The sequence below is a fragment of the Gopherus evgoodei genome, chromosome 23, assembly GCF_007399415.2.
Source record: "Gopherus evgoodei ecotype Sinaloan lineage chromosome 23, rGopEvg1_v1.p, whole genome shotgun sequence".
NCBI classification, from domain to species: Eukaryota; Metazoa; Chordata; order Testudines; family Testudinidae; genus Gopherus; species Gopherus evgoodei.
In genome coordinates, this window is record NC_044344.1 from 15448350 (window position 1) to 15519566 (window position 71217).

The 71217-nt window shown below is 48.6% G+C and overlaps 1 protein-coding gene across 8 annotated transcripts; it reads right to left on the minus strand.

Moving 5' to 3' along the window:
- Nucleotides 1-3832: 3832 nt before the first annotated feature.
- On the minus strand, nucleotides 3833-46076 carry LOC115639022 (zinc finger protein OZF-like). 8 transcript variants are annotated; one of them, XM_030541286.1, is made up of 6 exons: nucleotides 45607-45773; nucleotides 37326-37414; nucleotides 9277-9413; nucleotides 8147-8260; nucleotides 6605-7740; nucleotides 3833-6436 (listed from the first exon to the last, which is right to left on the minus strand). In XM_030541286.1, the coding sequence occupies exons 3-6, from the start codon at nucleotides 9395-9397 to the stop codon at nucleotides 6179-6181; spliced, it is 1629 nt and encodes a 542-aa protein (XP_030397146.1). In that variant the 5' UTR covers nucleotides 9398-9413; nucleotides 37326-37414; nucleotides 45607-45773; the 3' UTR covers nucleotides 3833-6178. The 8 variants fall into 8 exon arrangements, with proteins under 8 accessions (XP_030397146.1, XP_030397143.1, XP_030397150.1 ...); XM_030541283.1 differs by having other exon boundaries at nucleotides 3833-7740; XM_030541289.1 differs by lacking the exon at nucleotides 9277-9413 and having other exon boundaries at nucleotides 3834-7801; nucleotides 45607-45712.
- Between the last annotated feature and the right edge of the window lie 25141 nt (nucleotides 46077-71217).

Below are 71217 nucleotides of genomic sequence, written 5' to 3' on the forward strand. Positions count from 1 at the left end.
GCCTGGCCTTTTTAGCGGGGCCCTTACCTTTCTTCCCACCCCGACCTTTCCCACCCGCTGGGGCGGCTCCCCCCGAATTGGAAGGGGCGAGGGATGTGGCAGCAGCGGAGGTCTCCCCGGTACTCGCCGCCACCGGTGCCCCAGCAGGGGCGGTGGTAGGTGGATCGGCAGTGGCGGTCAAGGTAGGTTTGGGAAATTGACACGGGCAGGTGGAGGAGGGGTGGTGGGAGCATCTCGAGGGGTCTCCCCCGCCGCGTCCCCTGCCATAGCAAGGGAGGGGAGGGGAAGGAGAGGAGGCGACCACCCCTCCCCGCTAGGCTGCAGGCAGGGGAGGAGGGTGCCAGAAAGGGAAGGCTAAAGGGGTGTGGGGAGCAACTAAGGACTTAGAGGCGGGAGGGTGTCAGGTCACTGACTCAGAGGGGAATTCCGTCTCCTCTAGCTGCACTAGGGGATCGGGCGGCCAATGGCATGGGGGGGTGCAGTGAACAAGGGCAAACTCAAATGGGGGAAGGGCACAAGCGCACGGGAGGGGGTGTGGGCGCACAAGGGGAGGGACCAATCAGGGCTGGGGGATCACAGGGTGTGGGGGGAAGGGCGAGCTAGGAACGGGGCGGATGAACCACGGGGCTAGCTGCAGGACTATCAGGGCCGCAGAGGGAAACAGGTGGGGCAGACAAATGTGGCAAAGGAAAGAAGGTCAGTCCAGGTGGCGGAGGGGGGTGCGCCCATGGCACTTGTGCAAAAGTCAATGCTTGGCTGCTGCTGCAGGCCCAAATGATGGAAGCGGGCGTGTTGAGCCAGGTGAGCAGCTCAGTCCCAGAGGCAGGAGTCTGAAGCAGAAGGAAAAGAGCCAGCGGGAGTGGTGGAGGGGGCAACGATGGTGGTGGGGGCGAAGGGGGACACGGATGGACTGGGGACAGGCTCCACGCCACACCCCCGGTGCCCCAGCGGACACAGTCCAAACCCCCACCACAAGAGCACAGTTCGAAAAAGACTCAGTCCAGTAAAGCCCCCTCCACAGCAGTCCTCACATGGTCTTCCAGTAGCGGATGGTCCTCTTCTCCTCCTCCTTCTCCTTGGGGCTCCAACAGCTCCCCAGCAACAGCCACAGCAGCTCCAGGTGGTGGTGGTCTGGTGTCCAGGCAGGAGGGACCCCGCTCAGATGATGTCCTCAGCAAGAAGAGCTGGGGTCCCTCACTCCCCTTCTTCTCTCGGAAGCAAGCCAGCAGCCTTCCTCCCCACCCCCTGGGGCTGTAGATGGAGCAACAGCAGCAGTTGAGAGTGAGGGTGAGGGTGAGGGGAACAGCAGCCAGCCAACTAGAGGGTAGCAGAGAAGGGCGGAGGCGGGGATGGAAGTGGTGGTGTCTGGCCCAGCCAAGGGAGCAGCAGGAAGAGCAGCAGCAGCCAGGGCCCAGTGCTCAGCAGGAACAGGAACAGCAGCAGCAGCCCTCTCCCTCCTTCCCTCTACAACAGAGGAATAGAAGGGAGATCTACTGGCCACAGAAGAAGCAGTTTTCTGTTCCCTGAGTGACCAGAGCAGGAGCTGCCCTAGAGTAATCAGGAACCTGCTAGAACCAATTCAGGCAGACAGGCTAATTAGAACACCTGCAGCCAATCAAGGCAGGCTAATCAGGGCACCTGGGTTTAAAAAGGAGCTCACTCCAGTCAGGGAGGGGGGAGTCAGAGGAGAGGAAGTGTGTGTGATGAGCTGGGAGCAAAAGGTGCAAGGAGCTGAGAGTGAGAGGCTGTGCTGTTGGAGGACTAAGGAGTACAAGTGTTATCAGACACCAGGAGGAAGGTCCTGTGGTGAGGAGAAAGAAAGTGTTTGGAGGAGGCCATGGGCAACTAGCCCAGGGAGTTGCAGCTGTCATGTAGCTGTTACAGGAGGCACTATAGACAGCTGCAATCCACAGAGCCCTGGGCTGCAACCCGGAGTAGAGGGCGGGCCTGGGTTCCCCCCAAACCTCCCCACTCCTGATCAGACACAGAAGTTGACTGAAACTGTGGGGAAGATCACTGAGGTGAGCAAATCTGCCAATAAGCGCAGGACCCACCAAGGTAGAGGAGGAACTTTGTCACACAACTCAAAGAGGCAGGTGCACATTTAGGTATGCCAAAACCCCAATAAGAGATTTTCACTCAGGCAGTGCATTCCAGATTTAGCTAGCTGAATATTTCAATACTGAAATCAGATCATTGCTTATATTTAGCCCACAACCTCAAGGCTAATTACTTTTCTTCTTAGATTTCATTATTGCGTAGCTAATACTTCTCATCCTCTTGCCCCAAAACATAGATACAGACCTTATTGAGACATTAGTAAAAGAAGTTCAAACAACTCTCACTGAACAATGTACATCTGACATCTCAATTCCTTGGAATGCTTCCATAGGTAAAAGAGCATGCATGCAGTCATTTCATAGGGCAGAGTTTTAAGGCTATTAAGATTTGGGGATCTATTCTTCTTATCATCTTCTCTGTGTAGATTTCAGAGGTGTTCACACACACTCACCAACTGAGCCACAGTTACACCCCAATCTAATAGAAAGGCTGGAAGGCTCCACATCCATAAAAAGCAAGACAAAAATAGAAAAAGGAAAATAAATTTCAAAGATTACAAAGAGTTGGATCTCTGCAGTTCTTCGTCTTTGGATTCACATGGAGTAGGAACTGTAGCTGCAATTGAGGAACCAGTTAATGGCACAGATGGTCAAGCACTTTGGGCTAGCAGGCTTTTCTGGTACAGGGAGATTAATGAAGGCTACATAGCCTGTCAACTCATAGATTCAAGGACTGGAAGGGACCTCGAGAGGTCACCGAGTCCAGTCCCCTGCCCTCATGGCAGGACCAAATACTGTCTAGACCATCCCTGATAGACATTTATCTAACCTACTCTTATCACCAGAGATGGAGATTCCACAACCTCCCTAGACTTCATTCATCATGCTTCATTCCCCAGAGCAGGGCTGCTCAGGAGGGGTTGGGGGGCAAGTGGGGAAATTTGCCGCAGGCCCTAGGCCACATGGTCCCCCACGAGAATATAGTATTCTATAGTATTGCAACTTTTTTTTTTATTGAAGGTGCCCCCAAAATTGCTTTGCCCCAGGCTCCCTGAATCCTCTGGGGTGGACCAGTCCTGGGATCCTGGCAGTCAGTCTCTCTTAGATGACTTACATAAGAACACAAGACTGGTCATACTAGGTCAAACCAATGTTCCATCTAGCCCAGTATGCTGCCTGAGAGTGACCAGTGCCAGATGCTACATAGGGAATGAACATAACAGGATTGTTAATCTGAAAACTGAAGGACTTCTACCCTTACCTTTAACTTTATTGTTGTAGATTCCAGCTTACCGCACCTTACCACGTCTCCACCGAGGTATCTGGGCAAATCAGGTATGAATTAATCCTTTGATACAGACATGTCCCACTCCAGTTGAAGTGAGGCAAAGTTTGGGCCAATGTCAGTTTGGAATATCCCCATTTAATGTGGCAGTTTTCTCAAAGGATCTGCTGTCTTAAAACTGCCTGTAGTATGAACGTGCAAACCCCAAAGGTATCAAACATGAAAGAAACATAAGGCCAGTTATGGGGGTTTCCATGGCCAGGCCTGAAGGTTAAACAGCTGTGCTCTTAACAGCTGCCTCCTCAAAAGGAAAAGGGTCCTCAGCACCCATAAAAATAACTGATTGCAAAAATAAATCATCATACATCCATCACCATTTTAAATTCTGACATCTCCTGCCCAATGCGTCTTTGTTTAGCAAACAAGTGAATTGGGGAACTCTGTGGCTGTTACCCAGAAGTGTAAAAGATTACATATCTTGTCTCAAGCAATTTTCCTTTTAACAGAAAATTTATTTTAAAGTTTATCAAAATAAATTCCATTTGAAATACAAATAATTACAGTCTATATTGAGTCTCTATTTTCATACATTCTATTTCTCTCACATTCGCCCACTCTAATTCATTTGGAGTGAGGTTTTACTTTTCAGGATTAGCCAAAATTTCCTATATAGTAGGAGATGACAGGGAGAGAACTAGAAGAAAACCTGAATTATATTGTAATACTGAAAATTATCACATAATCAGCCTTTTACTTTACATTAATTAACTCCATGTTTAATTTAACTGTCACTGATAATTTATTCAAGGTTACAAAATATAAACCTATAGGACAGTTTTCTCTTAATTCCCATTTCCACCCAGTGAGCTTTGCATGAAGTCACATTCTACAATAACCTAGGAGCCTTTCATTCATGTGAGTTCGTTTCTCCTTGGGTCTTCTCCCACAAGTGTGGATGGAAAGGGTCTCACACTACGTGAGAAGGTTGCATCATGAGAAAAACCACCTGTGCTCTATTTTCATACTTATTCATCTTTCAAAGTATCAGGAGGTGGAGAAGTGATAGAAATGCACTAGACTCAAGAACAAAACTAAGAGACTAACCACAGACTCTGGACTCAGCATTCATGTATCCTGCAGTTTGAACTTGGAATCTGATACACTCTCCCCCCGGCTACCATCATTTGCCCAGCATGGAAGCGCTTCTTGTCCAACAAGGTAGCCAGATTGGGACCCATAGGCACGGAACAGCTCTGAAGGAATCAGTTGTTTCTCTCTGTGCTTCATGAAACTTTGGATCCAAATGGTAAACGACAATTGTTCCCAATTTAATCATGACATCCATTAGGAGTGTGATCAATGCCACTTAACTAGGGAGCAGGGTTCTACAAATAGTTTACCCGAGCTTCCACCTCTGGGGTGAAAATCAGTCACTAGTACCAGCAATTTCTACCTGAGTTCTTGTCAAATCTTTGACCTTACTTGGAGTAATTTTACACTTCTCTGGCACAGAATTCTTCACCAACCACACAACATATAAGCAGCAAAAGTGAGGTACAACTCCCTCAAATATGCCCATTTATTTCTTTAATCTGGTGACACAGATTTAAATTAGGGACTAAATTCAGGTGTGGCTTAGAATCCCTGTAAGACACCAAATGTCAGGTATCTATTAAAAATAGGCATCTTTCTGCAGCTGTATCACATTCAACAAGAATTTCATTTTCTACACATTTGTAGCACCTCCCAGGGGTGAGCTGAACATTTTTCCCATCTCTACCTAGACAGGGATTGCATTTCCCAAATAATAGCAACATGCAGCTGATCAGGAAGGAGATATCTTCAGGAGTGACCCCCTGCAGGACCCGGGCCACAACTGCTTTGGGAGCCAAATGCATGGTTATTTTGCTTAGTTCCAAGCCATTTACTAGGGAATCCTCTTTCCAGCCCTTTAAAGAAAATATTGACATTACCAACTGAACAACAGGGGGATTGGGATGGTCATGGGGAATAAGGGAATCCCTCTGACTTACCCTATTTTCTTCTGTTGTTACAGAGGGGAAATGCCATTTTTCCCTATCCCTGCCCTGTTCCTGCTCTTTGTTATAGTTCAATATATTTTAAGTGAGGGAAATGATAGTAAAAATATCTGTTCTCCAGTAAAACCTTGAAGCAACATCAAAGGAACTGGGAAGGAAACAATTTGTTCCTTAAGAGGGAACTTGATGACTAACCATTGCTTTGAAATGGGGGAACAGTGTAACTGTGATGCTCAGGGATTGTTTAGACTGGGAAAAGTGATAGAGATTAGGTCAGGTCAAGGGGAAAGCTAATATCAGCCATTGCACCTGGGCCGCATCTGCACTACAACTATAATTATCTTTTTACACCAAGATCACTAGCTTGAGCAGCTGATGCCATGTACAGTCCTAGTGGATGTAAGGCACAGATAGTTTTTGCCTCAGTGTAGCTTGTCGGGATCAAAACTCTCTCCCACCAGGAGCTGTTGAACATTCCTGGCTGGAGGGACACACTCCTTGGACTCAAAAGGAAAGGAGTTGATAGAAAAGATCACAGGACTGACCCAAAAGAAGGGTGAGCTCCAAAAGGCAGAAGCAGACCAACTCATCTAGGGGAGCTGAGATACCACAGTGAAGATGGTGCAAAGATCACTATGTGAAAATTAGCAAAAAAAAAAAAATTTTTTTTTATATCTTTAGCCAGAGTAGTCAAGGCATTTATGACAAGTCTCTCTCAGGAGGATTTTCTGATATCTAATAGGGTTTGAGTGCTAATTGCAGCGTTTCCCATCCTCAGAGCAAGTGTGGGCTGTCTATCTGGTGTGGATTCTCCTATGTCTAATAAGGTGTGAGCTCTGATTGAAGCACTTCCCACACTCAGAGCATCCATAAGGTTTCTCACCAGTGTGGATTCTCCTGTGTGTGATAAGTTGTGAGCTCCGATTGAAGCATTTCCCACACTCAGAGCATCCATAAGGTTTCTCACCCGTGTGGATTCTCCTATGTGTGATCAGGCTAGAGCTCTGACTGAAGCTTTTCCCGCACTCGGAGCATGTGTAGGGTGTCTCTCCGGTGTGAATTCTCTGATGTGTGATCAGGGTAGAGCTCTGATTGAAGCTTTTCCCACACATGGTGCACGCATAGGGTCTCTCACCCATGTGGAGTCTCTGATGTGTGGTAAGGGCTGAGCTATAACTGAAGTGTTCCCCACACTCAGAGCATGTGTAGGGTGTCTCTCCCGTGTGGATTCGCTGATGTGTGATAAGGTTTGAGGTCTTATTGAAGCTTTTCCCACACTTGGAACATGTGTAAGGCCTCTCTCCTGTGTGGATTCGCTGATGTGAGATGAGTGCTGAACTATCAATGAAGCATTTCCCACAATCAGAGCAGCCATAAGGTTTCTCACCTGTGTGGATTCGCTGATGTGTGGTAAGGGATGAGTTATAACTGAAGCGTTTCCCACATTCAGAGCACATGTAGGGTCTCTCTCTTGTGTGGCTCCTCTGATGGGTGGTCAGAGCAGAGCTCTGATTGAAGCTTTTCCCACACTCAGAGCATGTGTAGGGTCTCTCACTCGTGTGGATTCGCTGATGTGAGAGGAGGGCTGAACTACCAATGAAGCGTTTCCCACACTCAGCGCATGCGTAGGGTTTCTCTCCTGTGTGGATTCTATGATGTGTGATAAGGTGTGAGTGCCAACTAAAGCTTTTCCCACACTCAGAGCATATGTAGGGCCTCTCTCCTGTGTGAATTCGCTGATGTGAGATGAGGGCTGAACTATCAATGAAGTGTTTCCCACACTCAGGGCATCCATAAGGTTTCTCACCAGTGTGGATTTTCCTATGTGTAATAAGGTGTGAGTTCCGACTGAAGCATTTTCCACACTCAGAGCATCCATAAGGTTTCTCACCTGTGTGGATTCTCCTATGTGTGATAAGATGTGAGCTTTGATTGAAGCTTTTCCCACACTCAGAGCACGTGTAGGGTGTCTCTCCAGTGTGGATTCTCCTATGTGTGATAAGGGCTGAGCTCCAATTGAAGCTTTTCCCACACTCAGAGCACGTGTAGGGCGCCCCTCCTCTGTGGATTCTCTGATGTATGAGAAGGTCAGAGCTTCCACTGAAGCTTTTCCCACACTCATGGCATGTGTAGCATGTTCCTTCCAAGTTGATTATCTCGCATGTAATAAGGTCTGAGTGGCTACTGAAGTTTTCCTCTGGCCTGTGCTGACTCTCATAGGCTTTTGCTTTTTCTGGGAGTGCACAACTCCTGGAATCATTCCCTTTGGAGCTTCCTGATAATGTTGCATGTGGTTCTACTTGCTCAGCATCTTCCTGCTGGGGTTTCTCCTCGTTCTCACTCACCATCCCAACACCTGATGGGAGACAGAGAGAATCCAGAGAGAGGTCACTCCCTGCGCCAGAGAGAAAGGAAATCTGAGAGAAGAATGGAAAAAGGGATGAACAAACCAAAATATGTGTGGGAGAGATCAAACCTCTCAGGAGCTGATTTTCCCCAAACCATTCCTCAGAGGAGACAGGAAGGGATCAGTTCTGGGTTCGCATCTCACCAGAACTCTCAGGGGAAAGCGAGATTGGGGAGGGACCTGCTGCCAATTGTCAAACAGGACAGGTGGGAAGCCACGAGTGACCTCTGCCTAATGATTTCACATCTCCAGGGAACAATCCTGAAATCGGAGAGCTCACAAGGTCTTTGCAGGGAATCCCAAATGTTTTCTGTATTCATGGACAGTTTTTGAGTAAGTTTAATCAATTCCTCACCTGTGCCGGCAGCTCTTGGGAGCACTTTTTTCTCAGAGTTGTGGAGGTCTGGGACCCAAGGCTCTTCCCCTTGTTCCAGCTGCAAGATCACATCAGGTTTGGAAACAGGAAACCCTTTTCAAGACAGAAAACAAGGGGGGTCAGTGGAATTTGTGGGATAATTGTGACAAGTAATATTTAATGGCTTTAAATCCAGCTCATTTTTAAGTAGTAACATCCCAAAGCCAGCTTCCTTGGCTCAAAGTGGCAGGAGAGTTGTTATTATTATCCATCATATGCATTACTTTAGTGCCTAAAGGCCAACTAACAATGGGTCCCTGCTGTGCTAGGCAAAGTACAAACTCAGAATAGTAGATGGCCCATGCCCTGAAGAATTTACAATCTAAATAGACAAAACAGACAGAATGGGGGAACGGGTAGAACCCACCAGCAAAGTTAACTATGTGAAAGCAGAGTGACGGATCTGATGAACACAGGGGATATATATTGAGACTATTGTAATTTAATATTACAACTAGGGCCAGTGTTTTCCTGAAATTGCCACTATTACTGCATTTTCCCCTCAAATTACTCTTCATTTCTGGAATCACCTTTCATATTCGGAATTTCTGAACAGAGCGTGGGTGAGGCATGCAGTCACAACCCATCAGATTTCTGCCCAGAGATACCTGACTCATCCGCAGGGTGCAGGGCAGAGGATGGGGGCTGGCTGCTTCTGATACTTGTTACCAATTACTCCCCTCATCGTACAAGTCTGGGCTCAACAAAACCACTGTGCAGTTTCCCCTGGGCAGGCAGGGCACTTGGCAGTGGGACGCTGGGCTCCCTCATCATGCTGCAGAGTGGACAAGCACTCACACCTGCTCTCAGCTGCTTTCACAGCACCTCTCCCCTGCTCATCTCCTCAGCACACAGCTGGCTCTAGGCTCTCAATGTCCAGTGTCTAGGCCCCACCACCCCTACACAGCTGGCTGCTGTCCCCTCCCCCCAATGCACTTTCATGCTGTAAAGGATTATATATTGCTCATGTTTGTCAATTACTCGGTTTTCATTGCCAGCAAACACTTGCCCTAATTATGACTTATCTGTATATTTGAGCCAGCCCTTGAAAGCATGAATACTTCACAGACTATGATGCTGAGATGGGCCAGATGATACTGGGGAGGTCTCAGGGATGGGTTTCCTGTGCAATCTGGTATCACTAAGAGGTAATGAATGCCAGATGTCAAGGCCGGTTATGCAGATCTCCATCTTTTGAAGCTTTGCCCTATGCAGAAAGGGGCAGTGACTGATTTCACCTCTTTCAGGAGACTGAAGAAGACAGACAAGCTTTTTTTGGGAGAAACAGCTGAGTTTGACCTGACTGAGGGGGATCTTTTTGGGTTACAAACTGATATGACCTGATAACCAAGAGATAACCCTTTAAGAAAGGTTTAATACACTTTGAAACCAATCAGGGATTCCCAAGAGGACTAATGAGAGGACGATGGTAAACACACATTTAGATATTCTTCTTGTTTTATATGTTTTCCCCATAAGGCTTAACTATTGGCACACTGTCATGGATCCATAGGATCTGTGCTATGCCCTGGCTTTTAAACAGTCCTTGGGAGGTGCACCTTGAGTGCACTAAACCCCAAAGGGGGCCCACTCTTCCACAAAGATAGGCCATGTAGCTTCAACACATGAGACTGAGAACTCTGGCTTCAATACTCTTATTTCAACCTGTGAGCTCTGCCAGCAGGTCTAGCTGAACTACACTTCTATTTAGAGACTGTTCCTCATTCATGCTTCAATGCACCTCAGAAAGTTTTCACTGTGACATGGGGCAGACTTTTAAAATATAGCAAGGTTTATTAGTCAACCGAAACACAGCATTGGAAAGTCCTTAGATTAGCACAGAGAAGCAAAAAAGACAATATAGTCCATATTGGCCAATGCCCTTGAGCCATACTGCTCTAGAAAACAGTTTAGCTTCCTTTCACTGTGCCTGTCCATTTCTCTTTGCTTTGGTAGAGCTCCCTGCGTCTAAGAGCCCAGTTCTTCCTGCTCCCAAAAACATAACAAGTCCATGTATGCTTCACTAAGCCAAGCTGACATTCTCCCATGGACAGGTGACAATTACTCCCTTGTCTCTGTTGAGTATTCAATTGATGTAGGTTGGTCCCTGCCAGTCCTTAATGACCCATTCATATCACCCCATGACAGCTATGTGACAAAACACCTCATGTCTCCTGCTCTTTATAAACATAGCAATACCAATCACAGAGGGAAACTGAGGTGTGCATTGGCATCTTAGAAGTATCACCAAAATTCCCTCCTCTATCACACACACACTGCTCACAGCCCTTGGAGAAAGCAAAGCACAGGAACTGGATGTTAGCCCAGTGAACACAGTGGAGGAAAAGCTGCAATCCTTAATCCCTGGTCTAAAAGGAGAGGCATGTGGGTCCCTATCCATAGAGAGGGGCTGGCTAGAGGCCTGATGCCTGAGAACGCATATCTTGAGCAGACCATGGAAGCAGGTCAAACGCTTAGCTACCCTAGCACATTTTGGGGAATTAGGAAATCTAGTGACTCAGGTGTAACGGGAAGGAGAATTGTCCACTGCGTGGACAAGGCTGGGGAATTAAACACTAAAATTCAGGAGCAACAGCCTCTAATACTTCTGGAAAAGAAGAACATAAGAAACAAGAGGTGGGAGGGATAGCTCAGTGGTTTGAGCATTGGCCTTCTAAACCCAGGGCTGTGAGTTCAATCCTTGAGGGGCCATTTAGGGATCTTGAGGCAAACAAACAGAAAACTGCTAGGGATAGTACGTGGTCCTGCTACTGAAGGCAGGGCATTGGTCTCGATGAGCTTTCAAGGTCCCTTCCAGCTCAATGAGATAGGTATATCTCCATATATTTTATTTAAGAACTCCACCATGCACCCTCAGGAGGGACAGGCTCAAAGGTCTAAGGAGCCTGGAGGGAAGACAGCTTGTGGTTGCTGCAGATGCGGGGGAGGGAAACACGATGGACAAGATTCTCTCCAAACTCTTACTCCCATTGACCCCAACCTGATGTTATGATCTATGACCTAGTCTTATGTCCTGTGGGCAATTTTATACTCGCTAGAGGTAAAATGTCATGATCAGAGTATTGCTTATTAGCTTGGAACATGCATGGAGGGGCAAGGAGGTGAACATAAATAAATGGTGTTAGGTATCAGAGGGGTAGCTATGTTAGTCTGGCTCCGTAAAAAGTGACAAAGAGTCCTGTGGCACCTTATAGACTAACAAACATATTGGAGCATAAGTTTTGTAGGTGAATACCCAATTCGTCAGATGCACGACAAAGTGGGTATTCACCCATGAAAGCTTATGCTCCAATATGTCTGTTATTCTATATGGTGCCACAGGACTCTGTGTCACTTTTCATAAATAAATGGGTTGTTAAGCTTGCTACAGTTAAGGGCCTTATATTAGGTGGAGGCTTTGTGGGAGTAGTTATGCTGAAGTCTGGGATTTACCCAGGGCCGGTGCAAGGATGTTTCACGCCCTAGGCGAAACTTCCACCTTGTGGCCCCCCCGCACCGCTACCCTGAGGCGCCTCCCTTGCAGCAGCTCCCCACCCTCTGCCCTGAGACACCCCCTCCACCCGCCCCAGGTCATCGCTGCTCCATGCACGAGTACTCCGGGCACGCCGTCGCTGCTTCATTTTTCCCGCCTCCCAGGCTTGCGGTGCCTAAGCTGATTGGGAGGAGGCAGGGCAGGGTGAGCTAGGGCGGGGAGTTCCCCTGTGTGCCGCGCCCCCCCCACTTGCTGCAGATGACCCTCCCCACGCTCCCCTGCCCCAGCTCCCTTCACCTAAATGCCGGTGGTGACCGGGGCGGCCGAAGATTCGGTTGCCGCAGTCGCTGCCAAAGAAAATGGCGCCCTCCAAATGCCAGCACCCTAAGTGACCACCTACGTCGCCTAAATGGTTGCACCAGCCCTGGATTTACCTGAATAGGCCTAAGGAGAGAATCCGAGCTCAGATATTTTGCACCCTCATTTTGAGTAACCACAAAGAGGTGCAATATGCCATAGGATTCTGAAAGAAGGAAGTCTGGGGTGGGCTTTAGCAATTAAGTTGCTATGCAGTATCTCAGCAGTTGGACCACATCCATATACTGAAATTATTAATAAATAGGTGATGTAAATCATGAGTATTAATGCTTGATACTTAATTATGGACTTTACAAAGGCCACATATGGGTTGGGGCAGCTATGGACATTATTGTAATCAAAGTAAAGGAGCAGATATGGTATATAGCCATCCTATTACCATAAGGAAGTGGATAAAATACCTCTCCTAGTTACCATTTTTTAATTTTGTCGGGTCCCCGAGACATTGTAAACTGAATCAGGGCCTTCCTTCTGATGGTCTCCTTTGCCCCTCGATCTTTGTTTCCAATGGTAACCATAACTTTTAAGTATGCACAGTACAAGACCCTCTTTAATATACTTAACTTAGTCAAATCCAGGGGTAGGCAACCTATGGTATGGGTGCCGAAGGCGGCACACAAGCTGATTTTCAGTGGCACTCACACTACCTAGGTCCTGGCCACCAGTCCGGGGTGCTCTGCATTTTAATTCAATTTTAAATGAAGCTTCTTAAACATTTAAAAAACTTTATTTACTCTACAGACAACAATAATTTAGTTCTATATTATAGACATATAAAGAGACCTTCTAAAAACCTTAAAATGTATGACTGGCACAAGAAACCTTAGAGTGAATAAATGAAGACTCAGCACACCACTTCTGAAAGGTTGCCAACCCCTGGTCTAATTGTTGTGTATTGATAATTGAAATCATAGGCAAGAATAACTCTCTGTGTTAAATCAAGTTTCTGTGTGTTTCACCAAATTTCATCTTCTCAATGAACTTGGAGTAGCCATGTATAAGGGTAAGTTGTACCCCAATACGTAATCTTATAGGTGTAAATATTGCACAGGTTACACTACCACCCTATGACATCATCAACAAAGTGCTCATTTGTGCCTTGGTAGTAGCCCTGCTGTGGGAGGGAGGAATGCAGCAAGGACTCAGGATTGGTGTGCAGGGTCACTGTGAATACAGATGGGGAGGTTATATGGGGAGGGGGGTAATGAGTGAGAGAGGGAGGTCAAGAGTTAAAATAATATTTGGGGGGAAAAATGTATAATGAAGTGAAACTGAACAGAAATAAAACTGAAGTGTAGGCTCTAAAGCAAAAAGGCTTGGGTAAGGATTTGGGGTTAAAGGTCTGGGATCCCATACACCTCTAGATCCCCAAACCTCTCCTCCCTCCCACTGACCCACCCAGCCCACTTCTTGGGCGCCCTTCCGCCACACTCCCCTCCCTTTCTTCCCTTTACTCTCAGCCAGCACCACCTCCCGGCACCTTGGGAAATTCTTAATTCTCCTCATCTTTCACTACCTCATCCCTCCCTGCTGCTTCTTAGTACTAATCCTACACACCCCCTCCCCATGTCCTGGCCCCGGAATTATCTACTTCCCCCACCTTCTCCCCTCCCACGGCTCTGCTCTCCCTTCACCCGTAGGGTCCTGAATAGCAGCATTATACCCTCTCCTATCAAAAGAGGAACTTATCTGACTGTCACACAAGCCATGCATGAGTCATAAGAACATAAGAATGGCCATACTAGGTCAGACCAAAGGTCCATCTAGCCCAGTATCCTGTCTACCAACAGTGGCCAATGCCAGGTGCCCCAGAGGGAGTGGACTTAACAGGCAATGATCAAGTGATCTCTCTCCTGACATCCATATCCATTCTCTGACCACAGAGGCTAGGGACATCATTCCTTACCCACTTTGGCTAATAGCCATTAATGGATTTAACCTCCATGAATTTATCCAGTTCCCTTTTAAACACTGTTATAGTCCTAGCCTTCACAACCTCCTCAGGTAAGGAGTTCCACAAGTTGACTGTGCGCTGCGTGAAGAACTTCCTTGTATTTGTTTTAAACCTGCTGCCTACTAATTTCATTTGGTGACCCCTAGTTCTTGTATTATGGGAATAAGTAAATAACTTTTCCTTATCTGTTTTCTCTACATCACTCATGATTTTATATACTTCTATCATATCCCCCTTTAGTCTCATCCCTTCCAAGCTGAAGAGTCCTAGCCTCTTTAATCTTTCCTCATATGGGACCAAACCCCTAAACATTTTAGTTGCTCTTTTCTGAACCTTTTCTAGTGCCAGTATATCTTTTCTGAGATGAGGAGACCACACTCTATGCAGTATTTGAGATGTGGGAGTACCATCGATTTATATAAGGGCAATAATATATTCTCAGTCTTATTCTCTATCCCCTTTTTAATGATTCCTAACATCCTGTTTGCTTTTTTGATCACCTCTGCACACTGCGTGGACATCTTCAGAGAATTATCCACGATGACTCCAAGATCTTTTCCCTGACTCACTGCAGCTAAATTAGCCCCTATCATATTGTATGTATAGTTTGTGGTTTTTTTCCAATGTGCATTACTTTACATTTATCCCCATTAAATTTCATTTGCCATTTTGTTGCCCAATCACTTCGTTTTGTGAGATCTTTTTGAAGGTCTTCATGGTCTGCTTTGGTCTTAACTATCTTGAGCAGTTTAGTATTATCTGCAAACTTTGCCACTTCACTGTTTACCCCTTTCCAGTCCAGATCATTTATGAATAAGTTGAATAGGATTGGTCCAAGGACTGACCCGTGGGGAACATCACTAGTTACTCGTCTCCATTCTGAGAATTTACCATTAATTCCTACCCTTTGTTCCCTATCTTAACTAGTTCTCAATCCATGAAAAGACCTTCCCTTTTATCCCATGACAGCTTAATTTACATAACAGCCTTTAGTGAGGGACTTTGTCAGAGGCTTTCTGGAAATCTAAGTATACTATGTCCACTGGATCCCCCTTGTCCATATGTTTGTTGACCCTTCAAAGAACTCTAATAGATTAGTAAGACACGATTTCCCTTTACAGAAACCATGTTGACTATTGCTCAACAGTTTATGTTTTTCTACGTGTCTGACAATTTTATTCTTAACTATTGTTTTGACTAATTTGCCCGGTACCGATGTTAGACTTACCAGTCCATAATTGCTTGGATCAGCTCTAGAGCCCTTTTTAAATATTGGTGTTACATTAGCTAATTAGTCATTGGGTACAGAAGCTAATTTAAAGGACAGGTTACAAACCTTAGTTCATAGTTCCGCAACTTCACATTTGAGTTCTTTCAGAACTCTTGGGTGAATGCCATCTGGTCCTGGTGACTTGTTAATGTTGAATTTATCAATTAATTCCAAAACCTCCTCTAGTGACACTTCAATCTGTGACAGTTCCTCAGATTTTCCACCAACAAAAGCTGGCTCAGGTTCAGGAATCTCCCTAATATAATCAGCTGTGAAGACTGAAGCAAAGAATCCATTTAGTTTCTCCGCAACTACTTTACTGTCTTTAAGTGCTCCTTTTGTATCTCGATCATCAAGGGGCCCCACTGGTTGTTTAAGCAGGCTTCCTGCTTCTGATGTACTTAAAAAACATTTTGTTATTACCTTTGGAGTTTTTGGCTAGCCGTTCTTCAAACTCCTCTTTGGCTTTTCTTATTACACTCTTGCACTTAATTTGGCAGTGTTTATGCTCCTTTCTATTTGCCTCACTAGGATTTGACTTCCACTTTTTAAAGGAAGTCTTTTTATCTCTCACTGCTTCTTTTACATGGCGGTTAAGCCACCGTGGCTCTTTTTTAGTTCTTTTACTGTGTTTTTTAATTTGGGGTATACACTGAAGTTGGGCCTCTATTATGGTGTCTTTAAAAAGCGCGCATGCAGCTTGCAGAGATTTCACTTTAGTCACTGTACCTTTTAACTTTTGTTTAACTAACCCCCTCATTTTTGCATAGTTCCCCATTTTGAAATTAAATGACACAGTGTTGGGCTGTTGAGATGTTCTTCCCACCACAGGGATGTTGAATGATATTGTATTATGGTCACTATTTCCAAGCAGTCCTGCTATAGTTACCTCTTGGACCAGCTCCTGTGCTCTATTCAGGATTAAAGCTAGAGTTGACTCTCCCCTTGTGGGTTCCCGTACCAGCTGCGCCGTGAAGCAGTCACTTAAAGTAACGAGAAATTTTCTCTCTGCATTTCGTCCTGAAGTTAAATGTTCCCAGTCAATACGGGATAATTGAAATCCCCCACTGTTACTGAGTTCTTAATTTTGATAGCCTCTCTAATCTCCCTTAGCATTTCATCATCACTATCACTGTCCTGGTCAGGTGGTCAATAATAGATCCCTAATGTTATATTCTTATTAGAGCATGAAATTTCTATCCATAGAGATTCTATGGAACATGTGGATTTGCTTAAGATTTTTACTTTACTTGATTCTACATTTTCTTTCACATGTAGTGCCCCCATCCCGGCACGACCTGTTCTGTCCTTCCGACATATTTCGTACCTCAGAATGATTGTGTTCCATTGACTGCTCTCAGTCCACCAGGTTTCTCTGATGCCTATTATATCAATATCCTCCTTTATCACAAGACACTTTATTTCACTCATCTTATTATTTAGACTTCGAGCATTTGTGTACAAGCATTTTAAAAACTTGTCCCTGTTTATTTGTCTCCCCTTTTCTGATGTGTCAGATTCTTTTTTATGTGACTGTTTCTCATCTGATCTGGCCCTTACATTATCCTCTTCCGTCCTCTGTTCCTGACTATAACCTGAAGATTCTCTATCAATAGACTCTCTCCTAAGAGAAGTCTGTGTCCAATCCATATGCTCCTCTGCAGCAGTCGGTTTTCCCCCATCTCCTAGTTTAAAAACTGCTCTACAACCTTTTTAACGTTTAGTGCCAGCAGTTTGGTTCCACTTTGGTTTAGGTGGAGCCCATCCTTCCTGTATAGGCTCCCCCCATCTCAAAAGTTTCCCCAGTTCCTAATGAATGTAAACCCCTCTTCTCTACACCATCGTCTTATCCACGCATTGAGACACTGAAACTCTGCCTTCCTACCTGGCCCTGCGCGTGGAACTGAAAGCATTTCTGAGAATGCCACCATAGAGGTCCCGGATTTCAGTTTCTTCCCTAGCAGCCTAAATTTGGCTTCCAGGACATTCCTCCTACCCTTCCCTATGTCACTGGTACCTACATGTACCACGACCACCAGCTCCTCCCCAGCACTACACATAAGTCTATCTAGATGCCTCGAGAGATCCGCAACCTTCGCACCAGGCAGACAAGTCACCATACGGTTCTCCCGGTCATCACAAACCCAGCTATCTATGTTTCTAATGATCGAATCTCATATTACTAACACTTGCCTTTTCCTAGCAACTGGAGTTCCCTCCCCCAGAGAGGTAACCTCAGTGCGAGAGGCAACCGCAGCACCATCTGGAAGGAGGGTCCCAACTATGGGAAGGTTTCCCTCTTCTCCCATTGACTGCTCTGCTTCCCTGGGCCTTTCATCCTCCTCAACAGCGCAGGGGCTGTCTCACTGGAGGTGGAACAATTCTACGGTGTCCCAGAAAGTCTCATCAACATACCTCTCTGCCTCTCTTAGCTCCTCCAGTTCCGCCATCCTGGCCTCCAAAGTCCGTACGTGATCTCTGAGGGCCAGGAGCTCCTTGCACCGACTGCACACATACGCCACCCACCCACAGGGCAGGTAATTGTACATGCTATGCTCAGTACAATAAACTGGATAGCCCCCACTCTGCAGCTGAGCTTCTGCCTGCATTTTCTCCTAGTTAAAGATAGGGGTTGTTTAAAGCAAGAAGTTTTGAATGTAGTTTGATTTATAGGTTTTAAGGGGAATAAAGGGAAACAGATAACACCGGCAAGGAACCTCCAATCCCTTCCCACTCCCCTTCCAAACTCCCTTGCGAAACTCCGTTAGCAGCCCCTGGTCGCTTGTGCGTGGCTTTATAAAGCCCTGGCCTGTGTGAATGCCCCGCCCGCTGATTAAGGCTCAGCCAATTAACAGAGGCTTCTAGCTTTCAGACCCTCCTTTGAAGCTCACAGCCTCCAATTGCCAGCCACAGCACATGGTCCTTCAAACAACCAACCAACCAACCAGACTGGCAAACACAAGCTCAGCACACAGCAAGTAATCCCCAACCACAAACAAACACACACTACAGACAGTCGCTTACCCCAAGGATGCTGTATTTGCTCCTCCTTCAGTCGTACACCTATTTACTTAATTTAGAATTCTACAGGTGACATTTTCCTCTTAAAATGGGGAAAAGGCATGAAAGCTACAGTTATTAATGTAGTTATTAATTAGATGCAATTTTATGACGACTGACGGCACCAAAAAGGCACATGTCCACAATTTTTTTCTAGTGGATGGGAGATAAAGCAAAAAAGGGGGGCAAAGAAACCTGTCAAAACCTGTACGACAAATAAAGGTATAAAGTTATTACTACTCAGGTTTTTTAGAGACTCCACAGCTTCTAATAACCCAGGGGACAAGACTCCTTACCCAGAAAGACCACTGTCTCATAGTTCTCCTGCATGACGTCTCTGTAGAGGGTTCTCTGAGTGGGGTCCAGTAGAGCCCCCTCTTCCCTGGTGAAATACACAGCCACCTCCTCAAAAGTCACTGGCCTCTGAAAGAGCAAGAATCCAATACTCAGTACCTGCTGCCCCAGTCACAACCCCATTATTCATGGAACAGCAGCACCAGGTAAATGGAGGCTCCAAGAGGCAATGTTAACCGAGTTCCACCCCACCCTGCTTAGAGCAGCTAGGAGACATCAGAGGGCAGAAAGAGAGAAACTTTGTGTCTCCCAGCTGACAGATGGAGGCAGAGTCTTCACATTTATCATATACCAACTAGCCAGCGCTTGATATAGGATATGGGGCTCTCTCTGGATCCTGCTGGTGGCTCGCTGGTAGGAATCCCAACACTCTCCAAATAAAATATATGGAAGAAAGGGCAAGTCAATAGTAAAGAATATAAGTTAGAAGGCCAGAGTTGTAGAAAATTGGTAAGGGAAGCTTTCAGAAATCAATGACCAATCAATGAAAATAAGAAGGAACTTTTTAAAAGTATATTAAGTACAAAATTAATTTTAATAATGGTAGTGGTAAATTACTAGATGGAAGCTGCAGAATTATCAAAAATAATGCAGACGAGGTATAAGTGTTCAAAAAATATTTCTCTCCTGGATTTGGAGAAAAACAGATGACGTACTCATAAAATAAGAGTTGACAATAGCACTCTTTCCATTCCAAAAATAATTCACAAGGAAATTAAACAATAGCTATTAAAGTTAGACATATTTTAACTAGTAGGTCCAGATAACTTGTATCCAAGAGTTTTAAAAGGCCTGGCGGAGGAGCGTGGTGGACTGTTAATGTTGATTTTAATTAGGACTTGGAACACTCAGGAAATTCCGGAAGACTGGAAAAAAGCTAATGCTGTGCCAATACGTAAAAACTGTAAAAGAGATGATCCAGCTAATTACAAGAATGTCAGTGTGACATTGATACTGGACAAGATAATGGAGCAGCTGATACTAGATTTCAATGATGAATTAAAGGAGGGTAATATAATTAGTACTCATTAATAAAGGTTTAGAGAAAATAGATCCTATCAAACTGGATATCCTTCATGGATGAGATCAAAAGTTTAGCTGCAGCTAATAGTATTGATGTAATAATATACCTAGACTTCTGTAAGGCATATGACTTGGTTCAGCACAATATTTTGACTAAAAAACTAGAATGATACAAAAAAATCCAGCATACATTAAATAGATTTAAAAATTGTGATTGTAAATGGGGAACCATGATTGGATGGATGTATTTCTAACAGGTTCCCGCAAGGATCTTGGCCCTGTGCTATTTAACATTCTTATCAATGACCTAAAAGAGAATATAAAATCATCGCTGATAAAGTTTGCATCTGCCACAAAGATTGGGGGGGGGGGTGTGACAGAGTGCGGGGGAGTCAGGGCCCTGCACCCCCGGCTTCCTGCGATTCACCATGACTCTCAGCCAGCCAGTAAAGCAGAAGGTTTATTTAGACGACAGGAATACAGTCCAAAACAGGTTTTGCAAGCACAGACAACAGGATCCTCCCCAGACAGGTCCATTTTGGGGTCCCAGGAGCTTCACAGCCCCCTTGGGAGGTCAGAGCCCTGTCTGTCCTTCCCTCCATTCCTCAGCCAGCTCCTGAAACTCCTCTTACTCTCCAGCCTTTGTTCAGCTTCCCAGGCAGAGGTGTCACCTGGCCTCTCACCCCTTCCTGGGTTCTCATGTTACATGCTCAGGTATTCTCCCTCCAGCCAGTTTCTCATCCCTCAATGCAGATCGTCCTCCCAGGCCAACACCTCCCACTCAGCACTCACAGCCCACAGTAAGAACAGGCCCAGTTCATCACAGTGATAACTAATGAAATGTCAGTAGATTCAGGTTCCAACATTGGGAGTCTGGGAAGTTTTCCCAGCCCTGGCTGGAGGGTTATTTTCTGTTAGACAAAGGGTATGTCTACACCATGGGATTATTCCGATTTTACAGAAATCAATTTTTGGAAACAGATTGTATAAAGTCGAGTGCACGTGGCCACACTAAGCACATTAATTCGGCGGTGAGAGTCCATGTACCGAGGCTAGCGTTGATTTCCGTGAGTAGCTATCCCATAGTTCCCACAGTCTCCCCCACCCATTGGAATTCTCGGTTGAGACCCCAATGCCTGATGGGGCCAAAAATTTGTCACGGGTGGTTATGGGTAAACGTCGTCAGTCAATCCTCCCTCCATGAAAGCAACGGCAGACAATCATTTCGCGCCCTTTTCCCTGGATTTCCCGGGCAGACACCATAGCACGGCAACCATGGAGCCCGTTCAGCCTTTTTTCACCGTCACCGTATGTCTACTTGATGATGCTGACAGACGCGGTACTGCAGCGCTCGACAGCAGCATCCCCTTGCCTTTTGCAAGTTAGTAAAGATGGTTACCAGCCATGCCGTCCCGTCTGCTGCTTTGCAAGTTGGAAATGACAGTTACCAATCATACTGTACCATCTATTGCTGTCATGGGTGCTCCTGGCTGTACTCGGTGAGGTCGGTTAGGGGCGCCTGGACAAAAAGGGGAATGACTCCCCAGGTCATTCTCTTCTTGAAGTTTTGTCTAATGGAGAGTCAGTCCTGCCTAGAATATCAGGCGAGTCTACTAAAGAACCAGAGGGGCAAACAGCCGCTCTGGGTCAGAGCCCCAGACAGCCTGCAGAAATGATGAGCTGCATGCCATTCTAGTGGGTGCCCCTACAACAACCCCACCTATTGCTTCCCTCCTCCCACACCCCTCCTGGACTACCGTGGCAGTTATCCCCCCATCTGTGTGATGAAGTAATAAAGATGCAGGAATAAGAAACAACACTGACTTTATTGCCTCTGCAAGCAGAGATCAAAGGAGGGAGGGGAAAGCGGTTGGCTTACAGTGAAGTAGAGCGAACCACCATTCTGCACTTGCTCAGCCTATAGCTGGAAATGGGAATTTGTGACAAGCACTAGGATAGAAGCACAGGCAGGACTGAATCTCCATTTGTGTGGAGGCCTTTGGTTGACACTGGTAAAATACAAAATGTCCCAGGATATGTATGTTGGGGGACAGTTCTAAACGGCAGCTTAATTTTTTTATTTGTAGCAAAATGTAGAAGTCTAAGTATCTGATTGTGAGCCCTGGTAGCAAGGAGTAGGCCGGGGTAGGTGCAACCGTGCAGTGCTGCTGACTGGGAGAGCAACCTGAGACAGAAGCCTCCAGCTGCCACGATATTCCAGGCAGGATTGAATCTCCATTAGACAAAACTTGAAGAGAATGACCTAGAGTCATTCCCATTATTTCCCAGGCGCCCCCAGCCAACCTCGCCAAGGCCAGCCAGGAGCACCCATGCAACAATGATGACGGATATCAGTCCTACTGTACTGTCTGCCATCTGCAAGGCAAGGTAAGGGGATGCTGCTGTGTAGCGCTGCAGCACTGCATCTGCCAGCAGCGTCCAGGAGACATACAGTGACATTGAAAAAAGGTGAGAAAGGATTTTTTTCCCCTTCACTTTCACAGGGCGGGGGGACGAGGGGGACTGACAACATATATCCTGAACCACCCGCGACAATGTTTTTGACCCTTCAGGCTTTGGGATCTCAGCCCAGAATTCAAATGGTTTTCGAAGAGTGCAGGAACTGTGGGATAGCTACAGTTATCAGTCACCCTTCCCTCCATGAGCATCCATTTGATTCTTTGGCTTTCTGGTACGCTTGTCTCAGCTCCTTAAGTTTCATGCAGCACTGTGTTGAGTCCCTGTTGTGGCCTCTGTCCATCATGGCCTTGGAGATTTTTTCAAATGTTTTGGTATTTTGTCTTTTGGAACGGAGTTCTGAAAGAACAGATTCATCTCCCCATACAGAGATCAGATTTAGTACCTCCTGTATGGTCCATACTGGAGCTCTTTTTTGATTCTGGGACTGCATGGTCACCTGTGCTGATCAGCGCTCCACGCTGGGTAAACAGGAAATGAAATTCAAAAGTTCGCAGGGCTTTTCCTGTCTACCTGGCCAGTGCAAACGAGTTCAGATAGCTGTCCAGACTGGTCACAATGGTGCACTGTGGGATAGCTTCCGGAGACCAAATTGTGGCCACACTAACCCTAATTCAAAATGGCAATACCGATTTCAGCGCTATTTCCCTCATCGGGGAGGAGTACAGATATCGATATTAAGAGTCCTTTATATCGAAGTAAAGGGCTTCATTGTGTGAATGAGTGCAGTGTGAATTCGGTTTAATGCTGCTAAATTCGAGATCAACTCCTAGCGTAGACCAGGCCAAAGAGAGGAAGTTCCATTCTCAACTCCTGTACCTTGAAATTAGGCCCTATCTGACACTACACCCCATATTCAGCATTATGGTATGATTATAATATAATTAGGACATACTTATGATGCATTTTGTGCAAGATGCATCATGTACAGTGTTATCTTATGATTTACTCAATATGATCTCCAAGAGGCTGTGTAGACATACCTATCATGTGCTACTTCCTAGGCTTTGCTTCTTGCAAGGGTGATCCCCCACAGCTCTACTACTCTGAGACAAGCCCTTCTGGAGGCAGTACACCTTTGTATCATGATGGCACTTCAGTGCATCCAAATGATTTGAGTCGCCTCCTAAACACCATCTCTTTTGGGGTGCTGCAGCCATAAAAAACAGTTACTTAACTTTTGTAACTGTTGCTCTTTGAGATGGGTTGATCATGTCCATTCCGTTCTAGGTGTGCACACACTCATAGGGTTGGCTGTGGCGCCCTCTGGAGTGCCACACTCATGCAGCGGCCACTGACACTGGCCCTACACCCTCTCAGTTCCTTCTTGCTGACAACTCTGACAGAGGGGCAGAAGGGCAGGTAATGGCATGGACATGAGCTACACATCTCGAAGAATAACAGTTACGAAAGGTAGGCAACCATTTTTCTTCTCATGTCAATTCCATTCTAGGTGACTCACAAGTATCATTCTCGGAGGCAGGCTCAGAGTTCACAGTCTTGCAGTATTGCCCTGCCAAAGCAGCATCATCTCAAGCTTGGTGGGAAAGAGCATAATGAGATGCGAACACATGGACGGACGGCCAGGTTGCAGCCAGATAAATTTCCTGGATTGGCACCTGTGCCAGGAAGGCTGCTGCTGATGCCTGCGCCCTAATGAAGTGCACCACCATGATAGTCGGTAGGGGCACCTTCACCAGTTCTTAAGAGTAGTGGACTCAGGCCGTGATCCAAGACGAGATTCTCTGGGCAGTCACTGGACAACACTTCATTCTGTTTGCAACAGCAACGACCAACTACGCTAGCCTTCAAAACAGCTTCGTTCGATCTATGTGGAAGGCCAGCGCCCGTCTGTTGTCCAGGGTATGCAACCTGCATTCTTCATCCATTGCATGAGGTTTTGGACAAAAGATCAGAAAGTATATGTCTTGACCAATATGAAACGGGGAGACAACCTTGAGCAGAAAAGCTGGGTGCAGATGCAGCTGGACCTTGTCCTTATAGAAGACCGTATAAAGCAGTTCTGACGTGAGCGCCCTGATTTCGGACACCCTACGGATCAAAGTTATAGCGACCAAGAAGGAGATCTTCCAGGAGAGAAGCAGAACGGAGCAGGAAGCAAATTGGGGATCCATGAGCCTTGACAGCACAAGATTTAGGTTCCAAGGGTCCTAGACATGAGGGTAGAGGTGCTCCAGACCTTTCAAGAACCGCGCCGTCATGGGATGGGTGAAGGTGGAAAGACGCAACGGCTGCCAGGTGTACCCTGAACAAAGCAAACAGGTCCACCTGCAGAGTCTCCCACCTGTGGAATATTAGGTTGCCCACCTCTGGATGGAGTTGCCATTCATGATGAGACAAGAAGGCCTTGCTGAGGTGATCTGCCAGGAAGTTCCTGGTTTCAGGCAGGTGGGCGGCTACCAGATCAACGGCATGCTGCACACGAAAGTCCCAGAGACTGAGTGCCTCCAAACAAAAGGCTGAAGACCTGGCACCGTCCTGCCTGTTGATGTAATACATTGCAGTGGTACTGTCCGTCAGAACCTGCATGTCCGAGACCAGGGTGAGCAACAGGGACAGGATCATGAAGGTAGCTCCTTGGAGCACCGACTTCGGATCCAGCCACCAATCCAGGAACAAGAGGATGTGGCTCAGCATCATGACCATTCGGTCCAGGGCATGCCTGGTGGAGGATATAGACAGAGGCCAGCCATGCTTGCAGAGGCCGCAGATGAAGTTGAACATGGCTGACCATGTAAGTGCCTGCAGCCATATGGTTCATCAGTTGCAGGCACATGTGGGCCATGGTGAACAGGTGGCTCTTTATATAGGAAATCAGGTCCATCATGGTCCGAAAATGCACCTCTGGAAAGCAGGCCCTGGTCTGCGAGTTGTCAAGATCCACTCCAATAAATTCTATGCATTGCACTGGTGTCAATGTGGACTTTTCTGTGTTTATTAGCAGGCCCAGGTCACTGCAGGTGGAGTGCAACAGATCAAGACTCCTTTGCACCTGCCCCAGATGAGCCAGTCCATCAAGATACAGGAAGATCTGGACTACTTGATGTGTCAGGTAAGCTGCCACTGGCATCATGCATTTTATGAACACTCTGGGAGCTGAGGACAGGCCAAAGGCTAGTGTTGTGAACTGGAAGTAGCGCCCAGCTAACATGAAATGCAGGAAATGCCTATCCCCCAGGAATATGTTGACATCAGAGCAAGTATCCTCTAAGTTGAGAATGGCATACCAGTATCCCGGATCCAGGGAAGAGATGCTGCAGGCCAGAGAGACCATGTGAAACTTCAACTTCTTGAGAGGCTTGCTGAGGTGATGCGGGTCTAGGATGGGTTTTAGGCCCCCTTTGGCCTTTAGGATTAGGAAGTCGCGGGAGTAGAATCCTTTTTCTTGTATTTCCCGAGGAATTTCCTCCACAGCCCCCAAGTCCAGGAGCTTTTCGACCTCCTGAATGAGGAATTTCTCATAAGAAGGGTCAGTGAAAAGGGGCAGGGAAGTGGGAGGGAGGGATGGCCAAAAATTGCAGGGTATAGGCCCGAGCTATTATGTCCAGTACCTAGCGGTCCAACATAACCTGCGACCAAGCCAAACGGTAGGGAGAGAAGGATCCAGGTGGCTGACTGGGGCATCACTCTCCGGTGCACTGTCAAAATGAGCACTTTTGGCCCCCTAGACATTTGGCGGGTTCAGGTTGTACAGGCGAGCAGAAGGAAGAAGGGCATCCACAGCTAAAACTAGCATCCCTTCTTATTGCAGAGCCCTGATGGGGTTGTCAGAGTCTTGGTGGATGGGGCGGCTGGAAGTGCTTTCTAGCAGACTGTGGCACGTGCACGCTCAACGAACAAAGAGTAGCTCTAGTGTCCTTCAACCCGTGCAGCCTGGCATCCATCTGCTCGGAGAAAAGATCAACCTCGTCAAAGGGGAGGTCCTGAATTGAAGCCTGCATCTCCTGGGAGAAGCTTGCTGTTTAGACCCAGGAGCTGCATAACAACCGCCCATGCAATAACCCGAGCCGCCGAATCCCATGCCATCTACAGGGAGCATCTGGCTGCCGTGGTACCCTCCTCCATCGGGTGCTGAATTCTTGGCCCAGACCTTCTTCTTCTTGCTTCCTGGAACTTTTTGAGACTGTCCCAGATGTTAAAGTTATATCTGCCCAACAGGGTCTGATGGTTTTCCACACAAAATTGTAAGCTGGTGGTAGAATAAACTTTTCTCCCAAATAGGTCAAGCTTTTTGGTCTCTTTGTTCTTGGAAGTTGAGGTGGTGTGACCTTGTTTGTCCTTCTTGTTGGTTGCAGACACAACCGGTGAGCCTAGGGGTGGGTAGGTATAAAGGTATTTGAAAGCCATAATGAAATACTTCTTCTCGGCTTGTTTTGAGGTGGGAGGAACGGAGGAGGGAGTTTGCCATAGGGTCTTGGCTATCTTGAGAACCCCTTCATGCACAGGCACACTGACCATAGAGGTTAAGAGGACACTGAAAAGGGTGTCACGTCCTGCTCCACTATCTCCTGCACCTCCAGCCCCAAGTTCTTGGCCATATGCCAAAGTATGGCCTGATGCTCCCTAAAGTCATCCAGTGGGCTAGCCCTCAAAAGTCCTGTAACTGCTTTGTCCAGGCATGATGAGGATGACTGGACTGCTGGGGGAGGTCCTAGGGTATTGACTGCCACCAGGGATGGAGGCAAAGTGGTAGGCAAGGGTTCCTCCACTCTGGTCTGCGAACAAGCCCACAGCACGAATCCCGGAGCACTGATTGGTGGCACTGACATGGCAACCAAGGAGCGCTACGGAGGGCATCATCATATCCGGTATGCCCCATAAGAACATAAGAACGGCCGTACCGGGTCAGACCAAAGGACCATCTAGCCCAGTATCTTCTCTACCAACAGTGGCCAATGCCAGGTGCTCCTGATGGAGTGGACCTAACAGGAAATGATCAAGTGATTTCTCTCCTAATATCCACCTCCACCTTCTGACAAAGAGAGGCTAGGGACACCATTCCTTACTCATCCTGGCTAATAGTCATTTATAGATTTAACCACCATGAATTTATTCAGTTCTTTTTTAAACGCTGTTATACTCCTAGCCTTCACAACAGCTTCAGGTAAGGAGTTCCACAAGTTGACTGTGTGCTGCGTAAAGAACTTCCTTGTATTTGTTTTAAACCTGCTGCCTACTAATTTCATTTGGTGACCCCTAGTTCTTGTATTATGGGAATAAGTAAAAAACTTTTCCTTATCCATTTTCTCCACATCACTCATGAATTTATACGCCTCTATCATATCCCCCTTCAGTCTCCTCCCTTCCAAGCTGAAGAGTCCTAGCCTCTTTAATCTCTCCTCAGATGGGACCTGTTCCAAACCCCTAATCATTTTAGTTGCTCTTTTCTGAACCTTTTCTAGTGCCAGTATATCTTTTCTGAGATGAGGAGACCACACTCTATGCAGTATTTGAGATGTGGGAGTACCATCGATTTATATAAGGGCAATAAGATATTCTCAGTCTTATTCTCTATCCCGTTTGCTTTTTTGACCGCTTCTGCACACTGCGTGGACATCTTCAGAGAATTATCCACAATGACTCCAAGATCTTTTTCCTGACTCGTTGTAGCTAAATTAGCCCCCATCATATTGTATGTATAGTTGGGGTTATTTTTTCCCAGCGTGCATTACTTTACATTTATCCACATTAAATTTCATTTGCCATTTTGTTGCCCAATCACTTAGTTTTGTGAGATCTTTTTGAAGTTCTTCACGGTCTGCTTTGGTCTTAACTGTCTTGAGCATTATAGTATCATCTGCAAACTTTGCCACCTCACTGTTACCCCTTTCTAGTCCAGATCATTTATGAATAAGTTGAATAGGATTGGTTCAAGGACTGACCCGTGGGGAGCACCACTAGTTACTCATCTCCATTCTGAGAATTTACCATTAATTCCTACCCTTTGTTCCCTGTCTTTTAACCAGTTCTCAATCCATGAAAGGATCTTCCGTTTTATCCCATGACAGCTTAATTTATGTAAGAGCCTTTGGTGAGGGACCTTGTCAAAGGCTTTCTGGAAATCTAAGTACACTACGTCCACTGTATCCCCCTTGTCCACACGTTTGTTGACCCCTTCAAGAACTTTAATAGATTAGTAAGACATGATTTCCCTTTACAGAAACCACGTTGACTATTGCTCAACAGTTTATGTTTTTCTACGTGTCTGACAATTTTATTCTTAACTACTGTTTCGACTAATTTGCCTGGTACTGACGTTAGACTTACCGGTCTGTAATTGCCGGGATCACTTGTAGAGCCCTTTTTAAATATTGGTATTACATTAGCTAACTTCCAGTCATTGGGTCCAGAAGCCAATTTAAAGGACAGGTTACAAACCTTAGTTCATAGTTCTGCGACTTCATATTTGAGTTCTTTTAGAACTCTTGGGTGAATGCCATCTGGTCCTGGTGACTTGTTAATGTTAAATTTATCAATTAATTCCAAAACCTCCTCTAGTGACACTTCAATCTGTGACAGTTCCTCAGATCTGCCATCTACAAAAGCTGGCTCAGGTTCGGGAATCTCCCTAACATCCTCAGCCGTGAAGACTGAAGCAAAGAATCCATTTAGTTTTTCTGCAATGACTTTATTGTCTTTAAGCGCTCCTTTTGTATCTCGATCATCAAGGGGCCCCACTGGTTGTTTAAGCAGGCTTCCTGCTTCTGATGTACTTAAAAAAACATTTTGTTATTACCTTTGGAGTTTTTGGCTAGCCATTCTTCAAACTCCTCTTTGGCTTTTCTTATTACATTCCTGCACTTAATTTGGCAGTGTTTATGCTCCTTTCTATTCGCCTCACTAGGATTTGACTTTCACTTTTTAAAGGAAGTCTTTTTATTTCTCACTGCTTCTTTTACATGGCTGTTAAGCCACATGCTTCAATATGGCCACTGCGCTGGCCGCTGCCTGTGCTGCCACTGTGGTGCCGCAGATGATGGTGTGGGTTCCGATGCCCAATCTCGCCAATGGGACCTGGGTGATGGGCTGAACTGGGCCTCCATGCTGAGGAATCGCCTTCTGGCGACCAAGGAGGGGCCCTGACTGTTTACTGGTCGTGGCTACCAGCGAACGCTGACCAGATGTGGGAGACTGGTGTCAGTACTGGGGAGAATGAGAATGATACCAGAGCCAGAGAGAACAGTGCTGAGACAGGGAATGCTCCCATTGTGCCGGCAATCGGCCTGACATCTGGAGGATGACCGACAAGAGGATGAGTGGTGTCGGGAGAAGTATATGGAGTGTTAAGCCTGTACTGGTGAGTAATGTCAAGGGAATCTTGCCTTGGTCTGAGTGATCGATGACATGACTCAAACCTGTCCTGGGATCCTCGACACAGTGGAGAGGATCCTCGCCTTCTGTCTGGTGACCGGCGGTGTTCCCCTGACCCTTTAGGGGTCTTATCAGCTGGCTTGCCTTCTTGGGGAGCCTTAGCCGAGTACTGTGACACTGGAGTCATCAATGGAGCAGGTGGAGACCTGTGCGCTCTCTGTACCTGGGGAGCGTGGAAGGACGACGGTGTAGGCAGGGTTTGGGTCCCATATCGCTCCCAGTGGTGGACCATTGGGGGGGCACAATAACGCAGCTTCAGAGTAGGCTGGCGGCCAGGGCCGGGTCCCTTGGACGATGACACTTGGGCCTTCTTGCTTGGTGCTGGGGAGGACTTCTTACCTTTCTTCTTTGCCACCAGGAGGAGCTGGGTGCCGGTGGTGCATTGCACATGGAGCCGAGGTGCTCGGTGCGTCTTGCCTGGACGGCTCGGAAGCAGGACGGAGGGCAGACTCCATCGGAGAGCCCTAAGGTGGATATCCTACTCCTTCTGGGTATGGGGCTGAAAGTTCTTACAGATCCGGCATCGATCCTTGATGCGTGATTCCCCCAAACACTTAAGGCAGCTACTATGGGGGTCATTCACAGGCACTGGCCTGTTGCAGTCCAACCAGGACTTAAAATCAGGAGACCGGGGCATGCTAGGACCCTAATGACTAACTAACAAACACTTTACTACTACTTAACAATTACGTAACCACTATTGTATACAAACTATATATAAAGGCCTTAAGGCACGAAGTTCATAAGAGAAAAAGAACGCTAGCTCTTGCTAAGCAAGGAAGATACTCTAACTAAACACCACGGGCGGTAAGAAGGAACTGAGAGGGCACAGGCCTGGTGGCGCCTGATATATTGCTGCCTGAAAGCGGCACTCCAGAGGACACAACAGACCCTATGGGTACACCTAAGGCAAAAATCTCCGATGACTACGCACGTGGGCGCAAACACACCTAGAAAGGAATTGACATGAGCAAGCACTTAAACATGGGATTTACAGATCCCTTGGTTAGTTTGATAAAACAAAACTGAACTTTGAATTTATTTTGGTAGTCATCTTCCAAGCTTTTTCAAAGCCTCCTCAATTTCATCTCCTTCTCTCTCTGTCTCCTTGTCTAAGTCTTTTTGCCCTCAATGACAGCAAACTGATGGCTGACAGATATTTGTCTAACCAGTTTTTAAAAACCTCCAGTGACTGGGATTCCATAACCTCTCTTGATGACCTATTCCAGCACTTATCGATCCTCAAGGCTGGAAAGCTTTTCCCGATATCCAACCTAAGCATCCCTTGCTGTAGATCAAGGTCCCTCTTCTCCTACCCCAATGCACATGGAGAAAAAGTGATCAAAATCCTCTGTACAGCAGCCATTAATTCAGCTGAAGACTGGTATCAGGTCCTCTCCCACCAACCCCAGTCATCTTTTCTCAAGACTAAACATGACCAATTCTTTCAACCTTTCCTCACAGGTGATATTTTAAAATAGAGAGCTAGCTTTGTGGATGTCGAATCTCAATGGATATGAGCAGGGTATGATTGCATTTGTCAAGGGAGAGAAAAGAATGGTGCAATAATTGTGACAGGAGACAACGAGAGCCTGGATAAGAGTTTTACCAGTGTGGATGGATAAGAAAGCCTGTATCTTAGGGACGTGATTGCAGAAACAAAATGCAAGATGTAGAAATAGGCTGCATGGGAGGACCCAGAAAGAGGCCTGTGTTGCAGCATATGTGCAGCGCACAGATGTGAGTGACAGAAGGGACAGTGGTGGTATCTGCAGTGATACAGAAAGGAGACGGGGGGTGGCTTGGAGGAATATTAAGAGCTGTGTTCTGCCCATTTTAGCTTTTGAACTTGAGCTGATGGCCAGACATCTATGAGGAAATGTCAGAGAAACAGGCTGTTATTTCAGATTGGGGAGAAAGACAGGTCTGGAACAGACAGATCTGTGAGTTGCCAGCATAAGTAGCTGAATTTGTGTTTGTGGATGAGATTACTAGAGATAAAGTACAGAGGAAGAAGAGAAGCAGACCAAGGACAGAGCTTGTATAAGGCCTGTAGAAAGCTGGAGTGGGGACGAGGAGGATTGTCCAAGGACACACTGAAGGAGAGATCACAGAAGTAGGAGGAGAAGCAGGAGAGGATAAGGGAAGATCAGATTTCAAGCGGTGTCATAGAATCATAGAATATCAGGGTTGGAAGGGACCTCAGGAGGTCATCTAGTTCAACCCCCTGCTCAGAGCAGGACCAATTCCCAACTAAATCATCCCAGCCAGGGCTTTGTCAAGCCTGATCTTAAAAATCTCTACGGAAGGAGATTCCACAACCTCCCTAGGTAACCCATTCCAGTGCTTCACCACTCTCTGAGTGAAAAAGTTTTTCCTAATATCCAACCTAAATCTCCTCCACTGCAACTTGAGACCATTACTCCTTGTTCTGTCATCTGCTACCACTGAGAACAGTCTAGATCCATCCTCTCTGGAACCCCCTTTCAGGTAGTTGAAAGCAGCTATCAAATCCTCCCTCATTCTTCTCTTCTGCAGACTAAACAATTCCAGTTCCCTCAGCCTCTCCTCAGAAGTCATGTGCTCCAGCCCCCGAATCATTTTTGTTGCCCTCCGCTGGACTCTTTCCAATTTTTCCACATCCTTCTTGTAGTGTGGGGCCCAAAACTGGACACAATACTCCAGATGAGGCCTTACCAACGTCGAAGAGAGGGGAATGATCACATCCCTTGATCTGCTTGCAATGCCCCTACTTATATAGCCCAAAATGCTGTTAGCCTTCTTGGCAACAAGGGCACACTGTTGACTCAAATCCAGCTTCTCGTCCACTGTAACCCCTAGGTCCTTTTCTGCAGAACTGCTTCCTAGCCATTCGGTCCCTAGTCAGTAACAGGGATGGGATTCTTCTGTCCTAACTGCAGGACTTTACTCTTGTCATTGTTAAACCTCATCAGGTTTCTTTTGGCCCAGTCCTCTAATTTGTCTAGGTTCCTCTGTATTCTAGCTCTACCCTCCAGTGTATCTACCACTCCTCCCAGTTTAGTGACATCTGCAAACTTGCTGAGAGTTCAGTTCATGCCATCCTCCAGATCGTTAATGAAGATATTGAACAAAACCGGCCCCAGGACCGACCCTTGGGGGACTCCGCTTGAAACCGTCTGCCAACTAGACATGGAGCCGTTGATCACTACTCGCTGAGCCCGACAATCTAGCCAGCTTTCTATCCATCTTATAGTCCATTCATCCAGCCCATACTTCTTTAACTTGCTGGCAAGAATACTACGGGAGACCGTATCAAAAGCTTTGCTAAAGTCAAGGAATAACACATCCACTGCTTTCCCTTCATCCACAGACCAGTTATCTCCTCATAGAAGGCAATTAGGTTAGTCAGGCATGACTTGCCCTTGGTGAATCCATGCTGACTGTTCATGATCACTTTCCTCTCCTCTAACTGCTTCAGAATTAATTCCTTGAGGATCTGCTCCATGATTTTTCCAGGAACTGAGGTGAGGCTGACTGGCCTGTAGTTCTCTGGATCCTCCTCCTTCCCTTTTTTAAAGATGGGCACTACAGTAGCCTTTTTCCAGTCATCCGGGACCTCCTCCATTCGCTATTAGTTTTCAAAGATAATGGCCAATGGCTCTGCAATCACATCTGCCAACTCCTTTAACACCCTCGGATGCAGCGCATCCGGCCCCATGGACTTGTGCTCGTCCAGTTTTTCTAAATAGTCTCGAACCACTTCTTTCTCCACAGAGGGCTGGTCACCTTCTCCCCATACTGTGCTGCCCAGTGCAGCAGTCTGGGAGCTGACCTTGTTTGTAAAGACAGAGGCAAAAAAGTCATTGAGTACATCTTCTGTCACTAGGTTGCCTCCCTCATTCAGTAAGGGGCCCACACTTTCCTTGACTTTCTTCTTGCTGCTAACGTACCTGAAGAAACCCTTCTTGTTACTCTTAACATCTCTTGCTAGCTGCAGCTCCAGCTTGGCCTTCCTGATTTCACTCCTGCATGCCTGAGCAATATTTTTATACTCCTCCCTGGTCATTTGTCCAATCTTCCACTTCTTGGAAGCTTCTTTTTTGCATTTAAGATCAGCAAGGATTTCACTGTTAAGCCAACCTGGTCGCCTGCCATATTTACTATTCTTCCTACACATCGGGATGCTTTTTTCCTGCATCCTCAATAAAGATTCTTTAAAATACAGTCAGCTCTCCTGGACTCCTCTCCCCCTCATGTTATTTGCCCAGGGAATCCTGCCCATCAGCTCCCTGAGGGAGTCAAAGTCTACTTTTCTGAAATCCAGGGTCCATATTCTGCTGCGCTCCTTTTTTCCTTGTGTCATGATCCTGAACTCAACCATCTCATGGTCACTGCCTCCCAAGTTCCCATCCACTTTGGATTCCCCTACTAACTCTTCTCAGTTTGTGAGCAGCAGGTCAAGAAGAGCTCTGCCCCTAGTTGGTTCCTCCAGCCCTTGGACCAGGAAATTGTCCCCTACACTTTCCAAAAACTTCCTGGATTATCTGTGTACCGCTGTATTGTTCTCCTAGCAGATATCAGGGTGATTAAAGTCTCCCATGAGAACCAGGGCCTGCGACCTAGTAATTTCTGCTAGTTGCCGGAAGAAAGCCTCGTCCACCTCATTCCCCTGGTCTGGTGGTCTATAGCAGACTCCCAACACGACATTACCCTTGTTGCTCACACTTCTAAACTTAATCCAAAGACTCTCAAGTTTTTCTGCAGCTGACAGGTCAAGGAGGAAGAGGACCGAGTACTGGCTCAAAGCTTTGCCTAAAGACAGGTCATTAGAGGTTTTGGCAAAAGAAGCCTCAGTGAAGCCTTCCTACCTCCACCAGACCCTCCTACTTCCTAGACCAACCACTCTCCAACCTCGTCACTCTCCCTGTCCCTCTAACTGCAGTGTTCCCCACTCCCAGCTAACCCACATCACCTATCTAAGACCCTCCCTCAACAACAGCACCACTGCTGGGCCCTCCACCCCATTTGTCCAACTCACACCATTACCAGCTCACGAGAGCTTCTCTCCCTGATACCCTCCATCCTACTCCTTACATTGTACCCAAACATCCCTGATTCTCTCTAAGTTAGTCCTCTACATCCTACTTCCCTTCATTCCCTCTGCTCTCAGCCCTCCCGCCTATGTGTCACCCCATTAACACCAGTTCCCCCATCATCTTTCTCCCCTCCTCATCTTCTCCCTTGTATCAAGGACTCCCCTCACACTGACTCCTGTCCACAGATGAGTGCACCTAATTGCCATATTCTCCATGCATTTAGAAAGTTATCATAGTAAACCACCAGCTGTACTAGATTTAAGGTTCAGCATTACTCTCTGTTTAAAAGCCAACTATTCTAATTTCTCTAAAATGTACATGCTTATTCACATTGTCCTGAAATACACTATTCATCATGTGGGTGCAGGACACGGTTAGTGAACCAAAGATGGGGTTAATTGCTCCAGAGGTTCCTGAGCTACAGCCCTCTGAAAACAAGCTTTTGATCAAAATCATCTTGCTCTGCTAGCATTCTCTTGCACACAATTGCGGCTCAAACTGTGGTTCTCATTATCTCCTGACGGCTAGTCACTTGGCATCTATCTAAGCTGGTGTACGGTGCACACTGCCTGTTTGGGGAAGCAGTACCAAGTAAGTTAATAACTGTAGGGCTTGGAACTTCAGATCAGCAAAAGCCAAACTGATAAGAACATAAGAATGGCCAGAACATAAGAATCGGGTCAGAACAATGGTCCATCTAGTGCAGTATCCTGTCTTCTGGTAGTAGTCAATGCCAGATGCTTCAGAGAGAAGTAACAGAAGGAGCTATTCAAGTGATCCATCTCCTGTCATTCACTCACAGCACGTGGCAGATAGAGGCTTAGGGACACCTAGAGCATGGGGTTGCATATCTGACCATCTTGGCTTGCGTGGTGGGGTGGCAGCCCCACCCCCATGCAAGAGGCGGCTAGGTAGGCCAGAGAGGCTGTGCAGGCTAGCAAACAATCAGGAAAGGGCTTACAGAGAGCCAATCAGGGCTGAGATTGGAGACGGCCAATCAGGGCTCAGCAGCATGGCCTTATATAAAGGCTGCCCAGGAGAGCAGCAGACAGTCTGTCCTAGACCTTCATGGAGGAAGGTCTATCTCCAGAGCAGGAGACCAGCACCTTGGACAGAGCAATGTTGGGTAGGCTCAGGGGGAGCAAAGTAGGGCTCTAGCCCAATATCTGCCAGACTGCAGGCCCTGATAGAAAAGGCCTAGAGAGTGTGTGGGCCAAGAGGGGAAGTGGCCCAGGGTCAGATGGACAAGAGGAGAGAAGAAGGGCAGGGAGGCTGCACTAAAAGGTTCCTGGGTTGGGACCCAGAGTAGTGGGTGGGCCTGCCCCCCACTTTCCCCTTGTACTGCACCTGGTAATGCAGTAGGGTGGCTGAAACAAACTGCAACTGGCCCTTGAGACAAAGGGCTAGACTTAGGAGGCTGTGGTTGGCCACTGAGGCCAGTTGCTAACACCCCGCCTGGAGGGCAGTGGTCCTGAAGAGGATGCCACGAGCTGGTGAGCGACATAGACTCAGACAGCAACCTAGGGCAAAACAATGGGTGGGACACCACCAGGAGAGGGCACTCCGCTGGACTGAGCTAATTTCTGGAGACAACCAGCAGGAGATGCCAGGTGGTGAGTCCCAACCTTGTTACATAGAATCATAGACTATTAGGGTTGGAAGGGACCTCAGGAGGTCATCTAGTCCAACCCCTTGCTCAAAACAGGACCAATCCCCAGATTTTTACCCCAGTTCCCTAAATGGCCCCCTCGAGGACCCTGGGTTTAGCAGGCCAATGCTCAAACCACTGAGCTATCCTTCCCACACAGCTAGTAACAGTTGATGGACCTATCCTCCATGAATTTATCTAACTTCTTTAACCCAATTATAATTACAGCCTTCACAACATCCTCTGGCAATGAGTTCCACAGGATGACCGTGCATTCTGTGAAGAAATACTTCCTTTTCTTTGTTACAAATCTGCTGGCTATTAATTTCATCACGTGACCCCTGGTTCTTGGGTTATGTGAAGGGGTAAATAACACTTCCTTATCCACTTTCTCCACATCATAGTTCCACCCACACTCCATCATGAGAGCAGCCCAGAAGCATCAGGGTGAGGGGAGAAAAAAATACCCCCATGCCTCCCAGCAGAGTGAGGGGGCAGGAGTCTTCACATTCATCACTCAACTACTAGCCAGAGGCTGATACAGGAGATGCAGCCCCCAAGCAGGGTCCAGGGACAACTACCTGATGCAAACTGCAACACCCTCCTCATTGCCAGCAGCTGGATAGGAGGGGATAAGGTGTCTTTATATCTCACAGCAGCCTCTGGCCAGGCGGTTCAGGCTCCAGTACTGAAGTGTGGTAAGTTTTTCCTAGCCCAGTCTGGGGGGAGAGGAAGGGGGTTTCTTTCCTGCTTGACTAATTAGGGAATTCCCATCCACAAACCATAGGAGTCTGTTGCTGGGATCTAGGAATCACAGTAAACAAATCTCAGCAGGTTTATCACACTCTGTCCCCCTCCCTTTCTCTACCCTGTGGCTTTCCTGCCCCCTCTCACCCCTAGCCCAGCCCCCTCAGAAGTGCATACCTCCTCTATATTTACTGCCCTTCTCCCTCCAAAGAGAACCCACCAGTAACTCCCTGATAATCCCTACCTCAAATGGCTTCACTGCAGCCATTTTCCTTCTCTGGTCCCTGGAAGGATGAAAGGGTCTGGCAGAAAACATGGATGTTGAGCTGCAGCCTGTTATGGCAAAAAGGGCAATGGGGACATGTCAGAACAGGAAATAATTTCACAGCACAATTCCCCCAGGCTCTCTCTGCACACAGATGATCTAGACTGTCATGCAAATAGAAAAATTCAAAACACAGTAATGGGGTTGGAGGGGGAAAGAGGGTTATCTACCCAGACATGTTAGAAAAGGAATTCAACCAAACAAACACAAAGTATCCAATAAGTTCTTGGAATGTACAGGGGACATGTGTTTTCTTTGAGAGGATGGAAGCAGTAACTGAAACAGGAATGAATGAATTAGGAAACTGAAGGTGGAGAGCAATATGGGCAAAAGTGATAAAAAATTATCGATGTTGCAGTTCTATGAGAATGAAGGCATGAGAGCAGCAGAATAAGGACAATGGACGTCCAAAACGCAGACTTCAACCAAGTTGGAGAACTGGTAGGTGAGGTCCCATGGGAATAAAATCTGAGAGAGAAGAGAGTTCAGGAGAGCTGGCTGGCAGTTCCTCAGAGACAATACTAAAGACGCAGCACCAGCAAAGGATCACAATGTGAAGGAAAGACAGAAAGAGTAAGTGGCCAATATGGTTCTTCCATAAGCTCTTTCATGACCAGAAAATAAAAAGGAATCCTATAATAAGTGGAATCATGGACAAATTTCTATAGATGAGTACAAAAGAATTGCACAAGCATGTGGGGACAAAAATCAGAAAGATTAACTCACAAAATGAGTTACACCTTGGAAGTGACACAAAAAAGCAATAAGATAAGGGTTCTATAAATATATTAGGAGCAAGAAACAGGGGAAGGAAAGTGTAGGTCCTCTACTTAGCAGAGAAGAGCCAATAATAGATGACGGCAACAAGACAAAGGTGTTTAATGCCTTTTTACATTCACTAAAAAAATGTAATTGTGATCGGATACTTAATTATTCTTAGAGGGGGAAGGAACAGAAACCACAATGGGGAAATAAGAATTTGAAAAAATATTTACATAAATTTAATTTATGTAAAGTCAGCAGGGCCTGATGCAATTCATCCTGGGCTACTCAAGGAATTAGCTGAAGCAATCTTGGAACAGGTAACAATTATCTTTGACAACTCCGGGAGGATGGTGAGGTCCCACAAGACTGGAAAAGGGTAAACATAAAACAATGAAGACCTGGGGAATAAAGACCACTCAAGCCTAATTTAGATACCCAGAAAGACAAATGTATTAAACAATCAATGTATAAGCACCTAGAGGAAAGTAAAGTGATAAGTTATAGCCAGTATATATTATCGAATACAAATCAGGCCAAACCAATCTAATTTCCTGCTTTAGCAGGCCTTATAGATCTGGGGACACGGTAGAGATATCTGGATTGCAGTAAGGCCTTGATAGAAGACCCCATGACAGCCTCATCAGCAAACTAGGGAAATGTGGTGTTCTGGAAAGTCTGTACTCAAAGAGTAATTATTGATGGCTCGCTGACAAACTGGGAGGATGTAGTTAATGCAGTCCCACAGGAGCCAATTCTTGATCTGGTACTACTCAATATTTTCATTAATGACTTGGATAATGGAGTGGAGAGTGTGCTTATTAAATTTGCAGATGACATCAAGCTGGGAAGATCTGCAAACACTTCAGAGAACCGGATTAGAATTCAAAATGACGTTTATAAATTAGAGAATTGAGCTGAATGAACAAGATGAAATTTAATAAAGAAAAGTGCAAAGGATCTAGGGGTTATAGTGGATCACAAATTGAATCAGAGTCAGCAATGTGACTCAGTTGTGACGAATGCTAGTTCAGTACTGGAATAGGTGACCAAGGGAGGTTGTGGAATCATCATCATTGGATGTTTTTAAGGACAGGTTGGACAAACACCTCAGTGTTGGGGGCTGGACTACATGACCTCTCATGGTTCATTCCAGCCCTACAGTTCTGATTCTATTCTGAGGAAATGTTTGGTCATTTTATTACACCACCGACCCAGCCCACCCCACTAGTACTAAACAACCTAGACATTTTGAAACCCTCCCAGTAACGAAGTCTGGGAACCAAATATGAGACAAGAGCAGAACAAAGAGAGTGACTTCCGAAATTTCCTCTGACACTGTCCCCAGGGCAGCACACTCCCACAGCCGGGGGCACAGGGAACATCAGGAATTGGCTTTTCCCTCCCTGCACCTCACCTTGTTCACTGGAAAGTGAATCTGCCCAGGGATGCTGCAGTAAGTGTGTGGAGGAAGGTTAGTGATCTGGGAATCTCTCTTCCCAATTATTTCTCCCATTGCCCTTATATCTCTCTCTCCTTTTTCTTCTTGTGTTTCCCATCTCCTGTCCCTCCCCCTCTGGCAGACAGCCAGCCATTCCTGGGTGTTCACTGTCCTATGGCTGGATCGGCTCCTGTAATTGCCATGGGGAGGAGAGATGTAAGGTGAGGCAGGGCTATTTGTGCAGAGTCACTTTCAAGCCCATCCCCAGCACGTTCCCTGAGGTCTCTATCAATCACCTGGAGTCTCTGGCTCAGATGTTGGTGCGGACAGAGCCTAGAGCTGACCCAGGGAGCTAATTACAGCTGGAGAAAGTCCTCACCTTGCCTGGTCATAGAGGAATCTTCACTCCAATGCACTCCCAAGCCTTAACCCTACTGGGGGAGCAGCAGCTGCTCAGTTTGGGCTCCCAGATCACAATGCAGGTAGCAGCGCCTGGCCCAGGAAGCTCAACCCCCAATATCCTGAGGAGACAGTGCGTCAGATAGAGACTGAGGGCTCCCCCCCCCCAATTAGCAACAACTGAAACCTCCCTCCCCATAGGGACATATACTGATTTTATTTGCCCCCATGTTAATCTGGAGTTACTTCATATTCTTCCTTGAAGTGTTTCTTAATTAACACTTGTCTCAGTAAGACCAGAAACATGGCTCAGGAGGGAGGAGTCCAGAGTCCTTTCCTCCTCCCTCACTCCCTCTCCCGCTTCTTCAGAGAAGGATTCACAGTAACAGTTTTCCCTCCAAAACCTAAAGTTCCTCCAGTTTTGAAAACAGGGAGAAAAGCAAAGCCTGTCATGATTTCATATCAATAATTGATAAATGGATAGAAAGTTATCAGCAGCTCCTGCTAGCCATTCACACAGTTGGGAGGAGCCCTGGGTGATGCTTCTTTAACAGGAGAATGGATGGCATGGAGGAGCCAAATTTAATAAATTTCCAAGCCCGGTGACTGGCAGATAATGGCCAGTAGGGACCCACTCCAGAAACAACTACCTCTTAGCACGGGGCGAAGGAACTCCTCATGAAGACCATTCAACATGTGGGTTTGGGATACTGCTGGTGAACATGGTGAGGAGAAAGTGAGGAACTTATACAGTAGCAGTACAGTAGCATGGAGATTCTCACCCACTCTGGGTACAGACTGGGCAGTAAGGAGCCAGGCAGACTGAGCCCTCATCCTGTGCCCCCTGAAGAAAAGGGTCCTGCCAACTGTCCTGTGAGCAGCTGGGGGACACTGTTCTCCCAAACAGGGGTTGGGAAAGAAATGATCTCATATGAGACGGGAAGTTGACCATTTAACTCCCTGCAACCGCCAGGCTGGAGAATGACTAAGACGACAACATTCCCTCCAAAAAAGGAGAACTTGCTGCAACTAAACATGGGAACATCTCCAAACACAAGATGCTTTTTAACAGACATTTGATAATTACATGGAAAAAGACAAACTCTGACAGCTGACATCCATGTTAAGTCATTTAAAAAAAAAGGGTGGAAATCTGGAAAATTTTTGATCAATTTTCAAAAACTAAAAAGGAAAGTAGAAAAATGTGAGGGATTTTATATTGATAGTCAATAGTAGGTAAAGAAGTAAAAAGTGAATTTCATATTGTTATTTGACAAATTGAGAGAAAATGGGAAACATTGGAAAACATTTCTAAATATATTCAAAAATTTGAGAAAAGGTCAAAATCTGAGGATATTTTATGTTAATGTTTTATTATTAGTGAGACATGGAAAAAATCTCAGGGAATATTAAATTAGAAATAGATAACTAGAGAGAAAGGAGGGCAAACTTTTAGGATATCCTCTTGAAGAAGAGATCTATGTGTAGCTCAGATATGTCTCTCTCACCAACTGAAGTGGGTCCAATAAAAGGTATTACCTCACCCACCTTGTCTTTCTAAATGCAAAGCAATGCACACTGGTGAGAAACTGCAGCTACTTATACAATGAGGGGTAAACTAACTATAAAATGTATCCCATCGATACAGCTTTATTTTAAGCAGCAGTAATGCAAGGAACCTACAGGCCTGTATCTTGTATGACCGGGATCGGCACTCTTTTGACACGTGGCCCATCAGGAGGCAGCAGCAGGGGCGAGTAAGTGACTGGCAGCTGGGCAGAGCTGTGTTGAGCAGCTGGGGGTAGCATTAGCCAGGACTGTGGGTATGACTACACTTGCAACTTCAGAGCGCTCCTGCGGCAGCACTTTGAAGTGCGAGTGTGGTCACAGCGCCAGTGCTGGGAGAGAGCTCTCCCAGCGCTGCAGGTACTCCACCTCTCTGAGGGGATTAGCTTACCACGCTGGAGCCGCGCTCCCAGCGCTGGGGCACTGTTTACACTGGTGCTTTACAGCGCTGTAACTTGCTGCGCTCAGGGGTGTGTTTTTTCCCACACCCCTGAGCGAGAAAGTTGCAGCGCTGTAAAGCACCAGTGTAGCCATGGCCTGTGTAACCTTCAGATGGACAGTCTCCAGTGGGGACTTTTTCCTTCTGTCCTTTTCTGTGCCTTGTTGCTGGTGTGACAGATTTATGTTACCAATCTGCCCAGGATGTCAAGTGATTAGGTGAGGCCGCAGGATTTTTAGGGGAGGAGATGGAGGAGCACACCAAGTGACTAAATTTTAAAGCTTTATTAATAAAATAATAACAGCGGAGAGTGCTGAGGAGCCCCACGTTACTTAAAGGAAGGAAAAAAGCAAAGTGTTAGTGCCCCAAGCCCTAACCCATTTTATACTTACACCCCCACTACTCAAGCCAAGGTGTAACATAAGAAGGGAAAGGGTGGATGGGAGTTTTTGTCCTGTGCACAGGTTGTTTAGGGTTTGCTGTTGATTTCTGATTTGCTTTGGCTTTTGGGGTTTTTTTGAGGGCGTTTTGTTTAGGGACCTTTGTTTTTGGTGTTTTTTGTACCAGTTTAAACCAGCTTTTTGTAGCTTTTTAAAAACACACCAACTTTAGGGATGCAAAACCTTGTTTTTCCCCCCCATTGGCCTCTGCCGTTGTGCTTGTTTTTGCACTTTTTGCAGTTTTGCTTAGTTTTCTTTATGGCTGGCTGGGGTTGGGTAAGAGGTGAATGCAGTTGCAGACTTCTTGTCATGACCTTGGACCGGGGCCAGCATTTTATTTTTAGACTGAACTAGCTGAAGTGTGGAGTTAACCCCTTTTCTGCCTTTTTCCCCTCCCCCTTTGGCCTCTTGCAACCTGAAAAAGAATTTTCTACTCCACACTCTCACCTTTAACCCTTCCCAAAATGCCTTGCAATGCTTGCAACAGCATTAGCAACATACAATGTTAATTTGCCTCTCCAGGGGACCTGAGGGAAGGGGCCATTGTGTTGTAACACTGGCAGAGAATGGCCACCCCATCCCACCCCAGAGGCAGCTATGTCTCAGGGTTCTGCAAGCTGCACCCATAAAGCCCCTTCTCGTTTGAGGAATGATTCAGGACAATTACCCAAAGAAGAAAGAGAATTTGCTGCAGGTCAAACATACCAAATCTGAGACTGTTAAATTAACATTGGAGAATTAGAGAAAAAATGGGGCCAAATCCAAAAAGGAGACTAGGGAAAGTGTTAATAATTGCTCCATCAGCACCAACCCTTCATGGAGCAGTTGCTGGTTTTACACCTGAAGGGAGACTTCCTTTCTCTGACTCCTGTCCACGGGGCCATGGTAGGAAGTGGTGACCCAGTGAAGCTGAGTTGAGACTGATGCAAGATAAGCAAAGCCAAACCAGCTTCCCAGAGTACTGGGTTGGAAGCCGGTATGGCAGGTGGGCCTGGGTTCCCCTACATCAGTGGTTCTCAACCAGGGGTACATGAACATCTGGGGATACACAGCAATCTTCCAGGAGGTACATCAACTCATCTAGATATTTCCCTAGTTTTACAATAGGCTACATAAAAAGCACTAGTGAAGTCAGTACCAACTAAATTTCCATACAATGACTTGTACATACTGCTCTATGCACCATACGCTGAAAGCATGGGGTGTGGGTCCGTGGTGCCTGAGCACCAGGAATATTCCTGGCCCGGGGCCTGGCTCCAGCAATGTCTGAGACCAGGTCTCTCCCTCAGCCCAGCCTTCCACCCCCAGGTGCTCCCTGCCATGCATCCCCTGGGTGATTTAAAATGCCCAACCCACTTACTGGCAGTGCAGCGGAGCTCAGCGGCTTCCTGCCTGCTCGCTCTATGTGGCTGACAACTCCTCCTTGCAGTCCCTGGGAAGGGTGGGTCTGGGTCTACATGCGCTGCTCCTGCCCCTAGCCCCCTGCAGCCAATAGGAAGCTGCAGGGGCCGTGTCTGGGGGTAGCAGCACGTGGAGGCCCTCCGGGCCCGCCCTGCCTAGGAGCCCTAGGTAAGCACTGCACTCCCCCTCCACCCCCTCCCAGAACCTGCACCCCCTACCCCTTTCCCACACACCCCCTCCCACCTCCAAACTCCCTCCCACAGCCTGCACCCCCTATCCCAAATTCATAGGTTCCAACTTTTGCTGGCACTGCCGGGTGCTCAAACACCCACTGCCCTGGCCCTGCACTGCCCTGGCCCTGCCCCTGCCCCAACTCCACCCCTGCCCTGCCCCCATTCCAACCCCTTCCCCAAAGTCCCTGCTCCAACTCCGCCCCCTCTCTGCCCCTATTCCAACCCCTTCCCCAAATCCCACCCCAGTTCCGCCTCTTCCCTCCCTCCTGCCCTGAGAGCACCGCATTCCTGCTCCGCCCCCACCCCCCTGGCTTGTTACACCACAAAACAGCCATTTTGCAGTAGCAAGCGCTGGGAGGAGGAGCAGGATGGGGCGAGGTGCAGAGCTCAGGGGAGGAGGCGGAGGCAGGGTGGAGTGGGGAGCCTGGATCTGCACCCACCAATTTTTCTCTGTGGATGCTCCAGCCCCAGAGAACCCATGGAGTTGCCGCCTATGCCCAAACTCCTTTCCAGAGCCTGCACTCCAAAACTCCTCCACATACCAAAACTCCCTCCCAGAGCCTTTGGCAGGCGGGGGGCAGAGTTTGGTGGAGAGGCGCTCTGGCCATCCTGGGCACAACTAAAATTTCTACAAACCTGCAACCTCTGCAAATGATTAGGAGAGAATCCAAATGGCTTTTACAGGAAGATACATTTCTTGTTAAATCTCTTGCTCTGATGAGGAATCTATTTCTGATTTTTAGTATTTTTCACGAACCAATCTCTACAAAATGAGGAGAGAATTGTTACAGGTTTTATAGGAAGCTTCCAGGAGAAGTTTTTCACCATCACTGATCAGGTGTGAATTCCTCATTTTTAAATATTTTTCACAAACTTCTCTTCCAAGTGAGCAGGAGTGCATCTTAACAGCTTTTTGAGGAAGAGTCCAGAAGTTTATCCCTAGAACTCATCCATAAGGAATTTCTCATTTTTAGTATTTTTCACTAACCGATCTCTTCCAAACCAACCGGAGATAATCCTTATGACTTTTACAGGAAGCTTCAAGGAGAAGTTTTTCACCAGCACTGATTGGTAATGAATTTCTGATTTTAAGTATTTTTCACCAATCAGTACCAAATGACCAGGAGAGCATCTGAAAAGCTTTCATAGGAAGATTCCATGAGAAATTTATCTTTAACACCAATCAGCAATGAATTTCTCATTTTTACCAATGTTCACCAGCTGTTCACTACCAAATGACCAGAAATGCATCCTTATGGCTTTTACAGATGAATTTACAAGAAGTTTTTCACTAGCTCTCATCCCTAATGAATTTCCCATCATTAGTTATTTTCACAAACCGATCTCTTCCAAACCAACAGGAGAGAATCCTTACAGCTTTCTACAGGAAGCTTCCAGGAGAAGTTCTTCACCGGCAGCGAGCAGCAAAATAATTCTCGCCCCTGAGAGAAAGGCGCGTGTAGCGTTTGCACTGCCCTTGGTTTACTTTATAACTACCCGGTAAAAGGGAGACACTCACCGGCCAGGCTCGCTCCCAGGGCGCTGGGACACGCCGCCATTTCTGGATCAGACACTTGGGGTACGCAAGTGACCCACTACCCGACACTAGCCCCTGGACTAGACCCTGCGCCCCCCCCCGATTACCAGCAGCGAGGCGGGCGGGGTCTCCCTGGCTGCCGGGGCCACCCGCTCGCTCCGCAGCCCCCGGCGCCAGACGCGGGGCCCGGTGGGGGCTGAGGCTCCCCCAGCAGCGCAGCAGCTCGGCCCCCGGGCCACGAGCAGTCACGTGAGCAGCGAGGGGGCCCCGGGGGCCCCGGGGGCGGGTCTGAGAGGCGCCAGACGGGGGTTGGGCCGGCGAGTCTCTGCGGGGGGTCAGGCTGACCGCGGGGCCCGCCCTGACCTGGGCTGGGGCGAGCGGAAGCGCCTTCGGGGCAGGCTGGGAGATGGGACTCCGGACTCTCCCGGGAGCGGAAGTGACGTTGGGCGGGAGTGATGACGAGTGGGCTGTTCGCGCGCGCGGGCTCTACGTGGCTCGCGGGAACCGTTGGCGCCTCTCACGGGGACCGAGGAGAGTTTTGTGCCACTCGAGAGCTCGTCTCTGCCCCGCCCACAGCGGCCGCTGCAGGGACAGATGGGAGCCAGCCCCGCCATGTCTCCCGCCTCTGGGCATGCGCAGATGGGGGGGGGGGCCGAGTCCCGCATGCGCAGAGGCAGAGCTCGCGGAGCACAGGCGCGTGCCCCGCAGCTCGGGTAGCCCCGCCCAGGGGCAGGGAGCCGGGGAAGAAGGGGAGGGCGGAGTGTGGTCAGCGGCGGGTGAGCGCTGCGCTGCCGCTCCATTGTGCGGCGGGGCGAGACCCTCATTAACCCCCCCCCCGTGCCCGGCCTGGGGCCGCCCCGGGCTGCAGCCTGCGGGTAACGGAGAGAGACCCGCGGGGGGGCGGGGCGAGACCCTCATTAACCCCCCCCCCGTGCCCGGCCTGGGGCCGCCCCGGGCTGCAGCCTGCGGGTAACGGAGAGAGACCCGCGGGGGGGCGGAGCTGCTGGAGCAGCAGGAGCCCAACGACCCGCCGGGCCTGGCCGGACTTTCCCCTGGGGCCCCGCTGGGTAACCCGGGGGGAGGGAGCCAGCCCCAGTGGGGTTCCTGCGTGCGGTGGGGTGGGAGGAAGGGTGAGAAGTGAGACCGGGCAAGGAGCCGGAGGGGAGAAGGGAGCCCTGGGAAAAGTCTCCGTTAACTGGAGACTGCAGCGCATGCATCTGGCGAAGTGGGTGTTCACCCACCAAAGAGTTTACTCCAATCGGGGCCAGCTCTAGCCATTTCACCGGCGCAGGGGGCGCTCTGCCGCTCGCCGGTCCCGCGGCTCCAGCGGACCTCCCGCAGGCGTGCCTGTAGATGCTCCACGAGAGCCGCGGGACCAGCGGACCCTCAACAGGCACGCTTGGGGGAGGGCCACCAGAGCCACCTGCCACCCTCCTGGCAACTGGCAGAGCGCCCCCCCCCCCAGTGGCATGCAGCCCCAAGCACGTGCTTGGCATGCTGGGGCCTGGAGCCAGCCCTGGCTCCAATACATCTGTTAATTTGTAAGGTGCTACAGGACTCTGTCACATTTTACAGATCCAGACTAACATGGCTGCCACTCTGATACTGAGAAAAGGGGCAGATGGAAAAATGTCTGCAGCCAGGAAATTGCACGGAGAGGAGAAGAGCAGGTGACCCCTGGGGATGGTGGGGGGGCTGAGATCCCCTCTGACTTCCTGCTGTGCTCTCCCATGGTGATACCATCCTCTCCAGTCCTTCCCTCTTTTTCTTTAGACACCATTGATAAAAATCTATTGTGATCTCTCCCCCCCCCCCGTCGCCTTTTCTCTCAAATTCCAGATAAGTTCTCAGTTCTCCTCCACAATTGTACTCCATTTTCTCTCCACTTCTCCAATGTCCAGTTCAAATCTCAGGTTTCATGTGACCCCCCCCCCCCCATGATGTGCAGTCTATATGGTTTTATAAAAATTTAATAATAAGTGAATATAATGTAACAGATGCTTCATGCACAAGGTCTCTTGTAAGGTATCATTACAAAGCTTATCTTCTGAGTGTAATCATCCTATTTGTATAAATGTACCACTCTTGAATCTGAAACTAGAAATACGAAATAGAACTCTGAGGGTCTATTGTAATTTTGTAAAGTGTGGGCCATTAATGGTGTTTTGGAATCTTGATGACTGCTATTAACTAGGACCACTGTCTGCAAATGACTGTGTTTTACCTGTAAGTCTTCCTGTATACTTGTGTGCTGGCAAGTTGGCAATGAAGTCTTGCAGTGACATGTGATCATGTCACCTGAACTGGAATCCATCTTTAACCTGGTGTCTTTCCATTGAGAAGGAGGGAGTGGGGACTCAAAGAGGGACAAAAGGATTCCTGCCTTATGCAAAAGATAGATATATAGATAGAGATATACAGAGATATAAAGAAGTGGAAGAGAACAAAGAAAGAGGAGAGCCATCATGAAGAATCCCCTAGCTGCCACCTAAGCTGGAACAAGAGCTGTACCAGTGGAAAGAATTGTGCCCAGGCCTGGAAGGTGTCCAATCTGAGGAAAAAACTTACTGAAGTATCTCTGAGGGTGGGATTATCTGTATTCAGTTTGATTAGACATAGATTTGCGCATTTTATTTTATTTTGCTTGGTGACTTACTTTGTTCTGCCTGTTACTACTTGGAACCACTTAAATCCTACTTTCTGTATTTAATAAAATCATTTTTTACTTATTAATTAATTCAGTATGTATAAATACTTGGGGGAGCAAACAACTGTGCATATCTCTCTAAGGTCTGTGTAGCACCTGGCACACTGGGGGCCCTGAGCTCGGTCCAGGTCAGAGCCACGTTCAGTAAGATAGAAGCCTTGACCTCAGTCACAGTTTGTGCCTCATTTGCCACAGTGGGGATCCAGCTCTTGGTCAGGGTCTGTGAAGAGCCTTCCACAATGGGGGGCCTGATCTCTGTTGAGGTCTGTGACGTCTCCAGCACATCAGGGGCCCTGATCTCTATCTGGGTTTGTACAGGGAGGGATAGGAGTGGGGAGGATACAGGGCGTGATCTGGGGGAGGGGGTGGGACTCCAGGCATCGGATTGGGGAGGTCTGGGAGCAGAGATAACCAACATGGAGAAAGAGTCAGGCAACAGGTTCCCTCCAAAAAAGAAGAGCATGTAATTAAAACCAATGAGGAGCACCTCCAACCAGTGAGGATTCTTTTTAAATCAGAGCTGGCTAATAATACAGGAAATGGTAACATCTGTTGTTTGAAATTGGTGTTTAGAAATAAAACGAAAAAGCTGCAAATATGGAGAACTTTAGCATCCTTATCACAAGTTAGAGGAAAATGGGAAAAGTTTGAGGAATTTTCTAGCAGTAGTTGACACAAAGGAAAGAGGCAAAATTTGAATGGATTTCAGGTCAGTCTTTGATAGCTAGAGAGAAAAGGGCAAAATTTGCAAGGGTTTTATATCAATCAGTATTCAAGAAGTTGAGGAAAGGGCAACACCTGAGGAAGTTTGATGTGCTCAGATACTTAGATGGGAAAATCTCCAGGGATAATAAATCAGTCAGACACTTGGAGAGAAAAGTGGGAAGATTTTTCAAGAATTTGATATCAGTATTTCAGAACTGAGGAGAAAATGGGACACAAACTAAATATTTGCCAATATAAGAGAGAAGCACCAACATCTGGGGAGATTTTATGTCACCATTCAACAGTTCAAGGGAAAAGGAGGGAAATTTGTGGGGATTGTACAGTGCTATTCAATCAACAGAATGGGATGGTTTCTTTTTACCTCATATTCACATGGCCAGCAGGGAGCCCTGGATGATGTCACTTTCACAGGGAAAGGAGTGGGGCTGGAGTCAGGTCACTGGCAGCAGGGTCTGGGAATGTGACTAGTAGGTAGGGGTGGGGGAGGGGGCTGCTGAGTTGGGCAGGGTGGGGGAGTGGGGAAATAGCTGGGACTGGGCAGTCTCCATGGGGGATGCTGTCTCCTCCCTTCCTTTCCCTTCCCATGCCGTTGCCAGCTGAGAGTGGCCACCCCAGTCCAGCGGTTTCCCTGTCTCAGGACTCTCTCAACCTCTGCCCATTTACCCTCTTCCCATTTCAGAAATCACTCAGGGAAACAATTTCCTACCTAAACAAGGACAAATCACTGCAGGTAAAAATGGGGTGGGAGGGGTGATGGGTTGGATCACAGAAACCCCTGTGAGCTGCCATCTGATGCGACAAGATTACCTCTGCTCCTGTTTTCCCTGCCAGCTCAGCACTCTAGCACCCTGGCTTGCTGAGCCAGACACACCCCCTGCTCCAACAAAGACCCAGGATCTGAATTACTTGCCCCAAAGCTGCAGGTTAACTTGATAGCAGCTCCACGAACTGTGCTTCTTTAGCACTCAGATGCCCAACTCCCAATGGAGTCTAAACCCAAATAAATCCGTTTTACCCTGTATAAAGCTTATGCAGAGTAAACTCAAATTGTTCATCCCATTGTGACAGGTGCTGCACAGACACCAAGGGTATGTGGATACTGACATTTAAAAACCCACAGTGGCCCATGCCAGCTGATTCAGACTCACAGGGCTCAGGTTAAGGGGCTTTTTAATTGCAGTGTAGATGTCTGGGCTTAGGGTTGAGCTAGGCTGTAGGACTCTGCGAGGTGGGAGGATGCCAGACCTTGGGCTGGTGCCGGAGGAGATGTAGTGTGAAAAACTGCTGTCTGTCTTAATTAGCACTTTGGGTGCACTGAGCATGCACACGTGAACTGACTGAGCGCACACAGGCCTTGGCTACAGGGGCACTTTACAGCGCTGCAACTTTCTCGCTTAGGAGTTTGAAAAAAACACCCCCGAGCGCAGCAAGATACAGCGCTGTAAAGCGCCAATGTAAACAGTGTCCCAGAGCTGGGAGCGTGGCTCCCAGCGCTGTAAGCTAATCCCCATGGGGAGCTGGAGTACCTGCAGTGCTGGGAGAGCTTTCTCCCAGCGCTGGCGCTGCAACCACACTCACACTTCAAAGGGCTGCCGCGGGAGCGCTCCTGCGGCAGCGCTGTGCACTTGCAAGTGTAGCCATACCCTCAGTAACATCTGTGAAGCCACTGCCCTTCACCCTGCCCTTACTTGGCATCATACTGTGCAGACTGCTTTTTACAGGCCTTAAAAAGGGGCAAAGAGGGTTGGCCAGAGTATGAGCAGGGGGTGGAAATTGACTGGGATGGGGAGGGTCAAGCAGCTGGAGTCAGGGTTAGGCTGAGGGGCAAAATCAGGGATGGAGGGGAAAGGAGCTGGGGTTAAGCCCAGAGGAAAGGCACTGCCAGACAGTGACAGAGGGCAAAACCCCAACAAAGGCAGGGGCAGAGGGGGTAAAAGTTACCCCAGTGGACTGAGACACCAGTGTTTTCAAAAATGGGGAAGGGGGGGGGGGGAAGAGAGGTTTTTTTTTGTTTTTGTTTGTTTTTTAAACAAAGAATCCCTTATTAGTGTATCTGACTGCATAAAGTCTTGTAGCAGTTCACAAATTTGTCTTCTCTGCTGCTGGGATTCCCTGAATTACTCTTAGCACTTCATCATTTACCTTTGATAGGAACTGCTTCTGCCATAAAAAAAAAAATTCAAGTGAGCATAGATGGTCCTGAGGAAGGTAAATAGGAAATCCCAAGTACTTCTCTCTCCTTTCAACCTATCCCACAGAGACTAAAATATACCTGCATGGAGACAAACCCTCTGGCTCAACTTTACCCTGCAGACTTAAACATCTCTTTCTGAACAGGCCCTTTCATCTCAAGTGAGATATTACCCCATGAGCTGGAATCTGTGCTCCCGTTGATCAAAAACCTTTCTCAGTCAGGGCAACAGGACAAGTGAATTGCTGCCTGTGCCTGCTTGCTGAGTTGATGAACTGTAATGGTCAGAGATCGCACCAGCATAGAAGTATACCCTAAGCAAACCCTAAGGAAATTAAGAGTTTAAATTATCAGCCACATGTCCTGCGTCCCACTAAAATGAATTCAAACCACAAGTCACTTGGGCAGAAGTATCAATGTCAGGGTGCTACATTGCTAGCACAATGTGGACTGTTAGCACATAAATGAAGCCAGAAAATGAATGATGTTTAAATAGTCTCACTCTATTAAGAGGTAATTGATACATATGTACAGCAGACTGGGTTGTTTGGAAGCTGAAGACTGTGCTTCCATCCCACACCACTGTCAAATTTTAGCAAATTATGACAAGTAAGCAAATAAGAACAACCTTATGTATTAGTAACTGCTCCTGGTTACAATTGGCTACCCCTGTTCCAGTAGCAGATTAGGTCAGATACTGATACATAAGGTATTGAAAAAACTTCTTACTGGTAGCAAATTAAGACAGATAACAGTTTTTCAGATTTAAAAGTTTATTAGAGAATATTTAAATAAAGATGATACAAAGAGTTTGAAGCGCCAGCATTGGTCATTGGGGGCAACATACAGAGTATAGGAGGATGCTGGTATTTGGAAATTGGTTAGCACATAACATATACAGAGTGTAAGGTCCCCAATGCGGTGTGTACGGTGGGTGGGATCAGGAAGCAGTAAGGGCACATCGCTCATACAGTGGGTTATACGCAGTCATGGGTATAAGTAAGCGGGCTGGGTAATGGGGACAGGATGACCCTCACATGGTGGAATCCAGTTCAATGGGTTTAGGGCTCAGGGGATATGGTTCAGTAGGGGGGGGGGTATAGGCCTCCCCCCCCCATGAGTGCACGAAACCACGCCGGCTCACTCCTGGTATTGGCGCTGGCCGGTGATGTGCTCTATGTAAATGTCCCTAGACCACCGGATAGTGTCCGAGACCATCAAATGTCTCATGAGCCGTGCATAGCGACGGCCCACCCCACAGGCCCTAAGTACTCGTTCATTACAGGGGTCCCAGGCACCCAGCGGCCCGACGATCAGGATGTCGGTGTAAACCTCATAGCCCTTTGCCCGCAGGGTGTCAGCCAAGGGGGCATATTTTTCAAGTTTGCAGGCTCGGGCTTCACAGGGGGCCAGGATCCTGTTCTCAAACGGGATCGTCACGTCGACGAGGATGATCTTTTTCTGTTCCTCGTCCGTGATGACGATGTCCGGGCGCAGCAGGCTGTCGGTGTCGGGGATGGTGCGGTTGACTGCAATCTCACCCAGGTGTGGGGCAATGGCCTTCACCAGCCGGTCCTGGACGGCATTGTGGTGCAGCTGCCAGGCTCTGGCGTGGAGTTTGCAGCTGCACAGGACGTGGGGCAAGGTCTCCAGGGCGTATCCGCACTTCCTGCAGCACTTGTCTCGGTTCCCGTGGTGGACGGCTCCGTTGAGCGGGACTCAGTTCAGGCGGGCGCGGTGTATGAACCGCCAGTCAGCAAAACAGGTGAAGCTGCCTGCAGGGAGAAAGTGGTTGCTGGAGTCCCACTTGCTGGTCACCTCAAAGGCCTTGCCCTGGTCGGGTTTTTTCCTCAGGGTGTCCATGTAGAGCGCGTGGACAGCGACCTTCAGTGACTTCTCCAGCATGCCTCTGGCTCCGGGGCTGATGATGGTGTTGCCCTCCGTCTTGATCCGCGGCACCAGAACTCCCAGCTCCTGCCGTTCCTCGCTCCATACCCAGTGGCAGCCCAGTCGTTTTCCCAGCCGGCGCGTGGCGTTGCGGGCGCGGGACCACAGCGAGGCGATGTCGCCCCCGTCCCGGGCGAATTCGCCGTCTAGGGAGCCGCTCAGGAAAGTGGCTACATCCGGGCCGGACGGAAGCCTGCCAATTTGCTTCTCGATGACGGTGCGTAGGGCGGCCACTGCGACGTTCTTTACCGTGGCGTCTGGGCACGTCAGGAGGTGGAAGGCGTGTGTGACAACTGTGATGTCGCAGAGGTCACCCATGCAGGGGACGTTGGCACCACCGTGCCTGTGGGCAATGTATATGAGCTCGTTGCTGGCTCTCTGGGGCAGGGACAGCCACTGCTTAACCAGCTGCCGAATGGTGTTGTCCGCCTTGTTGAGGGGCACCTTTGCCATGGTGGAACCTCTCAATACAAAGGCGATGCGGGGGATCAGGAAAGTGTTGAGGGCGTTGATCTTCTGCCACGGCACCAGCAGGGATGCGTCGATCTTGGCAGCATCCTGTAGGATCTCCCGGACGGTGTCCTCAGGGGTCTGCCGGACACGGACGCCCGTCAGCATGCCGAGGTGTTGGTACGCCTGCCCTTCTGCCAGGGGAACGACGGACTCGCCCTGGATCTGGAACTCCATCGTCTGCACTGAGCCTCTCTTGCTCCCGTCGACGTGGAGGGATGCGCACTTCTTGGCGTTAAAGCGGAGACCCGTCCAGTCAGCGGCTCTCCCAATGGTATTGAGCATGTTCTGGAGCCTCTCGGGGTCGTCCGCGATCAGGACCAGGTCATCCGCATAGGCCAAGACGCTCACCCTCTCGCCGTGCAGGTCGAAGCCATCAGCACGGTCTGAGATCGCCCGCAGGAGCGGCTCCCTGGCCAGGTTGAAGACGATCGGGCTGAAGGGGCAGCCCTGCTTCACGCCGCTGTGGATCAGGATCTCGGCGGTTTCTCCTTCTACCGAACGGATGGTGGTGCTGCAGTCCTTGTAGAGTTCCCGGATCAGGTGCAGAAAGGTCTCCGGCATCCCGAACTCCCGTAGTGTGCTGAAGATGTGGTGGGGGGGGATGAACCCAAAGGCGTTGGATAGGTCGAGCCACGCTATCACGCACTGCTTCCGTGCCCTCTTGGTCATCTGGAGAATGGTCTGGAGCAGGAAGTTGTGCTTGTAGCACCCCTCCGACGGCATGAAGCCCTTCTGGGCTGGGCTGATGGCTCCCCCGGCTGTTGCCCACTCTGTGATCCTGGCTGCCAGGCAGCTGGTGTACAGTTTGTACATCGTGGAACAGAGGGAGATGGGTCTCTAGTTGCTGGGGTCATCTCGTTCGCCCTTTTTGTGAATCAGGACAGTCATGGCCTTCTTCCAGGAGGTGGGAGACCTGCCAAAGCGCCAGCACAGGTTAAAGATGCCAGAGAGCACGAAGCAGCCAGGGTCTCACTTCCTGAGCAGGCTGTAGGGGATGCCGTCCTTTCCGGGCACGGTGTTGTTTGTTCTGGAAGCCTGGCTGTCACCTCTTTGGGCGTGAAGTCGGCCTCTAGGTCACCTGTATTGGTGATGTGGGGCAGGGGGCAGAGGCACTCCGGGCGCTGCGCGTCATTTCTGGGTTTGCCACCAAACACTCCAAGGAAGTAGCTGTAGAGGCGCTGGGGCGGGATCGTGCAGTAGGACGGAGGGCCATCGTGGACCTCTCTTACAGCCTTGAGGCGGTTCGTTCTGTATAGCTTCTGGATCTTGGAGTCTGCTGCCGGGTCGTAAGGACGGTTGGTGTTCCTTCTTCTAGCTCCTCTGGAGGTGGTGGCCTGATTCGGGACGGGCTGTCTGAAGGCAGGCCGGGTGGTCGCTTGGTTTGCTGCCCTCTTTGAAGCAGCCTCTGCAGATAGCTCGCGGGTGAGCCTGTCAAGGAGCGAGTCAAAGTCCTCGAAAGAAGCTGCCGCTTGGAGCTCCTCGATCCAGGCGGCCTGCCCAGGTGTGGCTGGCCTATCTTTCGGTCGCTGTTGCTCGAGTTCTTCGACCGGTGTGGGCAGTGGGTTTGCTGCGTGATCGACGGGTTGCCTCACTTGCGGCTCAGGGGGCCTTTCGGTTGGTTCCTGAGGCAGAGTCACTGGTGGGTTAGCACCGTTGTTGGTTGCTGGTGGGACTTGGTTCAGGTTGGTGGGTGTGGAGGTGGCGCCTGGTCTTTCGTGCGCGGTTGTCATCTGGTGGGTATCTGTGGGAGCACGTGACCTTCTGGTGGCAGGGATCAGCTTGGTGTCTTTTGGGGCTGTGTCGGTCCGTCCAATGATGGGGGACTGGTGGTGCAGTCTGGTTGTGGTGGTGGGTCCTGCAACAGTAACAGTGTGCAGAGCGGTCTGGGGGGTGGTTCCCGTTCCCCTAGTGGGCGTGGCTTGTAGTGCGGGTGGGGGAGTTGTGTCGGCTCCCCTTGTGGCTGGTGTTCGTGGGGTGGTCCGAGGGCCAGCGGTGGTGTCTCCAGGGGCAGATTTTCGGGCTGCCACGAGTGGTGGAGCACTCACCCTTCTTGAGGTGGGATCACGCTGGTTGGGCCTCGAGGAAGTACTGAGACGCCTCAGTTCGGAAAGCTTCCGAGTGACCTGCAAGGATGTGACAGGACCCTTGCTGGCAGGGGCTTGGCTGACGTCCCCTTCTGTAACAGGTGTCGTTCTGACGGTGGGGCCCTGGTCCACTAGCTCAGGGGCTGGGGTAGGTTTCTGGACAGCAGCTGGTGGGGTTGTACTGTTCCCTCGTGGCATAGGAGCAGCAGGCCGGGGCACGGGATGGCGGGGGGTCAGGGCCGGGGCTGCTGTTGTGTGGACTTTCTTGCAGCTGGTCTGGTGAGCCTTGCATCTCTTCTGGGACTCGAAGGGGAGGCTGCAAAGGGCACAGCTGAAGGCGGTGGTCTTGTTGTGGCACCTTCTCAGATGCCTGGTGAGCCCTCCATACTACACCCATTTTTACAGATCTGGAAACTGAAGCTCAGAGAAGGGAAGTAATTTGCTTAAGTTTGCATTGAGAATTTGGGGGAAAACTGAAAACTGAAGCCAGATTGTTTGAATTCTTGCCTCTCTCCTTAACTGCAAGTCCAACTTGTGCATGTACAGCATTGTGTTGATGTGATTATTTGCATTGCACTGGCTTCCAAGGGAGGTTGTTGAATTTCTGTCACGGGAGGTTTTTAAGACCAGGTTAGAAATACACTAGTTTGGGAGTGTCTAGGAATACTTGGTCCTGCCTCATCACAGGAGGCTTTAGTAGGCAACTTTTCAAGATCCCTTCCAGGCCTACATTTGAAATAATGCTCTTTTGTGCTGTGTCATGTTCTACACTCAGCTGTTTCGCATGGTGCCATTTGGAACTGTGATCGCACCATGTTGTGTTGCACAGTTTTATGGAGCACTGGTTTGCCTCAGGTTAGTTTGTGTCTGTGTTATGTTGGCTTGAGCTGAGCTCTTTTGCATGTGTACTTTTGTCCTAGGTTGTATTAGTTTGCATTGTATTGCATTGTTTTGCTCTCCTTTGCATTCTGTCATTTGATGTTGTGGAGTGTAGGTTTTGGGGGATTTTGGAGTGAGGGGCTGAATTGTCTCACATTAAGTTGTGGTGGGGATTTTTCTGTGTGTGTGTTTTTATACATACAAGTATCAGGGGGTAGCCATGTTAGTCTGTATCCACAAAAACAACAAGGAGTCTGGTGGCACCTTAAAGACTAGCAGATTAACTTGGGCATAAGCTTTTGTGAGTAAAAAACCTCACTTCTTCAGATGCAAGTTATACGTACAGTAACTCTTCACTTAATGTTGTAGTTATGTTCCTGAAAAATGCAACTTTAAGCGAAACAATGTTAAGCGAATCTAATTTCCCCATAAGAATTAAATGTAAATAGGTGGGGTAGGTTCCAGGGATTTTTTTTTTGCCAGACAAAAGGCATTATATACATTTAAAACAATTTTAAACAAGCAATTTAATACTACAGTCATCATTGCTGAGTATGAAGCATGGGAGGTGCCCCCGCCTCACCCACACAGAGCACAGCCCACTGGCGCTGCAGACAAGGAGTCTGAAGGTGCCGTAGGCTAGGAGAAGCACTTTGCGCAGCAGCAGCTGCAGCTTCCCCTGCTGTGCAAGGACCAAGGGCAGGAGGGTTCAACCCTCAGCCTACCCCCTTCACCCCTTCCCCCCAAACCCCCACCCTTAGCCCACCTCTTCTCTCCCCCCACCTCCTCCCTCTTTACTCCACACGCCGCAGCCTCACTCCTCCCCCCTCCCTCCCCTGCCTCCTGCCCGCGGCAATCAGCTGGTTTGCAGCATGCAGGCGGGAGGAGGAGCGAGGAGGCGGCACACAGGCTCCTCCTCCCTCCCCTGCCTCCTGCTGGCAGCAATCAGCTGATTGCCGTGGGCAGGAGGAACAGGGGGAAGGTGCTGATCCGTGGGGTCCGCCAGCGGGCGGGAGGCGCTGGGGGGGCATAGGGGAGCTGATAGAGGGGCTGCCAGCTGTGGGCAAAGCAGGCAACCAAACGATGTTATAGTGAAGCATTGCACAACTTTAAATGAGCATGTTCTGTAATGGAGCAGGGACGTAAGATTGAAACAACGTTAAGTGAGACGACGTTAAGTGGGGCGTTACTGTATCTGTTGCATAGCATCACAGAAATGTAGGGCTGGACAAGACCCCGAGATGTCATCAAATCCCAGCTCTCCTCCTCTGAGGAATGACCAAGTATATGTCCATCATCCTTGACACAAGTTTGTCCTACCTGTTTCTAACAGCCTCCAAGGAAGAGACTCCACAGCCACCCTTGTGAGCCTGTTTCAAAGCTTAACAACCTTAGCCCTGGTGACACCCATGCAGATTTTAGTGGTGAGCAGCTCTGGAAAGAGATGAGACCCCCGTAAGTGGACAGCTGGGTAAATAGACCAAAGTTGGGAGGAAAAACATTAATGCGTTCAAGGTCATCTGGCTGTCTGTGACACAGCTAGAAATAGATCCCAGTTCTAGTCTCACCATATTGCTGTTTTGGGTACTGAAGGTCTCTGCCACACTGATGTTTTAGGCACTGGTGAAAACCTTTAGTATAGAGATAATTTACACTAGTGCACCGTGATTGGCACTGGTGCACCATGTCCCTGTTTGAAGGCTTGCGGGGGTTGGGCGTGGGCATGACAGTGGCCTCACTGAGGCATGAGGCTGGCTGAATAGTGAAGCTCGTAATGGAGGGGCAGCAGTGAGTGCTGGAGGTATGAGCCAGGAGCACAGCCCCACAGAACTGGATACTGACTTCTCCTGACCCATGACACACACCCCTAGCTATGTGTAGGGACTGCAGCTGAACTGCTCTGTCAAGGCACTTTGTGCATCCATGGACAAACCACCACTTCCTGCAGCCTAATGCAATGGGATATGTTGACCTTTCCAAGCTGTGAGTGACGGGACTCTGAAGTTACCAGGGTCTGTTCCTGGCTCTGTCACTGACCTGCTTGGTGACCTTGAGGAAGTCAAAGACCCTGTCTGTTTTCCTCCTACTATTGTCTACTTGGACTGTGATCTCTTTGTGTCCCTCTCTGTCTGTGCAGTGCCCAGCAAAATGGGGGTGCTGATCTCAATCAGGTTCTCTGCCATGCACAGCACTGTGGGGTCTGATCTCCATCAGTGTCTGTGCAATGCAAAGCACAGTTTATAGGCTCTCAGATTTTAAGGCCAGAAGGGACTATCATGATAATCTAGTCTGACCTCCTGCACATCGCAGGCCATGGAACCTCACTCACCCACTCCTGTAATAGACCCCTAACCTTTGGCTGAGTTAATGAAGTCATCAAATCATTATTTAAAGACTTAAAGTGACAAAAAAAACCACCATTTACACTAGTTTAAACCTGCAAATGACCCATGCCATGCCATGCCCCAGGCTTCAGAGGAAGGCAAAATAAAACCCCAAACCCCAGGGTCTCTGCCAGTCTGAGTCTGGGCTAAATTCTGTCCCTTCCCCAAATATGGCAGTCAATTAGTCCCTGAGCATGTAGGCAAGACCCAGCAGCCAGACACCCGGGGAAGAATTCTCTGTAGTAACTCAGTGCCCTCCCCGTCTAGTTTCCCATCCAGCCTTTGGAGATATTTGCTGCTAGCAGTCACAGATCGTCTCCATGCCATTGTAGGCAGTCCCATCATACCAATCCCTCCATAGAGGTATTGAGCTCAGTCTTGAAGCCAGTTAGGTTTTTTGCCTCGCTGCTCCCTTTGGAAGGCTGTTCCAAAACTTCTCTCTGAGGGTTAGAAACCTTTGCCTAATTTCAGGCCAAAACTTATTGATGGCCAATATCCATTTGTTCTAGTGTCCAGATTGGTGCTTAACCTAAATAACACCTCTCCTTCCCTGGTATTTATCCTTCTGATGTATTTATAGAGAGCAGTCATATCTCCCCCCAGCCATCTTTTGATTAGGCTAAACACAAGCCAAGCTCTTTGAGTCTCCTCTCATTAGGCAGATTTTCCATTCTTCAGATCATCCTAGTAGCCCTTCTCTGCACATGTTCCATTTGGAATTAATCCTTCTTAAACATGGGAGACCAGGCTGGCCCACAGCATTTCAGATGAGTCCTCATTAGTGCTTTGTGTAACAGTACTAAACCTTCCCTGTATCTACTGGAAATACCTCACCTGATGCATCCTAGAACTGCATTAACCTATTTCACGAAGCATCACATTGGCAAGCACATAGTTATCCTGTGATCAACCAATACACTCAGGTCTTTCTCCTCCGCTGTCACTTCCAACTGATAAGTCCCCAGCTTATTGACAAATTCTTCTTGTTAGCCCATAAGTGCATAATTTTGCACTATTAATTTTCTGTTACTCCAACTTTCAAGAAAATCTGCATGATCATGAATAATATTCCTGTCCTTCTCCATATTGGCAATACCTCCCAGCTTTGTGTCCCACTCCTACTTTCTGTGCCATGTTGAATAAGCTTGGTCCCAAGTCTGATCTCTGAGGAACTCCACTAGTAACCTTCCTTCAGCCTGACAACTCATCATTCATTATGACCTATTGTAGTATCCCCTGTACTTATTCCTTATCAACCTTTCAGTTCACATATTAATCCCCATCTTCTGCAGTGTAACGAATAGTTTCCCATGTGGAACTGTATCAAATGTCTTCCTGACATCCAGATAGATGAGAGCTACTGCATTTTCTTTTGTCCAAAAAATTAGTTACATTCTAACACAAGGAGATGATGTTTTCTGGCATCATCCACCCTTTGTAACACCATGATTTATTGATTTATAGAGTGCTGAAGGCTGGAAGGAACTGTTAGCAATAGGCTGAGAATGGCCATGTGGAGGTGAGGGAGGAGATGGCGGACTGTGTGGAGGTGGGGGAGGGGATGCAAAGTTGGAGGTGTATCTGGGATTTTGTTTTGTAGGAGTCCACGTCTCTGCTTGCTGTGGTTGTGGTGCATTCCATACAGAGGTGAAAGTAAGCTGGTACGGGCTGGTACGGAGGACTGGTAAGAAAAAGAGGCTGACTGAGGGAGGGAGAGAGAAGCCTGCTCCCTGCATAAGAATAGTTTAATCTCAGCTGTTCCCTAATGGTTCAGCCCCCAGGGCTAGGTTTTTCTTGGCATCCTTGTTTAATTTCACTCACAGTAGCTGGGGGGAGGGGGGTCGAGGGGAGGATGTGTGTGAACCATGGCAGGGGCAGTCCTTTTTCTGCCACAGGATGAGGGGATCTCTCCAATACTAAATATACACAACAAATACAAGCATTTGGCTGCACAGCTTAAATCCAGAGCTAATAAAAGCAGGTGGAAGGGGAAAACTCACTGTCACATTGGTTTCTCATCTCCTCCCTCCCCCTCCTCCAGCCAGGCTGCAGACAAGGCTCTGCATTCCTCCCCCCCACCCCCAGCAGGGTTTTCCTCTAGGTTGCAGTAGGGAGACTAGCTGAGATGCCTGCTGCTGCTGCCTGCATAAGAACAGTTTAAACTCAGCTCTTCCCTATGCAGTTCAGTGCCCAGAGTTAGGAACCGTTTCTGACATCCTTGTTAATTTCACCCCCAGTTGTTGGGAGTGGGGGGAAGGTGTGTGTGACCATGGCAGGGGCAGTTCTTTTTTGCCCCCTGGATGAGGGGGATCTCCAATACTACTAAAATACAATAGTAGGGGCCGGTTGCTGGGGTCGGGGCAGTTGGCGGCAGGCTGCAGCTGCATTATTTGTGACACACACATTCATACATACATATACATACTGTATGTATTACTGTCCTGTGGGGAAGGTGCTAGCACCCTTTTAAGAAGGGTGGGGGTGGAGGCAAGTGTTTCTGGGCTAACATCTCAGGAATTTCTGTTTAATGTGTGCTGCTTAATGGAGTCCATCCTTCCCTGGGGGGGCTGTTGGTCCAACTCCTACACTGAAGAGCTATCATTTTTGAGAGATCCATCCATACTGTACATATACATTTAGAACATATCTGGATCAGAATAGATTTAGATGTGAAGCAAGACAAGAAGATTGAATGGGGAGGAATGCAGAGCCTTGTCTGCGGCCTTGCTGGAAGAGGAGGGAGGAGACGAGAAACCAAAGTGACAGTAAAAGCAGCAAAGAAGATGCATGCATCTGAGGAAGTGGGTATTCACCCACGAAAGCTCATGCTCCAAAACGTCTGTTAGTCTATAAGGTGTCACAGGACTCTTTGCTGCTTTTACAGATCCAGACTAACACGGCTACCCTCTGATACTTGACAAAGTGACAGTGAGTTTTCCCCTTCCACCTGCTTTTATTAGCTCGGGATTTAAGCTGTGCAGCCAAATGCTTGTATTTGTTGTGTACGTTAGTACTGGAGAGATCCCCTCATCAGAAAAGAACTGCCCCTGCCATGGTCAAACACACCCGACCCCCAACAACTATTAGTGAAATTAACAAAGATGCCAGAAACCTCTCTTAACCCTGTGGGCTGAACCATCAGGGAACAACTGAGTTTAAACTGTTCTTATGCAGGAGGCAGTCTCCCTGCTGCAAGCTGGAGGGACGCCTCTGCAGAAGCTGCTGAGTGCCAGGCAGAGAGAAAGCACAGAGCCTAGCATCGGCAGCCTGGCTGGAGGAGGAGGAGGGAAGACACAGAGAAAAATGTGACAGTGAGTTTTCACTTTTTCAAGCTTATTCCAATAGTAAAGTTTTATTACAGACAGTACTGGTAGTAGTAATAGTAGCTTTATTTTCTCTATCTATGTCATGCAATGTGAGGGATCCATGAAGTATGTAGGAGAGGTAGGTTGCTTACGATTGGACCATATGGGTAAGAAATGTAAATTACTTTCACCCCTGCCAAAACTCCAGGGCTCCCAGTCGCTTCTGCAGCTGGTACCTCCAGGGATGATTTAAAGGGCCTGGCTCTAGCTTCAGCCGAATTCCTGAGCCCTTTAAATCCTGATTTAAAAACCCCAGGATTTAAAGGCCCCACCTCTTCTGATAGAGGCCACGCCTCTTCCAGTTGAGGCCCCTACCCCTATGCAGGACTCTGGAGTACCAGTAAGTCCTTTAAGTTATTTCACCCCTGATTTCCCTACCAAAGCAGCATGTCAGCGGAGCAGATGCACACATCATAGTTCCGTCTGGCACACTCAGCATTCCCTGCCAGAGGACAATTTTTCAGGGGCCCAGCTTGATATGCCTGGTTGGAGTGGATTCAGTTGGATGGGGGGCTGGGGCTCTGATAGTTTGGGTTGTTTCTTTTTGCACAGTCAGTTCTTTCCCTTTATTGTTTTACCTCAGCCTGTGCCTGATGTCACACTCTTCTTAACTTGCTTTGGTTATTTTAGTTCCAGTTTTTAAACAGGATCTAATAATTGCAAAGCTGAATGAAAGATAAAACAAACAGAACCATTTGAATTTTGGCACATAGCTGGTAGAACTATACCTAGTGAATAGCATTTCCTCGTGGGGTGGATAAAGCAATGTCAAAGAGCCAAAAGTGATTTTTAGGGTGAAAGGGCTTATCATGTGTTTGCTCCAAACGGAATGTGCCACCAGCCAGGGCTTGCAGTCTTTCAGGAATGATGTGCTGGATTGTATTTAGGAATCTCAAAATAAAAGGTTAAGACTGCTCGTTCACAATATCCAATGAAATCTTGCAAACAATTATACAGAGAGCCCCTAATGCTATTAAAAGAACATGGTATTAATACTGATTCAGAACTGAAATTAAAATTACAAGATAAACGTATGAGAAATGAACTGACACCTAATTTCCATTTCTTAATGCCTGAAATTTTGACACTTGCTCACACCATCTTTTTTTAAAAGTGATGCACAGCACACAGGCAAGTTAATTAATGAAAGCACACCAATTATTGATTGCTTTGTGTTGCATAAGCATCTGATTAAGCACCTAATTAAGATTGTACTACTGTAAGTGGAAATGCGACAACAGAGCTTAGCGCCAATGTGTTTAAATGTGAATGAAAAGTTTCTAAATTAAATACGTGGCAGGATGGTAAACGGGGAAAATCCTCTGAAGTGCCTCTACCCAGTCCTCTTGATTTCTTGTCCCAACCCCACATGAGTTGTGGCCTCTTGGTCAACTCAACTCCCAGTCCCACCTCAGCTGTGCCCTCTCCCAGCCTAACCCATTTCTATTGCACTTCTTCATCCCGCTCGTAAAGGCAGGGGGTTGGCGCTGCAGCCCCTAAGCCACCTGCATTAATCACTGTCTCTCATACTGGGGCTATTTAGATTTCAGAGAATGATTTATTAGAGTTACTGACAGTGGCAGAGAGGAGAGGCTGAGAGGGAGTTTGCTCCCCACACTTTGCAGGGAAGGGGTTGGAAATCTTTCAGCAGTGGTGTGCCGAGTCTTCATATATACGCTCTCATTTAAGGCTTCGTGTGCTGGTAATACATTTTAACGATTTTTAGAAGGTCTCTCTATAAGTCTATAATATATAACCAACCTACTGTTATATGTAAAGTAAACAAGGTTTTCAAAATGTTTCAGAAGCTTTATTTAAAATTAAATTAAAATACAAATCTTATTAGTTTAGTGTGATCCTTGCCTTTGCTTTTCCTTGCTAAGTTTTCCAGTGTCTGGTGGCACATATTTGGATACTGTAAGCTGCACACAGGCTTCTTAGTGATCAGTTGTTAACTGGCTGAAACCCCAGATCGGCAGCTGAGGTGAGTGGAGCTGGTGGCTGGTAGGGCTGAGCAGGGCCGGAGGCCTGGACCCTGTCTGGCAGGGGTCCTGTGCTGGAACGCCAACCGGAAGCAAGGTGAGTGGGGTTGTGGCAGGGATCCCGGCTGGCAAGGGGCCAGCAGCCAGAACCCCAGACCGACAGTGGGCTGAGCAGGTCAGCCCGCCCAGCTCTGGGGTTTCAGTGGTGGGCTGAGCGTCTACGCCTGCCGCCGCTCTGGGGTTTTGGCCACTGACTCTTGCAAGCAGGGGTCTCAGCCCGCTGCCAGCTTGGGGTCCCTTCTTCCAGGCCAGCAGCAGGTGCTGAGTGGGACCAGCGGTGGGACCCTGGCTGGCAAGAGGCCAGCAGCTGGAACACCAAAGCAGCGCTCAGCCTGCCCCGCTCTGGGGTTTTGTCCGCCAGCTCCTGCCATCTGGGGTCTCAGCCCGCTGCCAGCCTGGGGTTCCTTCCCCCAGGCCAGCAGTGAGTGCTGAGTGGGACCAGCGGCGGGGCCCTGGCTGGCAAGGGGCCAGGATCGGAAACCCCAGAGCGGTGACGGGCTGAGCGGGTCAGCCCATCGCCGCTCTGGGGTTTTGGCTGCCATTTCCTGACAGTTGGGGTCATGGCCTCCTGCTAGCCTGAGGTTCCTTCCCCCAGGCCAGCAGCGGGTGCTGAGTGGGACTGGTGGTGGGACTCTGGCTGGCAAGGGCCAGCAGCGGAAACCCCAGAGCGGCGGTGGGCTGAGCAGCTCAGCTCGCCCCACATGCCGTCAAAAATCAGCTCGCATGCCACGTTTGGCATGTGCGCCATAGGTTGCCGACCCCTGCAGTAGGGCCGCGTTCAACCCTGGTAGCCTCCATGTTACCTCATCCTCCCCCATGTGTGTCTGCTCATATGTCAGTGTCACCTTCTGATCATAATGCCACTGGCCTCAGCAGAGCTCCTAGACAGGAGCTACATCACGATGGGGTTACAGTACTGAGAGTAAAATACATCACAGGGAGGGTGTAATTATCCTCAAAGTAAGTATTACAGTCCAAGAAGTGAAAGAATTAAAGTACTTCATTACTTAAAAGTACTCTTGAAAGGATTGGATTTTTATTAATAAATTGCAGTAAATGTTGATTTCACTTTACATACACACACATGAAAAATTAGGTAAAACACAGAAATGCTTCTGGAAAAGGTTGAGTTTTATTTTGGAAGTTTACACTGTATATGTTACATGTGACATTGACAATTTCTGTTTAAACAGTTATAAAGATTTGGTGTTTTGAATCTCAACATTTACTGTAATTAAATAATTTTTGTCTGACGACCCCCATAACTTACCACAGCTCTTGAAATTGTAAACATTGAAAAAAGGGCTTAAAATAAATATTGATATCAATTGAAATTAAAAAAAGAAATAGAATCATAGAATATCAGGGTTGGAAGGGACCTCAGGAGGTCATCTAGTCCAACCGCCTGCTCAAAGCAGATCCAACTCCAACTAAATCATCCCAGCCAGGGCTTTGTCAAGCCTGACCACTTCCCTAGGTAACCCATTCCAGTATTTCACCACTCCCCTAGTGAAATAGTGTTTCCTAATATCCACCCTAAATCTCCCCCACTGCAACTTGAGACCATTACTCCTTGTTCTGTCATCAGGTACCACTAAGAACAGTCTAGATCCATCCTCTTTGGAACCCCCTTTCAGGTAGTTGAAAGCAGCTATCAAATCCCCCCTCATTCTTCTCTTCTGCAGACTAAACAATCCCAGTGCCCTCAGCCTCTCTTCATGAGTCATGTGCTCCAGCCCCCAATCATTTTTGTTGCCCTACGCTGGACTCTTTCCATTTTTTCCACATCCTTCTTGTAGTGTGGGGCCCAAAACTGGACACAGTACTCCAGATGAGGCCTCACCAATGTCGAATAGAGGGTTAGGGTTAGGGTTGGGATTAGAGGGTCAGGGTTGGGGTTTGGGGTTAGGGTGAGGGTTTGGGGTATGGGGTCAAGTGGTTAGGGGGAGGGTTTGGGGGGTCGGGGTCAGGGGTTGGGGTTAAGGGTTAGGGGTGGGGGTTAGGGTCAGGATAGGGGTTAGGGTCAGGGTTAGGGTCAAGGTCAGGATGAGGGTGAGGGTTAACGGTTAAGGGTTTAGGGTTTGGGTTAGGGTGGCGGTGGGGGTGGGGGTGGGGTTAGAGGGTAGGGTTGGGGTAGGAGTAGGGTTCGGGATGAGGGTTACGGTTAGAGGGGGAGGGTTAGAGGTGAAGGTTCAGTGGTAGGGTGGGGGTTAGGGTCAGGGTGAGGGTTAGGGAATTAGGGTTAAGAGTTGGGGTTAGAGGTTGAGGGTTAGGGGTGGGGATCAGGGTTTAGGGTGAGGGTGAAGGGTTAGGGTTAAAGGTTGGGGTTAGAGTTTTGGGGGTAGGGGTAGGGTTAGGGGTTGTTAGGGTTAAGGGTCAGGGCTAGGCCTAGGGCCCAAGTGTTAGGGGTTGGGTGAGGGTCAAGGGGTTAGGGTTAGAGGGTTAGTGTTTTAGGGTTATGGGTCAGGGGTCATTGGGGTCGGGGAGGGGTTAGGGTTGGGGGTCAGGGTCAAGGGTCAGGGTGAGGGTAGGGGTTAGGGTTGGGCTGGGGAGGGTTAAGGGTCAGGTTCGGTTTAAGGGTTAGGGTCAGGGGTTGGGGTCAGGGATTCGATTCAGGGAGAGGGTTAGGGTGAGGGTAGGGGTTTGGGGTTAGGGTGGGGTTGGGGATGGGGGCAGGGGCAGAGTTAGGGGTTTAGGGTTAGAGGGTTTAGGATTGGTTAGGGCTAGGGGATAGGGGTGAGGGCAAGGGTTTAGGGTTAGGGTTAGAGTCAGGGTTTTAAGGGTTAGGGGTTTGGGGTTAGGGTCAGAGTGAAGGGTTTAGGTTTAGGAGTTAGGTTTGGGGTTGAGGTTTAGGGGTTAGGAGTGAAGGCGAGGGGTTAGGGGTAAGGGTTTAGGATCGGGGTCAAGGGTCAGGGTCAAGGTGAGGGTGCGGGTGAGGTTAGGGTCCAGGGTTAGGATTAGGGTCAGGATCAAGGGTGAGGGTTTAGGGTTAGAGTTAGAGGATTAGGGTTAGAGGTTAGGGGTTAGAGTTAGAGGGTTAGAAGTTTAGGGGTGAAGGTGAGGGGTTGTGGGGTTGGGGGTAAGGGTTTAGGGTCGGGTCAAGGTCAGGTTGAGGGTTGGATCAGGGTGAGGGTAGGGGTTAGAGTTAGGGTCCTGGGTTAGAGATTAGGGTCGGAGTGAGGGTGAGGTTAGGGTTGGGGTTAGGGGGAGGGGGAGGGTCAGGGTTTAGGGTCTGGGGTTAGGGTAGGGGTTAGGGGTCAGGGGTTTGGGTTGGGGGGATGGGGAGACACGGGGGCAGACATGCTCCTGGTGGGAGGGGCCGGGCCTGGCTGCCTGGTTTGCCCCTTGCCTGGGAGCTGCAGGAGGGACCTGGAGCGCGGCTCAGCTGCAGAGCTTGGAGCCCAGACTGGGCCGAGGAGCGAGGGGATGGGGGAGCTGGGGTGTATTGGGGGTCGGAGCCGAGAGTTGGGTGGAGACGGGGCTGTGCCACTGCCACCTGGTGGGGGAGGGGGAAGCCGCAGGCTTTTATTTATTTTATTTTTTTTGCTCTGCCCCCCGCATATTTCATCTTTGACATCTGGTCACCCTAGCCTGATATGAAGGAGGATGTCTGGACCAAGGGGCCAGGGACTGGCCTTTGCTAGAGAAACCACTGTCAAGTTTTAGCCAGTTAGGACAAGTCAGCAATAGAACCAAACTCAGGTATCATAACTGCTACAATTCTGCAAATTCCTACAGGAGCAGTTTCTGGCACTACACCTGTGTCAGCTCTGCTCTCCGGCTCTTCTCGGGCTCCCTGCTCTCCTCCTTAGCTCTGTCCCACTCTCGGCCGCAGGCAATTTCAGCTCACATGGAGGATGGGACCCCCTGGCCTGGTGACTCCCTCATTGCACTGGCCTGGCCTGTCAGTGCAGCTAACTGGAGCTTTGGCCTCTCCCCATTGTCCCTGGGGGACTGTCAGTCTCAGGGTCCTTGATTTCCACATTGATCCTTCCCCCTCTATTGGTGCTGGGAACTAGCCAACCAACCCTCCCCCCCCCACACACACACACAAACTAAGTTTTAGTAAAGAGTCAAGAGCCCCCCTTACACAAGCAGCCCCATGAGGGGCACTGATGTGCAGATAAAGCAGCATGAGCTGGTCCATGGTGTAACGGGCAGCACTCAGGACTCTGAATCCTGCAATCTGAATTCAAATCTCAGTGGGACCTTGTGTTGGCTTGTGGTAAAGCCCTGGAGCTCAAAGTGCTCCATTGTCCTGTCTCCAGTTGTGCAAGAGCCAGTCTTTCCCCTCCTGTTGGGTGACTCACACCTCCTAGGTCTTTGGCTGGGATGGCCACAATGGGTTAGGGCTCTAGAACTTGCTACCCTGATGGTTGGGATACTTGATGCCCACAAGTTTGTCCCTTGTGCTTCCTGCCACACTTTTCCTTGGGCCCACATGGCGCTTGAAGAAAGGAGTGCCAGGGCTGGGATTAATAGGGCTTGGCAGGAGGGAAGAAGATTCCCAGGCTGGACCCCACACACCTTCCCTCCTCCTCTGGGCACCTAGAGCAGAGGCAGCACAGCTCTGTCTGCTGGATACCTCGGCAGAGCAGGTGAGTTCACGTAAATACAATCTGGTCCCAAAGCCTCCCCCAACCCTGGCTCATCACTAGCTGTCAGGGGAACAGGGCCAGCTTTAGGCCGATTTGCCTGATTCCCCCGAATCGGGCCCCGCGTTCGCTGTCACCCGGAAGCAAAGTTCTGCATCTCCTGGAAGCAGCAGCTGTTGCTGCTAGACAACGAGAGACACTGGCTGGCAGAGGGCTGAGGGGGAAGGGGGGGAAGGCACATGTGTTTTGCAGTCTTCCTTCCCCTCCCCTCCCCCCAGCACTCACCTGGGGGAGATGCCAAGGGAGCTTCTGGTCTGGTGGGAGACGAATCTCTGCAGTGGACCTCACCTACCTGAGCAGCTGCTGGGGCCCCCAGCGGTGAGTGTCTGACCCTGTGATTCCCCGCAGGTTTGTAACATTGGGTTGGTGTTGTGGTTTTCGGGGTGTTGCTGTTTGAGGGTGAGTTTGTGCCTGCCTGTGTCTGTTTTCGAACTAGAAGTTTTGGGATCATGTCATGTAACCCAGGAAAAAAAGCCCCGAGCTGGTACTTAGTGCGGTGAACTCCAGGTGAGAGAGAGGGAGGTTTGGAGGAGAAATCAAATACAGCAAGAGAGGAGAAATGCGAAAGGTCTTCAACATGGCACGCAGGCTGAGACTTTTATCTCCCCCCCACCCCACCACAGAAGGGGAAACTGAGGCATGGTGTGATCTGATTCCCTCTCCAAATTATTTTGCAAAGGAAGGGGACTAGGGGCTCCTATTCAAACAGTTCCCTTCCCATCAACTCTGCTTTCCCTGCTGCAAGACCGCTGTAGGGGCTGAATATTTCCATTAAACTATGGCTCCTTCTTTGCCCTACAACAATAAAATAGACCGCTTTTGGGGGGGAGTGAATAGCCTCCCCCCAAAGCTGTGTGGATATTAAGGTTTTTTTTGAGGGGGGCATGATAATATTCTAGATCATCAAATGCCCAGTCTCAGCTTTCTAGCCATCCAGCAGCTCTAGGGCAGGGAAGGAAGGTGCTCTTGGTGCAGAGTGGTCGCAAAACGGGGTGAATTTAAGCCAGAGGTTGGGGGGTCCACTTGAAATCCCACCCAAGCAGCCACACAGAATCACTAGCAGTGCTGGGAGAGGCAAGGAGGTGGAAGCAGGGTGGCCTGGGGTGAGGGACATTGCCCTCATCCTGGGCTCTGGATGGACTAGGCTGGGTGGTGGTTCAGTCTAGCTTCTTCCAGCCTGTTGCTCTCACTGGAGTTTGTGGTTTCATCTGGCTCCACTGAAAAGATCAACAAGCCCAGTAGAAAAGGGAGTGAGAGAGGCGGGAAGGAGTTTGTAAGGTGGTTTAAGTGACCCATCAGCAAAAGAGTAAACCAGAGTTTGACTGGGTTTCCCCCAGCCACCACTCCGCAAACACTGGGAAGGGGCAGCTCCATCCCCCACTGAAGCGATGGTGATGGGCATCAGGGGAGGAAGGAAACCACATGGCAGTCCCTTCCCCCCAGCACGCCCCTCCAGCCCCAAACTTTGTCCCAAAGCCTGCACCCACCCCTCCACACTCCCTCCCAGAGCCTGCAACCCCTCCACCCTTCCTGCACCCACCCCGTGCCCCAGCCCGGAGGCCTGCACCCAGCACCCAAACTCCGTCCCACTCAGCCCAGGGCAAAGCTCCTATGGTCTGGCTCCCAGCCTCTCTCCAAGGGTGGCAGCTGTCTGGAGGTGCTGCCTTCCATACCTTCCTCATTCACACCTCATTCATTCATGAGGCAATTGATTACAAAGTGGAGGAAAGATCTTATTCTACTTCTAGCAAAAGGACATTTTTCTTTACCTTATATACTACCTTAGGGGCCCACTATAACATATTACCAAGGTTCAATACAAAGTAATGTAAAAGTTATACAAAAATGCATAATGCAGAGATTTTATCTACAACTGCATTGACTGCTGTGTGCAGTAATATAGTGACCCCTGGTCTCTGAATGAGGCTATATACTCGGGGGAGGGGTGGCGGTGCAGTGGCGAGTTGGGGGGTGAGCGAGTGGGCAAGCGGCAGGTGGGCAAAGAGGCAAGCAGTGAACCAGCAGGGGTTCTAGGGGCAGGCATGGAGGTTTTCTGGCAGGGAAGGGAGAAAGTGAAGGCGGCGAGTGGGTGGGTGGGGG

What these genes read in the sequence shown, in the direction of transcription:
- LOC115639022 (XM_030541283.1), bottom strand. Translation starts at nt 9,397, where the DNA reads ATGGAGATCTGCATAACCGGCCTTGACATCTGGCATTCATTACCTCTT. An exon ending in TGGCCCATCTCAGCATCATA is followed by an intron (nt 8,261 to 9,276) that starts GTCTGTGAAGTA and finishes TGTCTTGAAAAG; the next exon opens with GGTTTCCTGTTTCCAAACCT. An exon ending in CCCAAGAGCTGCCGGCACAG is followed by an intron (nt 7,741 to 8,146) that starts GTGAGGAATTGA and finishes GTCTCCCATCAG; the next exon opens with GTGTTGGGATGGTGAGTGAG.